This window comes from Somniosus microcephalus, unplaced genomic scaffold, assembly GCF_052327205.1.
Source record: "Somniosus microcephalus isolate GS21.2 unplaced genomic scaffold, FLI_Smic_1.0 unresolved_chr8, whole genome shotgun sequence".
NCBI classification, from domain to species: Eukaryota; Metazoa; Chordata; class Chondrichthyes; order Squaliformes; family Somniosidae; genus Somniosus; species Somniosus microcephalus.
In genome coordinates this window covers 9,959,657-10,030,033 of record NW_028225186.1, presented here as the reverse complement: position 1 = coordinate 10,030,033, position 70,377 = coordinate 9,959,657, and the positions used below count along the sequence as shown (strand labels likewise).

General features: G+C 46.0%; 1 protein-coding gene and 6 non-coding genes across 7 annotated transcripts; all 7 read left to right on the top strand.

Moving 5' to 3' along the window:
- The first annotated feature begins 23,958 nt into the window (after nucleotides 1-23,958).
- Nucleotides 23,959-24,029, top strand: trnag-ccc (transfer RNA glycine (anticodon CCC)). The gene has a single exon. It is a non-coding gene; the product is annotated as a tRNA-Gly (tRNA).
- A 946-nt stretch (nucleotides 24,030-24,975) lies between these two features.
- trnae-uuc (transfer RNA glutamic acid (anticodon UUC)) lies at nucleotides 24,976-25,047 on the top strand. The gene has a single exon. It is a non-coding gene; the product is annotated as a tRNA-Glu (tRNA).
- Nucleotides 25,048-27,171: 2,124 nt separating this feature from the next.
- Nucleotides 27,172-27,243, top strand: trnae-uuc (transfer RNA glutamic acid (anticodon UUC)). Its single transcript has one exon. It is a non-coding gene; the product is annotated as a tRNA-Glu (tRNA).
- Nucleotides 27,244-29,308: 2,065 nt separating this feature from the next.
- trnae-uuc (transfer RNA glutamic acid (anticodon UUC)) lies at nucleotides 29,309-29,380 on the top strand. Its single transcript has one exon. It is a non-coding gene; the product is annotated as a tRNA-Glu (tRNA).
- A 2,065-nt stretch (nucleotides 29,381-31,445) lies between these two features.
- On the top strand, nucleotides 31,446-31,517 carry trnae-uuc (transfer RNA glutamic acid (anticodon UUC)). Its single transcript has one exon. It is a non-coding gene; the product is annotated as a tRNA-Glu (tRNA).
- A 4,228-nt stretch (nucleotides 31,518-35,745) lies between these two features.
- Nucleotides 35,746-35,817, top strand: trnae-uuc (transfer RNA glutamic acid (anticodon UUC)). The gene has a single exon. It is a non-coding gene; the product is annotated as a tRNA-Glu (tRNA).
- Nucleotides 35,818-56,319: 20,502 nt separating this feature from the next.
- LOC147085427 (uncharacterized) lies at nucleotides 56,320-57,512 on the top strand. The gene has a single exon (XM_085979100.1). The coding sequence runs from the start codon at nucleotides 56,483-56,485 to the stop codon at nucleotides 57,395-57,397; it is 915 nt and encodes a 304-aa protein (XP_085835226.1). The 5' UTR covers nucleotides 56,320-56,482; the 3' UTR covers nucleotides 57,398-57,512.
- The last annotated feature ends 12,865 nt before the right edge of the window (nucleotides 57,513-70,377 follow it).

Genomic DNA, 70,377 nt, shown 5'->3' with positions numbered 1-70,377 from the left:
TTCTCGGTCAGGTTATGGTCCGTTGCTGCATGTTCAGTCAGGTTGTGGTCACTGGGTCAGTTTCACTGTGTTCGGTCAGTATTTGGTCAGTGTGTCAGTTTCTGTGTGCTCGTTCAGGTTGTAGTCAGTGGGTCAGTTTCTGTGTGATCAGTCAGGTTGTGGTCTGTGGGTCAGTTTATTTGTGTTTGGTCATGCTGTGGTCAGTGGGTAACTTTACATGTGTTCGGTCAGGATTCGGTCAGTGTTTCAATTTCTATGTAACCAGTATGGTTGTGGTCAGTGGATCAGTTTCTGTTTGTTTGTGCAGGTGGTGGTCAGTGGGTCAGTTTCTGTGTGATGGTACTGTGTATATGCTCGGGTTGTGGTCCCTGGGTCAGTTTCTGTGTGTTCAGTCAGGTTATCGTCTGAAGGTCAGTTTCTGCATATTGGTCAGTTTGGGATCAGTGGTTCAGTTTGGTTGACTTTGTTCAGTATGTGGTCAGTGGACCAGTTTCTGTTTGTTCGATCAGGTGTGTCAGTTTCTGTGTGTTCTGTCAGGTTGTGGTCAGTAGGTCAGTTTCCATTTGTTCGGTCAGGTTGTGGTCAGTGGGTCAGTTTCTGATTGTTTGGGCAGATGGTGGTCAGTGGCTCAGTTTCTGTGTGATCGTACAGTTTGTCATCAGCGGGTCAGTTTCTGTGTGGTACGTCAGGTTGTGGTCACTGGCTCAGTTTCTGTGTGTTCGGTCAGCTTGTGGTCAGTGGATCAGTTTATGTATGATCAGACAGGTTGTGGTCAGTGTTTGGGTTTCAGTGTTTGTTCCGTCAGGTTATGGTCAATGGGTTAGTTTCTGTGTGTTCAGTCAGATTGTGATCATTTGGTCACTTTCTTTGTGTTCGGTCAGCTTTTTGTCAATGGGTCAGTTTCTGTGTGTTTGGTCAGGTTGAGATAAGTGGGCCGGTTTCAGTATGCACCATCAGGTTGCGGTCAGTAGTTCAGTTTCTGTGTGCAAGGCCAAATTGTGGTCAGTGGGACAGTTTCTGTGTGCTTGTTCAGGTTGTGTTCAGTGGGTCAGGTTCTGTGTGTTCGTTCTCGTTGTGATCAGTGGGTCAGTTTCTGTGTGCACCGTCAGTTTGTGGTCAGTGGATCAGTTTTTGTGTCTTCAGTCAGGTTGTTGTCAGTGGGTCAGTTTCTGTGTGTTCAGTCAATTGTGACCAGTGGGTAAGTTTCTGCGTGTTCTGTCAGGTTGTGGTCAGTGGGACAGTTTATGTGTGCACCATCAGGTTGTCGTCAGTGGGTCAGTTGCTGTGTGTTTGGTCAGGTTGTGGTCAGTGGGTCAGTTTCTGTGTGTTCGGTCAGGTTGTAGTCAGTGGGTCAGTTTCTGTGTGCACCATCAGGTTGTGGTCAGTGGGTCAGTTTCTGTGTGCTCTGTCAGGTTGTGGTCAGTGAGACAGTTTCTCTGTGTTCTGTCAAGTTGTGGTCAGTGGGTATGTTTCAATGTGTTCAGTCAGGATGTGGTCAGTGTGTCAGTTTCTTTGTGCACCGTCAGTTTGTGGTCTGTGGGTCAGTTTATCTTTGTTCGAACATTATGTGGTCAGAGGTTCAGTTTCTGTGTGTTCAGTCAGGCGGTGGTCAGTGGGTCTGTTTCTGTCTGTTCGGTCAGTATATGGGCAGTGGATCAGTTTGGTTGAATTCGGTCAGGATGTGGTCAGTGTGTCAATTCTGTGTGTTTGGTCTGGAAGTGGTCAGTAAGCCAGTTTCTCTTTCTTCGGTCAGTTGTAGCCAGTTGGTGAGTTTGGGTGCGATTGGTCAGGTTGTGTTCAGTGGGGCAGTTTCTTTGTGTTCGGATAGGATTTGGTCAGTCTGTCAGATCCTGTGTGTTCGTTCAGGTTGTCGTCATTGTGTCAGTTTCTGTTTGTTAGTCAGGTTGTGGTCAGTGGGTCAGTTTCTGTTGCTTCGGTAAGGATCTGCTCAGTGGGTCAGTTTCTATGTGTTCGGTCAGGTTGTGGTCAATGTGTCAATTTCTGTGTGCTCGGTCAGACTGTTGTCAATGTGTCAGTTTCTGTGTGCTCGGACAGGTGGTGGTCAGTTTCTCAGTTTATGTGTGTGCTGTCAGGTTGTGGTCAGTGGGTCAGTTTCTGTGTGTTTGGTCAGTTTTTGTTCAGTGGATCAGTTTATGCGTATTTGTTCATGTTGCGGTACGGAGATCAGTTTCTATGTGTTCAGAAAGGTGGTGGTGTTTGGGTCAGTTTCTGTGTGTTCAGTCAGGTCTTGGTCACAATGTCAGTTCCTGTGTGGTCGGTCAGGTTGTTGTGGGTGAGCCAGTTTATGTGTGTTCGGTCAGGTTGTGGTCATTGTGTCAGTTTCTGTCTGTTCAAGTTGTGGTCAGTGGGTCATTTTCTGTGTGCTAGGTGCTTTTGTCGTCAGTGGGTCACCTTCTGTGTGTTTGTTCAGGTTGTGTTCATTGTGTCAGTGCCTGTGTATTTTGTCAGCTTGTGGCCAGTGGGTCATCTTCTGTGTGTTAAGTCGGGACTTATCACTGTGTCAGTTTCTTTGTTGTCGGTCAGGTTGTTGTGGGTGAGCCAGTTTATTTGTGTTCGGTCTGGTTGTTGTGGGTGAGCCAGTTTATTTGTGTTCGGTCAGGTTGTGGTCAGTGTGTCAGTTTCTGTGTGTTTGGTCAGTTTGTGGTCAGTGGGTCAGTTTCTGTGCGCTCGGTCAGGTTTTGGTCAGTGGGTCAGATTCTGTGAGTTCGTTCAGGATGTGTTCAGTGGGTTAGTTTCTCTGTGTTCGGTCACTTTGCTCTCAGTGAGCCAGTTTATGTGTGTTCCGTCTGGTTGTTGTCAGTGGGTCAGTTTCTTTGTGTTTGGTCAGGTTGTGGTCAGTGTGTCAGTTCGGTGTGCTCAATAAGGTTGTGGTCAGTTTGTCAGATTCTGTGAGTTCGGTCATGATGTGTCCAGTGGGTCAGTTTCTGTGAGTTTGGTCAGGTTGAGCTCTTTTTGTCAGTCTTCGTGTGTTCGGTCAGGTTGTGGTCAGTGTGTTTATTTCTGTGTGTTCGGTCAGGTTGTGGTCAGTGGACCATTTTCTGCCAGTTCCATCAGTGCATGATCAGTGGTACAGTTTCTGTGTGTTTGGTCAAGTTGTTGTCAGTGGGTCAGTTTCTGTGTGTTCAGTCAGGATTTGTTCAGTTGGTCACTTTCTGTGTGTTTGTCCAGGTTGTGGTCAATGGGTCAGTCTCGGTGTCTTAGGTCTGTTTGTGGTCAGTGCGTGAGTTTCAGTGTTTGTTCCGTCAGGTTATGGTCAATGGGTCAGTTTCTGTGTGTTCTGTCAGATTGTGATCATTTGGTCACTTTCTTTGTGTTCAGTCAGCTTGTGGTCAATGGGTCAGTTTCTGTGTGTTTGGTCAGGTTGAGGTCAGTGGGTCGGTTTAAATGTGCACCATCAGGTTGTGGTCATTAGTTCAATTTCTGTGTGCAAGGCCAGGTTGTGGTCAGTGGGACAGTTTCTGTGTGCTAATTCAGGTTGTGTTCTGTGGGTTAGGTTCTGTGTGTTCGTCCTCGTTGTGATCAGTTGGTCAGTTTCTGTGTGCACCGTCAGCTTGTGGTCAGTGGGTCAGTTATTTTGTCTTCAGTCATGTTACATAAGAACATAAGAAATAGGAGCAGGAGTAGGCCAATCGGCCCCTCGAGCCTGCTCCGCCATTCAATAAGATCATGGCTGATCTGATCCTAACCGCCAATCCACTATCCCAGAACCATATCCTGAATCTAACAGAATTAGACACACGAAATAGGTCAGTGGGTCAGTTTCTGTGTGTTCAGTCAGTTGTGACCAGTGGGTAAGTTTCTGTGTGTTCTGTCAGGTTGCGGTCAGTGGGACAGTTTATGTGTGCACCATCAGGTTGTCGTCAGTGGGTCAGTTAATGTGTGTTCTGTCAGGTTGTGGTCAGTGAGACAGTTTCTGTGTGTTCAGTCAAGTTGTGGTCAGTGGGTATGTTTCAGTGTGTTCAGTCAGGATGCGGTCAGTGTGTCAGTTTCTTTGTGCACCGTCAGTTTGTGGTCTGTGGGTCAGTTTATGTTTGTTCGAACATTATGTGGTCAGAGGTTCAGTATCTGTGTGTTCAGTCAGGTGGTGGTCAGTGGGTCTGTTTCTGTCTGTTTGGTCAGTTTACGTCAGTGCATCAGTTTGGTTGAATTCGGTCAGGATGTGGTCAGTGTGTCAATTTCTGTGTGTTCGGTCTGGATGCGGTCAGTGGGCCAGTTTCTCTTTCTTCGGTCAGGTGTAGCCAATTGGTCAGTTTGGGTGCGATTGGTCAGGTTGTGTTCAGTGGGGCAGTTTTTTTGTGTTCGGACAGGATTTGGTCAGTCTTTTGGTTCCTGTGTGTTCGTTCAGGTTGTGGTCATTGTGTCAGTTTCTATTTGTTAGTCAGGTTGTGGTCAGTGGGTCAGTTTCTGTTGATTCGGTAAGGATGTGTTCAGTGGGTCAGTTTCTGTGTGTTCGGTCAGGTTGTGGTCAGTGTGTCAATTTCTGTGCGATCGGTCAGACTGTTGTCAATGTGTCAGTTTCTGTGTGCTCGGACAGGTGGTGGTCAGTGTGTGAGTTTCTGTGTGCTCGGACAGGTGGTGGTCAGTTTCTCAGTTTATATGTGTGCTGTCAGGTTGTGGTCAGTGGGTCAGTTACTGAGTGTTTGGTCAGTTTGTGTTCCTTGTCTCAGTTTCTGTGTGTTCGGTTAATTTTTGTTCAGTGGTTCAGTTTATGCGTATTTGTTCATGTTGCAGTACGGAGATCAGGTTCTTTTTGTTCAGAAATGTGGTGGTGTTTGGGTCAGTTTCTGTTTGTTCAGTCAGGTCTTGGTCACTGTGTCAGTACCTGTGTGGTCGGTCAGGTGGTTGTGGGTGAGCCAGTTTATGTGTGTACGGTCGGGTTGTGGTCATTGTGTCAGTTTCTGTGTGTTTGTTCAGGTTGTGGTCAGTGGGTCACTTTCTGTGTGCTAGGTCCTGTTGTCGTCAGTGGGTCACTTTCTGTGTGTTTGTTCAAGTTCTGTTCATTGTGTCAGTGTCTGTGCATTTTGTCAGCTTGCGGTCAGTGGGTCAGTTTCTGTGTGTTCAGTCGGGACTTATCACTGTGTCAGTTTCTGTATTGTCCGTCAGGTTGTTGTGTGTGAGCCAGTTTATTTGTGTTCTGTCAGGTTGTGGTCAGTGTGTCAGTTTCTGTGTGTTTGGTCAGTTTGTGGTCAGTGGGTCAGTTTCTGTGTGCTCGGTCAGGTTTTGGTCAGTGGGTCAGATTCTGTGAGTTCGTTCAGGATGTGTTCAGTGGGTCAGTTTCTTTGTGTTCGGTCATGTTGTGGTCATTGTGTCAGTCTTTCTGTGCTCGGTCAGGTTGTTGTCAGTAGATCAGTTTCTGTCGTTTCCTTCAGTTTGTGGTCAGTGGGACAGTTTCTGTGTTTTCGGTGTGGATTTGTTCTGTTGGTCACTTTCTGTGTGTTTGGCCATTTTGTAATCAATGGGTTAGTTTCGGTGTGCTCAGTCAGACTGTGATCTGTTTGTCAGTTTCAGTGTTTTTTCGGTCAGGTTGTGGTCAATGGGTCAGTTTCTGTGTGCTTGGGCAGGTTATGTTCTATCCGTCAGTTTCTATGTGTTATGTCAGGATTTGGCCCGCGGGTTAGTTTCTGTGTGCTCAGTAAGGATGTGGACAGTGGGTGAATTTCTGTCTGTTCAGTCAGGTTGTGGTCAGTGGATCAGTTTCTGTGGGTTCCGTCAGTGTGCGGTCAGTGGGTCAGTTGCTGTGTGTTTGGTCAAGTTGTCATTGGGTCAGTTTCAGTGTGTTCGGTCCCTGTTTGTTCAGTTGACCACTTTTGTGTTTTTGGCCAGCTTGTGGTCAATGGGTAAGTTTCTGTGTGTTCGTTTCGTATTTGTTCAGCTGGCCACTTTATGTGTTTTTGGCCAGGTTTTGGTCAATGGGTCATTTTTATTGTGTTCGGTCAGGTTGTGGTCAGTGGGTCAGTTTCTTTGTGTTTGGTAAGGTTATGATCAGTGGGTCAGTTTATGTGTGTTCGGTCAGGTTGAGGTCATTGAGTCATTTTTTTTGTGTTCGGTCAGGTTGTGATCAGTGGGTCAGTTTTTGTCTGTTCGGAAACGATCTGGTCAGTGGGTCAGTTTCTATTTGTTTCGTCATACTGTTGTCAGTGGGTCATTTTCTGTGTGTTTGGTCAGGATTTGGTCAGTGGTTCAGTATCTGTGTGCTCGGTCAGGTTTTGGTCAGTGGGTCAGTTTCTGTGTGCTCGGTCAGGTTGTGTTCGGTGGGCCAGTTTCTGTGTGTTCCATGAAGTTCTGGTCACTGGGTCAGTTCCTGTGTGTTTGGTCAGTTTGAGGTCAGCGGGTCAGTGTGTGTGTATTCGGTCAGGTGTGTTTTCATTGTGTCAGTTTCCGTGTGCTCAATTCAATTCAATTCAATTCAATTTCATTTGTCATATATGCAGCAGACTTGTGTACTGCACAATGAAATGTTGATTTTTACGAGTTCTCTCAACATTGGAATAAATATGGCATACAATGATAAAAATACTAATGGAAATACTAATAGAAAGACAGTAATAATAAATAAAACAACAGTAATAAATAATAATAAATTAATCGTTCATGTATCTTATGGCCTGTGGGTAGAAGCTGTTTCGAAACCTGTTGGTACGAGACCGTATGCTTCAGTATCTCTTACCAGACGGGAGCAGGACGAAGAGGTTGTGGCTGGGGTGACTCACGTTTTTAATGATTCTCAGGGCCTTCCCCCGGCACCTCTCGGGTAGATATCCTGCACAGCAGGTAGTTTAATTCCTATAGTGTGTTGTGCAGCTTTCACTACCATCTGTAGAGCCTCGCGCTCTGTGGCGGTGCAGTTGCCATACCAGGTAGTGATGCAAACCGGACAGGATACTCTCGATGGTGCACCGGTAGAAGTTGGTGAGAATCTGGGGGGCCACTCCAAATTTCTTCCGTCTCCTGAGGAAGAACAGGCGTTGGCATGCCTTCTTGGTTACAACGTCGATGTGATGGGACCACCTTAAGTCCTCCGTAATGAATACACCCAGGAATTTGAAGTTGCTGACCCTCTCCACCTCAGCCCCTTCGATGTAGATTGGGGTGTGTCCCTCCCCCTGCCGCTTCTTATAATCCACGATAATCTCCTTTGTTTTGCTGATGTTGAGGGAGAGTTTGCTGTACATGCACCATTCCCCTAGGGCTCTTACCTCCTCCCTGTAGCCTGTCTCGTCTCCATCTGTGATCAGGTCTACAACGGTAGTGGCATCAGCAAACTTGATGATGGAGTTGAAGTTGTGTGTGGCCACCCCATCGTGAGTAAACAGGGAGTACAGAAGGGGACTGAGCACACAACCCTGGGGAGTTCCGTGTTCAGGATCATTGAGGGGGAGGTGTTGCTGTCTATTTTCACCACCTGGGGCCTTCCTGTCAGGAAGTCCAGGATCCAGTTGCATAGGGAGGTGTTAAGTTCTAGCTCACTGAGCTTATTGACAAGATTGGAGGGGATAATGGTATTGAATGCTGAACTATAATCAATGAACAACATTCACACATAAGTGTTCCTCTTATCCAGCGCTGATAAGGCAGTGTGCAGTACAGTGGCGATGGCATCATCGCTAGATCTGTTTGGGCGGTAGGCAAATTGGAGTGGGTCCAGTGTGTCAGGTAGTAACGAGTTGATGTGGGTTTTGACAAGCCTCTCAAAGCACTTCATGATGACAGAAGTGAGTGCTATGGGGCGGTAGTCGTTTAAACAGGTTACTTTTGATTTTATGGGGATTGGAATAACCGATGTCATCTTGAAGTTGTGGGGACTACAGACTGGTACAGTGAATGGTTGAATACATCCTTAAACACGGCTGCCAGCTGGGCAGCGCCTGCTCTAAGGACACGCCCAGGGATTCCATCTGGACCGGGTGCTTTATGGGTGTTCACTCTCTCAAAGGTATTGCTCACGTCAGCCACAGAGTTTGACAAGACCCGGTCGTCATGAGCCGCGGGCGCCCTTGTAACAGGCCAGTTGTTGTTGGCCTGAAACCGGGCGTAAAAAGTGTTAAGCTCATCTGGGAGAGAGGCATTGCTGGGCATGACACAGTTGGGTTTCCCTTTGTGGTCTGTAATAGATTGTAGTCCACTCCACATCCTACGCGAATCTGTGCTGTGATAGTGTGACTCCACTTTGTCCGTGTATTGTCTTTTTGCATTTTTGATGGTTTTTCTGAGGTCGTACCTTGATTTCTTGTACTCGTCCATGTCCCCAGAGTTGAATGCGAAGGACCGTGCTTTTAGCATAGCACGGATATTGCCATTTACGCATGGTTTCTGGTAGGGAAATGTTCGTACAACAATCCTCGGAACAACGTCGTCTATGCACTTGTTTATGAAACTAATGACTGAATCTGTATATGTGTTGATGTCATTGTCCAAGGCATTCCGGAACATATCCCAGTCAGTGGAATCAAAGCAGTCTTGTAACATAGCGTCTGATTGATACGACCAGCGTTGTAGAGATCTCATCACAGGCTTTTCCTGTTTCAGTTTCTGCCTATAGGTGGGTAGCAGCAGGATGGAGTTGTGATTTGATTTGCCGAAGGGAGGGCGGGGGAGGGCCTTGTATCCATTCCGGAATGGAGTGTAAATGTGATCTAGTGTGTTCTTGGCTCGAGTTGGGCAGGTGATATGCTGATGGTATTTAGGCAGTACTTTCCTCAGCTTGGCTTTGTTGAAATCGCCAGCCACGATGAATGCAGCCTCTGGATGGGAACTTTCAAGCCTGCTAATGATCCCATACAGCTCGTTTAGTACCCTATTTGCGTTGGCCTAGTGGTGGAATATACACCACTGTAATTATCACGGATGAGAACTCTCTCGGGAGGTAGAATGGTCGGCATTTGATCATCAGGTGTTCAAGATCGGGCGAACAAGAAGATGTAAGTAGTTCCACGTTGGAACACCAAGAATTGTTGATCATAAAGCATACTCCACCCCCTCTATTCCTCCCCGAGTCTTTTGTTTGGTCTAGCCGGTGAATGTTGAATCTCTCTGGTTGAATGTCCGAAGCTTGTGTCGATGGATCAAGCCAAGTCTCAGTAAAAATCAAGACATTGCAGTTCTTAATGTCTCGCTGTAAGGTGAGCCTCCCTCCTTCATCCAGCTTATTGTCCAGTGACTGCACATTCACCAGGAGAATAATCGGAGGGGTGGGGTGGTGTTCATGTCGCATCAGCTTCACTAATGCACCTGCTCGTCTGCCCCGCTTGTGCCGTCGTCGCGTCCTGATCACAGGAATGAAGTCAGGTAAGCAGGTGGGAGGGTTGATGGTAGTAGCAGCAGAATCACAGTTCGAAAAATCGGGGGTAAGTCCTATATCTCCGGACGATCTTATATCCAGAAGTGATTGACTGTCGTAGCAGATAAGTGAAGAAACAGTACTGACAGAATTGTTTAATAATAACAATAAAATAATTAATAAAGTGGAAAATTGTGGATGAGTTCGTAAAACAGCGGCTACCCTCATGAACCATACAGGTCGTTTAATCAGAAGAATATTTTTTTAAAAACAACTAAACTATTAATAATAAAACTAGAATGCTAAATACTAAACAGTAGAATACTAAAAAACAGCCAGGTTGTGGTCAATGGGTCAGTTTCGGTGTGTTGGGTCAGGTTTTGGTATGAAGTCCCTTTTCTGTGAGCTCGGAGAGGTTCTGGTCAGTGAGTCAGTTTCAGTTTTTTTCATTCAGGTTGTGGTCAGTGGGTCAGTTTCAGTGTTTGTTCAGTCAGGTTGTGGTCCATGGGTCAGTTTATTTGTGTTCGGTCAGATTGTGCTCAGTGGGACATTATCAGTGCTTTCGGTCAGGTTATGTCAGTGGGTCAGCTTCTGTGTGATCGGTCAGCTTGTGTTCAGTGGGTCCGATTCTGTTTGCTCGGACTGGTTGTGGTCAGTGGTTAAGTTTATGTGTGTTCGGTAAGGATTTGGTCAGTGGGTCAATTTCTGAGTCTTCGGTCAGGTTGTGGTCAGTGGGTCAGTTTCTGTGTGTTCGTTCAGGTTGTGGTCAGTGTGCCAGTTTCTGTGTGATCGGTCAGTTGTGGTCAGTAGATCAGTTTCTTTATGGTTGGTCAGGATCTGTTCAGTGGGTCCGTTTCTGTGTGCTAGATCAGGTTGTGGTCAGTGGGTTTCTTTCTGTGTGTTTGTTCAGGTTGTGGTCATTGCGTCAGTGTCTGTGTGTTTTGTCAGGTTGTGGTCAGTCGTCATTTTCTATGTGTTCACTCAGGTCTAGGTCACTGAGTCAATTTTTGTGTGTTCAGTCAGGTTAAGATCAGTGTGACAGTTTCTGCATGTTCGGTCAGGTTGTTGGCAGTGTGTCATTTTCTGTGTGTTTCATCAGGTTGTGGTCAGCGAGTCAGGTCATGTGTGTTCGGTCAGGTTGTGGTCAGTGGGTGAGTTTGTGTGTGTTTGGTCAGGTGGTGGTCAGTGGGTCAGTTACTGTGTGCTCGGTCAGGTTTTGGTCAGTGTGTCAGATTCTATGAGTTCGTTCAGGAGGTGTTCAGTGGGTCAGTTTCTGTGTGTTCAGTCAGGTTGTGGTCAGTGGATCAATTTCTGTCGATTCCTTCCGTTTGTGGTCAGTGGGACAGATTCTGTGTGTTCAGTCATGTAATTGTCAGTGTTCCAGGTCATGTGTGTTCGGTCAGGATTTGTTCAGTTGATCATTTCTGTGTGTTTGGCCAGGTTGTGGCCAATGGGTCAGTTTCAGTGTGCTCTGTGAGATAGTGGTCAGTGTGTGAGATTCAGTGTTTGTTCAGTCAGGTTGTGGTCAACGCGTCAGTGTCTGTGTGCTTGGGCATTTTTAGTTCTGTGGGTCAGTTTCTGTGTGTTTGGTCAGTATTTGGTCCGTGGGTCAATTTCTGGTTCTCAGTAAGTATGTGGACCGTGGGTCAGTTTATGTGTGCTCGGAAAGGTGGTGATCAGTGGGTCAGTTTCTGTGTTTTCGGGCAGTAGGTGAACAGTGGGTCAGTTTCTGTCTGTTCAGTCATGATGTTTTCAGTGGATCAGTTTCTGTGGGTTCCGTCAGTGTGTAGTCAGTCGGACAGTTTCTGTATGCTCGTTCAAGTTATTGTCATTGGGTCAATTTCTGTGTGTTCGGTCCGTATTTGTTCAGCTGGCCACTTTCTGAGTGTTTGGCCAGGTTGTGGTCAATGGTTCAATTTTGTTGTGTACAGTCAGGTTGTGGTCAGTGGGTCAGTTCCTGTGTGTGCATTCATGTTAATTTCACTGGGTTAGTTTCTGTGTGTTCGTTCATGTTGTGGTCAATGGGGAAGTTTCTGTGTGTTCGGTCAGGTTGTCGCCAGTGGGTCAATGTTTGTTTGCTCGGTCAGGTTGTGGTCAGTTAGTCAGTTTCAGTGTATTCAGTCAGTTTATGGTCAGTGGATACGTTTCTGTGGGTTCCATCAGTGTGTGGTCAGTGGGTCAGTTTCTGTTTGTTTGGTAAAGTTGTTTCTGTGGTTCAGTTTCTGTGTGTTCGGTCAGGATGTGTTCAGTTGGTCAGTTTCTGTGTTTTCGGCCAGGTTGTCGTCAATGGGTAAGTTTCGTTGTGTTGGGTCAGGTTTTGGTAGGAAGGACCTTTTCTGTGAGCTCGGTCAGTTTGTGGTCAGTGGGTTACTTACAGTTTTTGTTCATTCAGTTTGTGGTCAGTGGGTCAGTTTCATAGTTTGTTCAGTCACGTTGTGTTCCATGGGTCAGTTTCTGTGTGTTCGGTCAGTTTGTGCTCAGTGTGACATTATCAGTGCATTCGGTCAGGTTGTGGTCAGTGGGTCGTTTCCTGCGTGATCGATCAGGTTGTGTTCAGTGGGTCAGCTTCTGTGTGTTCGGTCAGTTTGTGGTCTGTGGGTCCAGTTATGTATGCTCGGTCCGGTTGTGGTCAGTGGGTCAGCTTCTGTGTGTTCGGTCAGGATTTGGTCAGTGGGTCTGTTTCTGTGTGTTTGGCCAAGATGTAGTCAGTGGGTCAGTTTATGTGTGGTCAATCAGGATTTGTTCACTGCGTCAGTTTCTGTGTGTTCGTTCAGGTAGTGGCCAGCGTGGCAGTTTCTGTGTGATTGGTCAGTTGTGGTCAATGGGTCAGTTTCTATGTGTTAGGTCAGGATGTGTACAGTGGGTCAGTTTTGGCGTGCTAGATAAGATTGTCGTCAGTGGGTCCCTTTCTGTGTGTTTGTTCAGGTTGTGGTCATTGTGTCAGTTTATGTGTCTTTTGTCAGGATGTGGTCAGTGGGTCATTTTCTGTCTGTTCAGTCAGGACTTGATCACTGTGTCAGTTTTTGCGTGTTCAGTCAGGGTGAGGTCAGGTTGACAGTTTCTCTGTTTTCGGTCAGGTTGTGGGCAGTGCGTCAGTTTCTGTGTGTTCGGTCATGTTGTGGTCAGTGGGTCCGTTTCTGTGTGTATCTTCAGAATGTTGTCAGTGGGTCAGTTTCTGTGTGTTCGGCCAGGATTTGTTCAGTGGGTCAGATTCTATGTGTTCTGCCAGGTTCTGGTCAGTGGGACAGTTTCTGTGTGCTCAGTCTGGCTGTGGTATGTGGGCCAGTTTCTCTGTGTTCCATCAGGTTGGGGTTAGTGGATCAGTTTCTGTGTGTTCGGTCAGTTTGTGGTCATTGGTCAGTTTGTGTGTGTTCGGTCAGGTTGTGTTCATGAGTCAGTTTCTGTGTCTTCAGCCAGGTTTTTGTCAGTGGGTCAGTTTCTGTGTGTATTGACAGGTGCTGGTCTACGGGTCACTTTTTGCATGTTTGGTCAGGTTGTCGTCAGTGGGTCAATTCCTGTGTGTTCATTCAAGTTGTGGTCAGTGTGTCAGTTTCTGTGTGTTCGGTCAGTTTGTGGTCAGTTGCTCAGTTTCTTTGTGGTCGATCAGGTTGTGGTCAGTGGGTCCGTTTCTGTGTGTTTGGTCAGGTTGTGGTCAGTGAGTCAGGAGCTGTGTGTTCGGTAAGGTTGTGGTCAGTGGGTGAGTTTGTGTGTGTTTGGTCAGGTTGTGGTCACTGGGTCAGTTACTGTGTGCTCGGTCAGATTTTTGTCAGTGGGTCATATTCTGTGAGTTCGTTCAGAATGTGTTAAGTGGGTCAGTTTCTGTGTGTTCAGTCAGGTTGTGGTCAGTGGAACAATTTCTGTCGATTCCTTCAGTTTGTGGTCAGTGGGTCAGTTTCTGTGTGTTCAGTCAAGTTTTTATTAGTGTTCCAGTTTCTGTGTGTTCGGTCAGGATTTGCCCAGTGTGTCAGTTCCTATGTACTCGGTCAGGTTGTGTTCAATGGGTCAATTTCTGTCTGTTCGGAGAGGATCTGGTCAGTGGGTCAGTTTCTGTGTGTATCGTCAAAACGTTGTCAGTGGGTCAGTTTCTGTGTGTTCGGCCAGGATTTGTTCAGTGGGTCAGATTCTATGTGTTCTGTCAGGTTCTGGTCAGTGGGACAGTTTCTGTGTGCTCTGTCTGGCTGTGGTATGTGGGCCAGTTTATCTGTGTTCCATCAGGTTGTGGTTAGTGGGTCAGTTTCTGTTTGTGCGGTCAGTTTGTGGTCATTGGTCAGTTTGTGTGTGTTCGGCCAGGTTGTGTTCATGAGTCAGTTTCTGTGTCTTCAGCCAGGTTGTTGTCAGTGGGTCAGTATCTGTGTGTTTTGACAGGTGCTGGTCTATGGGTCACTTTCTGCGTGTTTGGTCAGGTTGTCGCCAGTGGGTCAATTCCTGTGTGTTCATTCAAGTTGTGGTCAGTGTGTCAGTTTCTGTGTGCTCAGCCAGGAGTTGGTCATTGTATCAGTTTCTGTGTGTTCGGTCAGGTTGTGGTCAATGGGTCAGTTTCTGTTTATTCACTCAGGTTGTGGTTATTTTGTCAGTTTCGGTGTGTTCAGTCAGGTTGTTGTCAGTGGGTTAGTTTCTCTGTGTTGGGACAGGCTGTGGTCAATGGGTCAGTTTCTGTATTGTGAGTCAGGATTTGGTCAGTGTTTCAGTTTCTGTCTGATCGGTCAGGATGTGTTCCATGCGTAAGTTTCTGTGTGTGTGGTCAAACTGTTATCAGTGGGTCACTTACTGTGTGCTTGGACAGGTGGTGGTCAGTGGGTCAGGTTCTGTGTGTTCGGAGAGGCGGTGATCAGTAAGTCAGTTTCTGTGTGTTCTGTCAGGTTGTGGTCAGTGAATCATTATCTGTGTGTTTGCTCAGGTTGTGGTCATTTGGCCACTTTCTGTGTGTTCGGTCAGGGTCTGGTCAGTGCGTCAGTTTCTCTGTGCACCGTCAGGTTGTTGTCAGTGGTTCAGTTTTGGTGTACTCGGTGAGGTTGTGGTCACTTGGTCACTTTGAGTGTATTGGGTCAGATTGTGGTCAATGGGTCAGTGTTTGTCTGTTCGGACAAGTTGTTTTTAGTGTGTCAATTTCCATGTGTTTGGTCCAAATATGGTCAGTTGGTCAGTTTCTGTGTGTTCAGTCAATTTGTGGTCAGCGGATCAGTTTCTGTGGGTTCCGTCATTGTGTGGTCAGTAGGTCAGTTTCTGTCTGTTCCGTCAAGTTGTTGTCAGATGTTCAATTTCTGTGTGTTCTGTCAGGATTTGTTCATTTGGTCAGTTGCTGTGTGTTTGGCCAGGTTGCGGTCAATGGGTCGGTTTTTGTGTTTGGTCAGGTTGTGCTAGGATGGTCAGTTTTTGTGTGCTTGGTCATGTTATGGTCAGTGGTTCAGTTTCAGTGTTTTTTCGGTCAGGTTGTGGTCAATGTGTCAGTTTCTGTTTGTTCGGTCAGGTTGTCGTCAGTTTGTCACATTCTGTGTGTTTGGTCAGATTGTGGTCAGTGGGTCTGTTTCTGTGTTCTCGGTCATGTTGTGCCCAGTGGGTTTGTTTATGTGTGTTCGGTCAGGTTGTGGTCAGTGGATATATTTCAGTCAGTTTCGTCAGTGTGTTCCGTGGATCAGTTTCTGTGTGTTCAGTCAAGTTGTCAGGATTTTATCAGTTGGTCAGTTTCTGTGTGTTTGTAGAGGTTGCGGTCAATGGGTCGGTTACTCTGTGTTCGCTCAGGTTGTGGTTTGAAGGTCAGTTTTTTGTGCTCTATCGTGTTTTGATCAGTGGGTCAGTTTCAGTGTTTGTTCGGTCAGGTTGTGGTCAATGGGTCAGTTTCTGTGTGTTCGGTCATGTTCTGGTCAGTGAGTCAGTTTCTCTGTGCACCGTCAGGTTGTATCAGTGGTTCAGTTTTGGTGTACTCGGTCAGGTTGTGGTCATTTGGTCACTGTGAGTGTATTTGGTCAGATTGTGGTCAATGGGTCAGTGTTTCTCTGTTCGGACAAATTGTGGTCAGTTTGTCAATTTCTGTGTGTTTGGTCCAAATATGGTCAGTTAGTCAGTTTCTGTGTGATCAGTCAGTTTGTGGTCAGCGGATCAGTTTCTGCGGGTTCCGTCATTGTGTGGTGAGTGGGTCAGTTTCTGTCTGTTCCGTCAAGTTGTTGTCAGATGTTCATTTTCTGTGTGTTCTGTCAGGATTTGTTCATTTGGTCAGTTGCTGTGTGTTTGGCCAGGTTTCGGTGAATGGGTCGGTTTCTGTGTGTTCGGTAGCTTGTGGTAGGTAGGTCAGTTTCTGTGTGCTTGGTCATGTTATGGTCAGTGGGTCAGTTTCAGTGTTTTTTCGGTCAGGTTGTGGTCAATGTGTCAGCTTCTGTTTGTTCGTTCAGGTTGTCATCAGTTTGTCAGATTCTGTGTGTTTGGTCAGGTTGTGGTCAGTGGGTCAGTTTCTGTGTGCTCGGTCAGTTTGTGCCCAGTGGGTTTGTTTATGTGTGTTCGGTCAGGTTGTGGTCAGTGGATAATTTTCTGTCAGTTCCGTCAGTTTGTGGTCCGTGGATCAATTTCTGTGTGTTCAGCCAAGTTGTCAGGATTTGTTCAGTTGGTCAGTTTCTGTGTGCTTGTACAGGTTGTGGTCAATGGGTCGGTTGCTTTGTGTTCACTCAGGTTGTGGTTGGAAGGTCAGTTTCTGTGTGCTCTCTCATGATTTGGTCAGTGGGTCAGTTTCAGTGATTGTTCGGTCAGGTTGTGGTCAATGGGTCAGCTTCTGTGTGTTCGGTCAGGTTGTGGTCAGTGGATCATATCCTGTGTTTTCGGTCTGGATATGTCAGTGTTTGATACTCTGCATGTTCGGTCAGGTTGTGGTCAGTTGCTCAGTCTGGTTGAGTTCGGTCAGTATGTGGTCAGTGGGCCAGTTTCTGTTTGTTCGATCAGGTTGTGGTCAGTGGGTCAGTTTCTGTGTGATTGGTCAGTTTGTGGCCAGTTGCTCAGTTACTGCGTGCTCTCTCAGGTTGTGCTCAGTGGGTCAGTTTCACTGTGTTCGTTCAGTATTTGTTCAGTGTGTCAGTTTCTGTGTGCTCGTTCAGGTTGTGGTCATTGTGTCAGCTTCCGTGTTTTCTGTCAGGTTGTGGTCAGTGGGTCAGTTTCTGTGTGTTCAGCCAGGTTGTTGACAGTGGGTCAGGTACTTTGTGTTTGGTCATGTTGTGGTCAGTCGGTCAGTTTCTGTGTCTTCACTCAGGTCATGGTCAGAAGGTCAGTTTCTGCATGTTTTGTCAGGTTGTGGTCAGTGGCTCAGTCTGGTTCAGTTCGGTCAGGTTGTGGTCAATGGGCCAGTTTCTATTTGTTCTGTCATGTGTTGTCAGTGGGTCAGTTTCTGTGTGTTCAGTCAGGTTCTGCTCAGTGGGTCAGTTTCTGTGTGTTCAGTCAGATTGTGGTCAGTGGGTCAGTTTCTATGTGATTGGTCAGGATGTGGTCAGTTGCTCAATTTCTGTGTGCTCGTTCAATTTGTGGTCAGTGTGTCAGTTCCAGTGTCTTTGGTCAGGTTGTGGTCAGTGGGACAGTTTTTGTGTGTTCAGTCAGGTTGTGGTCAGTGGGTCAGTTTCTTTGTGTTTGGTAAGGCTGTGGTCAGAGTGTCAGTTTCTGTGTTTTTGATGAGGTTCTGGTCCGTTGGTCGGTTTCTGTGTGTTCGGTCAGGTTGTGTTCAGTTGGCCAGTTTCTGCATGTCCGGCCAGGTTATCATCAGAAGGTCAGTTTCTGAGTTTTGGGAAGGCTGTGATCAGTAGTTCAGTTTGCTTGACTTTGGTCAGTATGTGGTCAGTGGATCAGTTTCTGTTTGTTTGGAAAGGTGGTGGTTAGTGGGTCAGTTTCTGTGTGATCGTACAGGTTGCCGTCAGTGTGTCAGTTGCTGTGTGGTCTGTCAGGTTGTGGTCAGTGGGTCAGTTTCTGTGTGTTCGGTCAATTTGTGGTCAGTGGGTCAGTTTATGTGTGATCGGACATGTTGTGGTCAGTGGTTTTGTTTCTGTGTGTTTGGTCATGTTGTGGTTAGTGGGCCAGTTTCTGTGTGTTTTGTCAGGTTGTGGTCAGTGGGTCAGTTTCTGTGTGTTCAGTCAGGACTTGGTCACTGTGTCAGTTTATGTGTGATCAGCCAGGTTGTGGTCAGTGGGTCAGTTTCTGTGCTTTCGGTCTGGTTGTGGTCAGTGGGTTCGTTTCTGTGTGTTCGGTCACTTTGCGGTCAGTATGTCAGTTTATGTGTGTTCAGTCACGTTGTGGTTAGTGTATCAGAATCAGTATGTTCGATCAGGTTGTGGTAAGTGTGTCAGTTACTTTGTGTTCGGTCAGGTTGTGGTAAGTGAGCCAATTTATGTGTGTTACGTCTGGTTGTCTTCAGTGGTTCAGTTTCTTTGTGTTTGTTCAAGTTTTGGTCAGTGGGTCAGTCCTGTGTGCTCAGTAAGGTTGTTGTCATTTTGTCAGATTCTGTGAGTTCGGTCATGTTGTGTCCGATGGGTCAGTTTCTGTGAGTTTGTTCAGGTTGAGCTCATTGTGCCAGTCTTTGTGTGCTCGGTCAGTTTGTGGTCAGTGGGTTTGTTTCTTTGTTTTCGGTCAGTTTGTGGTCAGTGGATCATTTTCTGTCAGTTCCATCAGTGTTTGATCAGTGGTACAGTTTCTGTGTGTTCGGTTAATTTGTTGTCAGTGGGTCAGTTTCTGTTACTTCAGTCATGATTTGTTCAGTTGGTCACTTTCTGTGTGTTTGTCCAGGTTGTGGTCAATGGGTCACTTTCGGTGTCTTAGGTCAGTTTGTGGCCAATGTGAGAGTTTCAGTGTTTGTTCCATCAGGTTTTGGTCAATGGGTCAGGTTCTGTGTGTTCTTTCAGATTGTGATCATTTGGTCACTTTCTTTGTGATCGGTCAGCTTGTGGTCAGTGGGTTAGAAGCAAATAGATTTCAGGTGGACGCCTACCCGCACTTGATGCTGTGGGTTCCTGAACATGTCCTTTGTGATCCCGCCTAAAAAATGTCATCTTGTACGAAAAGATTGCCTGGCGTGGAAGTGACCTGAATTTAAAAGAAGCAAGGAGGAAAGACTGCAATGTTCTGCTTGCTGGCAGGTCGTTTTTCGCAGTTTCCCTGGTGGTATAGTGGTTCGGATTCGGCGCTTTCACCACCGCGACCCGAATTCGATAACCCGGTCAGGAAAATAGTGCGTTTTCTGGCAGTTTAAAATGCCAGCAATCAAAGCCCACACGCGAAACAATGCTCCAACTTTTCAACTTTCCACACCGCTGCTGTTGCCTCAACAGTCAGCAGCGCATCATTCGGTATCGAGGTGCAACATTCACTTGCCTTGCCTTCTGTAAAATGCCTGCTGTTTCAAAGTCAGCAGGAAATGACATTGGGAACAAGACACTTGAAATGGCCACATTTATGTGTACCTCACAGTGTCAGAACAGTCACGGTTATTATCCGCCTTCCATGTATTATTTTGCCGAATTCATCTCCCTAACAAACTTAGCTGATCATAGCACGGCTATCAGTCAACTCATTGCCAGTGTGAAAAATGCCACATTAGCAACGTGTGCAAGACTCGAATGACAGAGTACCTGGGCCGTGATAACTTATCCTGATATTCATGAGGCCTTAACATTCGCTGCATAAGACAATTCTACCTCTGGTTACCATCCCTTCTGCCATTGGAAAGCGTTTGTCTTTTTTTCCTCTATCAAAAGCCATTGTAATTTTGCAAGCCTTTATTAAATTTCCTCTTAGCCTCCAGAGGAAAGCAATTCCAGCTTGTCCACACCATCAACATAACTGAAGTCGCTTGTCCCTCGGGCCACACTGTAAGACGTCAAACGATTTCTGTATGTCGGGGAGTCAAGGGTTATGGGCAGCGGGCGGAAAAGTTGCGTTGTGTCGAAGATCTCATCAGCCACGAACTTATTAAATGGCGGGGCTCGAGGGGCCGAATGGCCCAATCCTGCTCCTATTTATTCTTTTGGGGAAGGTTAGTTTCTTAATTATGTAATTTTTGAGCAGCTAAACAACGTTGGAAGGAAACTCCCACGGCACCTAGAAAAGTGCAAAATCTTAGCACTGCCGTGAGCTCATGCACCTGAGAGGTTAACCCTGTGATTCTCTGTCCACAGATCTTCCAGGACCTTCGAAGTGTTTCCAGCATTTAGTCAACAATTCCAGATGCAGTATCTGCTGCATTTTGCTTTTTATGTTAACGCAGTGTCCCCGCTTGTATTAACAAAAGCCAAAAATAAATTGTTGCTACCAGAAAATGGAATTTGTTAACTCGGCGTGCATTGGTGGTTCAGGGGTAGAATTCTCGCCTGCCACGCGGGGGACCCGGGTTCGATTCCCGGCCAATGCAGGTTAACCTTTTAAACAATTCATTTCATAGCAAACACATCACTTGAGCAGAAATAATATATTAGCTGTATCTGTGCAACTGGATCAAGGGTATGAATGTTCTGCTCCTCTTCCTGTGCAACAGTTTTTAGGGCCTGAATGGCATCCTGTTCCTGTGTAACAGGCTCGATTCTTACTCTGACAGACATTACATTGCTCACTTCCTCGTTAGTGTAGTTGGGAGTATCCCCACCTGTCACGCGGGAGACCGGGGTGAAATTCCCCGACGGGGAGGAATTTTAACATCCCCAATTTTAAACCTTTGGGCAGCACCTTAACGTGCTCCTTGGAAAAGATCAACAGCGAAAAATTGAACCTAAAATAATTTTAAACGGTGAGGAACTGTATAAAAACCTCCTGCATCAATTCCTCGTTAGCATAGTGTTCTCCTTCTGGTTGTCTTTTGTGCGGGGCACTGCGGAACGAGAGAGGACAGGGAAATGCAGATAACAGCGGGAGAATGCACGTCTGATCTTTCAAGGGGACAGCACTGGCACGATTGGCCGAATGGCCTCACACTGTACTGGAAGCGTCCATGAATCATATGGATATCTGAGACATACCCACACAAAGTGAGCACACATCTGTGTTCGTGTATGTGTTTGAGTCTTTGTCTCAAGCAGTGCATTACTATTTCCTCTGTGTTGTCCTTGATATTTTGGTGCTGATTATTCAATATCCCGACGGCTTTTCTCTGACTGTGTATCACTGAGAAAAGCACAGAAGCAAATAGATTTCAGTTGGACGCCTACCCGCAATTGATGCTGTGGTTTCTTGAACATGTCGTTTGTGATCTCGCCTAAAAAATGTCATCTTGTACGAAAAGTTTGCCTGGCGCGAAAGTGACCTGAATTTCAAAGCAGCAAGGAGGAAAGACTGCATTGTTCTGCTTGCTGGCAGGATGCTTTCCATAGCTTCCCTGGAGGTCTAGTGGTTAGGATTCGGCGCTTTCACCGCCGCGGCCCGGGTTCGATTTCCGGTCAGCGGAACCAGTGCTTTTTCTGGCTGTTTGAAATGCCAGCAATCAAAGCACCCGCGCGAAACAATGCTTGCACCTCATCAACCTTTCAACTTTCCACGCTGCTGTTGCCTCAACAGTCAGCAGCGCAACATTCGGTACCGAGGTGCAACATTCACTTCCTTGCCTTCTGTAAAATGCCTGCTGTTTCAAAGTCAGCAGGAAATGACATTGGGACCAAGACACCTTAAATGCCCACATTTATGTGTACCTCACAGTGTCAGAACAGTCACGGTTATTATCCGCCTTCCATGTATTATTTTGCCGACTGCATCTCCCTAACAAACTTAGCTGATCACAGCACGGCTATCAGTCAACTCATTGCCAGTGTGAAAAATGCCGTGTGCAAGACTGGAATGACAGAGTACCTGGGCCGTGATAACTTATCCTGATATTCAGGAGGCCTTAACATTCGCTGCATAAGACAATTCTACCTCTGGTTACCATCCCTTCTGCCATTGGAAAGCGTTTGTCTTTATTTCCTCTATCAAAAGCCATTGTAATTTTGCAAGCCTTTATTAAATTTCCTCTTAGCCTCCAGAGGAAAGCTATTCCAGCTTGTCCACACCATCAACATAACTGAAGTCGCTTGTCCCTCGGGCCACACTGTAAGACGTCAAACGAGTTCTGTATGTCGGGGAGTCAAGGGTTATGGGGAGCGGGCGGAAAAGTTGCGTTGTGTCGAAGATCTCATCAGCCACGAACTTATTAAATGGCGGGGCTCGAGGGGCCGAATGGCCCAATCCTGCTCCTATTTATTCTTTTGGGGAAGGTTAGTTTCTTAATTATGTAATTTTTGAGCAGCTAAACAACGTTGGAAGGAAACTCCCACGGCACCAAGAAAAGTGCAAAATCTTAGCTCTGCCGTGAGCTCATGCACCTGAGAGGTTAACCCTTTGATTCTCTGTCTACAGATCTTCCAGGACCTTCGAAGTGTTTCCAGCATTTAGTCAACAATTCCAGATGCAGTATCTGCTGCATTTTGCTTTTTATGTTAACGCAGTGTCCCCGCTTGTATTAACAAAAGCCAAAAATAAATTGTAGCTACCAGAAAATGGAATTTGTTAACTCGGTGTACATTGGTGGTTCAGGGGTAGAATTCTCGCCTGCCACGCGGGGGACCCGGGTTCGAATCCCGGCCAATTCAGGTTAACCTTTTAAACAATTCATTTCACAGCAAACACATCACTTGAGCATAAATAATATATTAGCTGTATCTGTGCAACTGGATCAAGTGTATGAATGTTCTGCTCCTCTTCCTGTGCAACAGTTTTTAGGGGCTGAATGGCATCCTGTTCCTGTGTAACAGGCTCGATTCTTACTCTGACAGACATTACATTGCTCACTTCCTCGTTAGTGCAGTTGGGAGTATCCCCACCTGTCACGCGGGAGACCGGGGTGAAATTCCCCGACGGGGAGGAATTTTAACATCCCCAATTTTAAACCTTTGGGCAGCACCTTAACGTGCTCCTTGGAAAAGATCAACAGCGAAAAATTGAACCTGAAATAATTTTAAACGGTGAGGAACTGTATAAAAACCTCCTGCATCAATTCCTCGTTAGCATAGTGTTCTCCTTCTGGTTGTCTTTTGTGCGGGGCACTGCGGAACGAGAGAGGACAGGGAAATGCAGATAACAGCGGGAGAAAGCACGTCTGATCTTTCAAGGGGACAGCACTGGCACGATTGGCCGAATGGCCTCACACTGTACTGCAAGCGTCCATGAATCATATGGATATCTGAGACATACCCACACAAAGTGTGTTTGAGTCTTTGTCTCAAGCAGTGCATTACTATTTCCTCTGTGTTGTCCTTGATATTTTGGTGCTGATTATTCAATATCCCGACGGCTTTTCTCTGACTGTGTATCACTGAGAAAAGCACAGAAGCAAATAGATTTCAGTTGGACGCCTACCCGCAATTGATGCTGTGGTTTCTTGAACATGTCGTTTGTGATCTCGCCTAAAAAATGTCATCTTGTACGAAAAGTTTGCCTGGCGCGAAAGTGACCTGAATTTCAAAGCAGCAAGGAGGAAAGACTGCATTGTTCTGCTTGCTGGCAGGATGCTTTCCACAGCTTCCCTGGTGGTCTAGTGGTTAGGATTCGGCGCTTTCAATGCCGCGGAACGGGTTCGATTCCCGGTCAGTGAAACCAGTGCTTTTTCTGGCTGTTTGAAATGCCAGCAATCAAAGCACCCGCGCGAAACAATGCTTGCACCTCATCAACCTTTCAACTTTCCACGCTGCTGTTGCCTCAACAGTCAGCAGCGCAACATTCACTTCCTCGCCTTCTTTAACATGCCTGTTGTTTCAAAGTCAGCAGGAAATGACATTGGGACCAAGACACCTTAAATGCCCACATTTATGTGTACCTCACAGTGTCAGAACAGTCACGGTTATTATCCGCCTTCCATGTATTATTTTGCCGACTGCATCTCCCGAACAAACTTAGCTGATCACAGCACGGCTATCAGTCAACTCATTGCCAGTGTGAAAAATGCCGTGTGGAAGACTCGAATGACAGAGTACCTGGGCCGTGATAACTTATCCTGATATTCAGGAGGCCTTAACATTCGCTGCATAAGACAATTCTACCTCTGGTTACCATCCCTTCTGCCATTGGAAAGCGTTTGTCTTTATTTCCTCTATCAAAAGCCATTGCAATTTTGCAAGCCTTTAGTAAATTTCCTCTTAGCCTCCAGAGGAAAGCAATTCCAGCTTGTCCACACCATCAACATAACTGAAGTCGCTTGTCCCTCGGGCCACACTGTAAGACGTCAAACGAGTTCTGTATGTCGGGGAGTCAAGGGTTATGGGGAGCGGGCGGAAAAGTTGCGTTGTGTCGAAGATCTCATCAGCCACGAACTTATTAAATGGCGGGGCTCGAGGGGCCGCATGGCCCAATCCTGCTCCTATTTATTCTTCTGGGGAAGGTTAGTTTCTTAATCATGTAATTTTTGAGCAGCTAAACAACGTTGGAAGGAAACTCCCACGGCACCTAGAAAAGTGCAAAATCTTAGCTCTGCCGTGAGCTCATGCACCTGAGAGGTTAACCCTGTGATTCTCTGTCCACAGATCTTCCAGGACCTTCGAAGTGTTTCCAGCATTTAGTCAACAATTCCAGATGCAGTATCTGCTGCATTTTGCTTTTTATGTTAACGCAGTGTCCCCGCTTGTATTAACAAAAGCCAAAAATAAATTGTAGCTACCAGAAAATGGAATTTGTTAACTCGACGTGCATTGGTGGTTCAGGGGTAGAATTCTCGCCTCCCACGCGGGGGACCCGGGTTCGATTCCCGGCCAATGCAGGTTAACCTTTTAAACAAGTCATTTCATGGCAAACACATCACTTGAGCATAAATAATATATTAGCTGTATCTGTGCAACTGGATCAAGGGTATGAATGTTCTGCTCCTCTTCCTGTGCAACAGTTTTCAGGGGCTGAATGGCATCCTGTTCCTGTGTAACAGGCTCGATTCTTACTCTGACAGACATTACATTGCTCACTTCCTCATTAGTGTAGTTGTGAGTATCCCCACCTGTCACGCGGGAGACCGGGGTGAAATTCCCCGACGGGGAGGAATTTTAACATCCCCAATTTTAAACCTTTGGGCAGCACCTTAACGTGCTCCTTGGAAAAGATCAACAGCGAAAAATTGAACCTAAAATAATTTTAAACGGTGAGGAACTGTATAAAACCTCCTGCATCAATTCCTCGTTAGCATAGTGTTCTCCTTCTGGCTGTCTTTTGTGCGGGGCACTGCGGAACGAGAGAGGACAGGGAAATGCAGATAACAGTGGGAGAAAGCACGTCTGATCTTTCAAGGGGACAGCACAGGCACGATTGGCCGAATGGCCTCACACTGTACTGCAAGCGTCCATGAATCATAAGGATATCTGAACATACCCACACAAAGTGAGCACACATCTGTGTTCGTGTTTGAGTCTTTGTCTCAAGCAGTGCATTACTATTTCCTCTGTGTTGTCCTTGATATTTTGGTGCTGATTATTCAATATCCCGACGGCTTTTCTCTGACTGTGTATCACTGAGAAAAGCACAGAAGCAAATAGATTTCAGTTGGACGCCTACCCGCAATTGATGCTGTGGTTTCTTGAACATGTCGTTTGTGATCTCGCCTAAAAAATGTCATCTTGTACGAAAAGTTTGCCTGGCGCGAAAGTGACCTGAATTTCAAAGCAGCAAGGAGGAAAGACTGCATTGTTCTGCTTGCTGGCAGGATGCTTTCTATAGCTTCCCTGGTGGTCTAATGGTTAGGATTCGGCGCTTTCACCGCCGCGGCCCGGGTTCGATTCCCGGTCAGGGAACCAGTGCTTTTTCTGGCTGTTTGAAATGCCAGCAATCAAAGCACCCGCGCGAAACAATGCTTGCGCCTCATCAACCTTTCAACTTTCCACGCTGCTGTTGCCTCAACAGTCAGCAGCGCAACATTCGGTACCGAGGTGCAACATTCACTTCCTTGCCTTCTTTAACATGCCTGTTGTTTCAAAGTCAGCAGGAAATGACATTGGGACCAAGACACCTCAAATGCCCACATTTATGTGTACCTCACAGTGTCAGAACAGTCACGGTTATTATCCGCCTTCCATGTATTATTTTGCCGACTGCATCTCCCGAACAAACTTAGCTGATCACAGCACGGCTATCAGTCAACTCATTGCCAGTGTGAAAAATGCCGTGTGCAAGACTCGAATGACAGAGTACCTGGGCCGTGATAACTTATCCTGATATTCAGGAGGCCTTAACATTCGCTGCATAAGACAATTCTACCTCTGGTTACCATCCCTTCTGCCATTGGAAAGCGTTTGTTTTTATTTCCTCTGTCAAAAGCCATTGTAATTTTGCAAGCCTTTATTAAATTTCCTCTTAGCCTCCAGAGGAAAGCAATTCCAGCTTGTCCACACCATCAACATAATTGAAGTCGCTTGTCCCTCGGGCCACACTGTAAGACGTCAGACGAGTTCTGTATGTCGGGGAGTCAAGGGTTTTGGGGAGCGGGCGGAAAAGTTGCGTTGTGTCGAATATCTCATCAGCCACGAACTTATTAAATGGCGGGGCTCGAGGGGCCGAATGGCCCAATCCTGCTCCTATTTATTCTTTTGGGGAAGGTTAGTTTCTTAATTATGTAATTTTTGAGCAGCTAAACAACGTTGGAAGGAAACTCCCACGGCACCTAGTAAAGTGCAAAATCTTAGCTCTGCCGTGAGCTCATGCACCTGAGAGGTTAACCCTGTGATTCTCTGTCCACAGATCTTCCAGGACCTTCGAAGTGTTTCCAGCATTTAGTCAACAATTCCAGATGCAGTATCTGCTGCATTTTGCTTTTTATGTTAACGCAGTGTCCCCGCTTGTATTAACAAAAGCCAAAAATAAATTGTAGCTACCAGAAAATGGAATTTGTTAACTCGGCGTGCATTGGTGGTTCAGGGGTAGAATTCTTGCCTGCCACGCGGGGGAACCGTGTTCGATTCCCGGCCAATGCAGGTTAACCTTTTAAACAATTCATTTCATAGCAAACACATCACTTGAGCATAAATAATATATTAGCTATATCTGTGCAACTGGATCAAGGGTATGAATGTTCTGCTCCTCTTCCTGTGCAACAGTTTTTAGGGGCTGAATGGCATCCTGTTCCTGTGTAATAGGCTCGATTCTTACTCTGACAGACATTACATTGCTCACTTCCTCGTTGGTGTAGTTGGGAGTATCCCCACCTGTCACGCGGGAGACCGGGGTGAAATTCCCCGACGGGGAGGAATTTTAACATCCCCAATTTTAAACCTTTGGGCAGCACTTTAACGTGCTCCTTGGAAAAGATCAACAGCGAAAAATTGAACCTAAAATAATTTTAAACGGTGAGGAACTGTATAAAAACCTCCTGCAACAATTCCTCGTTAGCATAGTGTTCTCCTTCTGGTTGTCTTTTGTGCGGGGCACTGCGGAACGAGAGAGGACAGGGAAATGCAGATAACAGCGGGAGAAAGCACGTCTGATCTTTCAAGGGGACAGCACTGGCACGATTGGCCGAATGGCCTCACACTGTACTGCAAGCGTCCATGAATCATATGGATATCTGAGACATACCCACACAAAGTGAGCACACATCTGTGTTCGTGTTTGAGTCTTTGTCTCAAGCAGTGCATTACTATTTCCTGTGTGTTGTCCTTGATATTTTGGTGCTGATTATTCAATATCCCGACGGCTTTTCTCTGACTGTGTATCACTGAGAAAAGCACAGAAGCAAATAGATTTCAGTTGGACGCCTACCCGCAATTGATGCTGTGGTTTCTTGAACATGTCGTTTGTGATCTCGCCTAAAAAATGTCATCTTGTACGAAAAGTTTGCCTGGCGCGAAAGTGACCTGAATTTCAAAGCAGCAAGGAGGAAAGACTGCATTGTTCTGCTTGCTGGCAGGATGCTTTCTATAGCTTCCCTGGTGGTCTAATGGTTAGGATTCGGCGCTTTCACCGCCGCGGCCCGGGTTCGATTCCCGGTCAGGGAACCAGTGCTTTTTCTGGCTGTTTGAAATGCCAGCAATCAAAGCACCCGCGCGAAACAATGCTTGCGCCTCATCAACCTTTCAACTTTCCACGCTGCTGTTGCCTCAACAGTCAGCAGCGCAACATTCGGTACCGAGGTGCAACATTCACTTCCTTGCCTTCTTTCACATGCCTGTTGTTTCAAAGTCAGCAGGAAATGACATTGGGACCAAGACACCTTAAATGCCCACATTTATGTGTACGTCACAGTGTCAGAACAGTCACGGTTATTATCCGCCTTCCATGTATTATTTTGCCGACTGCATCTCCCGAACAAACTTAGCTGATCACAGCACGGCTATCAGTCAACTCATTGCCAGTGTGAAAAATGCCGTGTGCAAGACTCGAATGACAGAGTACCTGGGCCGTGATAACTTATCCTGATATTCAGGAGGCCTTAACATTCGCTGCATAAGACAATTCTACCTCTGGTTACCATCCCTTCTGCCATTGGAAAGCGTTTGTTTTTATTTCCTCTATCAAAAGCCATTGTAATTTTGCAAGCCTTTATTAAATTTCCTCTTAGCCTCCAGAGGAAAGCAATTCCAGCTTGTCCACACCATCAACATAACTGAAGTCGCTTGTCCCTCGGGCCACACTGTAAGACGTCAGACGAGTTCTGTATGTCGGGGAGTCAAGGGTTATGGGGAGCGGGCGGAAAAGTTGCGTTGTGTCGAAGATCTAATCAGCCACGAACTTATTAAATGGCGGGGCTCGAGGGGCCGAATGGCCCAATCCTGCTCCTATTTATTCTTTTGGGGAAGGTTAGTTTCTTAATTATGTATTTTTTGAGCAGCTAAACAACGTTGGAAGGAAACTCCCACGGCACCTAGTAAAGTGCAAAATCTTAGCTCTGCCGTGAGCTCATGCACCTGAGAGGTTAACCCTGTGATTCTCTGTCCACAGATCTTCCAGATGCAGTATCTGCTGCATTTTGCTTTTTATGTTAACGCAGTGTCCCCGCTTGTATTAACAAAAGCCAAAAATAAATTGTAGTTACCAGAAAATGGAATTTGTTAACTCGCCGTGCATTGGTGGTTCAGGGGTAGAATTCTCGCCTGCCACGCGGGGGACCCGGGTTCGATTCCCGGCCAATGCAGGTTAACCTTTTAAACAATTCATTTCATAGCAAACACATCACTTGAGCATAAATAATATATTAGCTGTATCTGTGCAACTGGATCAAGGGTATGAATGTTCTGCTCCTCTTCCTGTGCAACAGTTTTCAGGGGCTGAATGGCATCCTGTTCCTGTGCAACAGGCTCGATTCTTACGCTGACAGACATTACATTGCTCACTTCCTCGTGAGTGTAGTTGTGAGTATCCCCACCTGTCACGCGGTAGACCGGGGTGAAATTCCCCGACGGGGAGGAATTTTAACATCACCAATTTTAAACCTTTGGGCAGCACCTTAACGTGCTCCTTGGAAAAGATCAACAGCGAAAAATTGAAATAAAATAATTTCAAACGGTGAGGAACTGTATAAAAACCTCCTGCATCAATTCCTCGTTAGCATAGTGTTCTCCTTCTGGTTTTCTTTTGTGCGGGGCACTGCGGAACGAGAGAGGACAGGGAAATGCAGATAACAGCGGGAGAATGCACGTCTGATCTTTCAAGGGGACAGCACTGGCACGATTGGCCGAATGGCCTCACACTGTACTGCAAGCGTCCATGAATCATATGGATATCTGAGACATACCCACACAAAGTGTGTTTGAGTCTTTGTCTCAAGCAGTGCATTACTATTTCCTCTGTGTTGTCCTTGATATTTTGGTGCTGATTATTCAATATCCCGACGGCTTTTCTCTGACTGTGTATCACTGAGAAAAGCACAGAAGCAAATAGATTTCAGTTGGACGCCTACCCGCAATTGATGCTGTGGTTTCTTGAACATGTCGTTTGTGATCTCGCCTAAAAAATGTCATCTTGTACGAAAAGTTTGCCTGGCGCGAAAGTGACCTGAATTTCAAAGCAGCAAGGAGGAAAGACTGCATTGTTCTGCTTGCTGGCAGGATGCTTTCTATAGTTTCCCTGGTGGTCTAATGGTTAGGATTCGGCGCTTTCACCGCCGCGGCCCGGGTTCGATTCCCGGTCAGGGAACCAGTGCTTTTTCTGGCTGTTTGAAATGCCAGCAATCAAAGCACCCGCGCGAAACAATGCTTGCGCCTCATCAACCTTTCAACTTTCCACGCTGCTGTTGCCTCAACAGTCAGCAGCGCAACATTCGGTACCGAGGTGCAACATTCACTTCCTTGCCTTCTTTCACATGCCTGTTGTTTCAAAGTCAGCAGGAAATGACATTGGGACCAAGACACCTTAAATGCCCACATTTATGTGTACGTCACAGTGTCAGAACAGTCACGGTTATTATCCGCCTTCCATGTATTATTTTGCCGACTGCATCTCCCGAACAAACTTAGCTGATCACAGCACGGCTATCAGTCAACTCATTGCCAGTGTGAAAAATGCCGTGTGCAAGACTCGAATGACAGAGTACCTGGGCCGTGATAACTTATCCTGATATTCAGGAGGCCTTAACATTCGCTGCATAAGACAATTCTACCTCTGGTTACCATCCCTTCTGCCATTGGAAAGCGTTTGTTTTTATTTCCTCTATCAAAAGCCATTGTAATTTTGCAAGCCTTTATTAAATTTCCTCTTAGCCTCCAGAGGAAAGCAATTCCAGCTTGTCCACACCATCAACATAACTGAAGTCGCTTGTCCCTCGGGCCACACTGTAAGACGTCAGACGAGTTCTGTATGTCGGGGAGTCAAGGGTTATGGGGAGCGGGCGGAAAAGTTGCGTTGTGTCGAAGATCTAATCAGCCACGAACTTATTAAATGGCGGGGCTCGAGGGGCCGAATGGCCCAATCCTGCTCCTATTTATTCTTTGGGGAAGGTTAGTTTCTTAATTATGTAATTTTTGAGCAGCTAAACAACGTTGGAAGGAAACTCCCACGGCACCTAGTAAAGTGCAAAATCTTAGCTCTGCCGTGAGCTCATGCACCTGAGAGGTTAACCCTGTGATTCTCTGTCCACAGATCTTCCAGATGCAGTATCTGCTGCATTTTGCTTTTTATGTTAACGCAGTGTCCCCGCTTGTATTAACAAAAGCCAAAAATAAATTGTAGCTACCAGAAAATGGAATTTGTTAACTCGGCATCCATTGGTGGTTCAGGGATAGAATTCTCGCCTGCCACGCCGGGGACCCGGGTTCGATTCCCGGCCAATGCAGGTTCACCTTTTAAACAATTCATTTCATAGCAAACACATCACTTCAGCATAAATAATATATTAGCTGTATCTGTGCAACTGGATCAAGGGTATGAATGTTCTGCTCCTCTTCCTGTGCAACAGTTTTCAGGGGCTGAATGGCATCCTGTTCCTGTGTAACAGGCTCGATTCTTACGCTGACAGACATTACATTGCTCACTTCCTCGTTAGTGTAGTTGTGAGTATCCCCACCTGTCACGCGGGAGACCGGGGTGAAATTCCCCGACGGGGAGGAATTTTAACATCCCCAATTTTAAACCTTTGTGCAGCACCTTAACGTGCTCCTTGGAAAAGATCAACAGCGAAAAATTGAACCTAAAATAATTTCAAACGGTGAGGAACTGTATAAAAACCTCCTGCATCAATTCCTCGTTAGCATAGTGTTCTCCTTCTGGTTGTCTTTTGTGCGGGGCACTGCGGAACGAGAGAGGACAGGGAAATGCAGATAACAGCGGGAGAATGCACGTCTGATCTTTCAAGGGGACAGCACTGGCACGATTGGCCGAATGGCCTCACACTGTACTGCAAGCGTCCATGAATCATATGGATATCTGAGACATACCCACACAAAGTGTGTTTGAGTCTTTGTCTCAAGCAGTGCATTACTATTTCCTCTGTGTTGTCCTTGATATTTTGGTGCTGATTATTCAATATCCCGACGGCTTTTCTCTGACTGTGTATCACTGAGAAAAGCACAGAAGCAAATAGATTTCAGTTGGACGCCTACCCGCAATTGATGCTGTGGTTTCTTGAACATGTCGTTTGTGATCTCGCCTAAAAAATGTCATCTTGTACGAAAAGTTTGCCTGGCGCGAAAGTGACCTGAATTTCAAAGCAGCAAGGAGGAAAGACTGCATTGTTCTGCTTGCTGGCAGGATGCTTTTTATAGCTTCCCTGGTGGTCTAGTGGTTAGGATTCGGCGCTTTCACCGCCGCGGCCCGGGTTCGATTCCCGGTCAGGGAACCAGTGCTTTTTCTGGCTGTTTGAAATGCCAGCAATCAAAGCACCCGCGCGAAACAGTGCTTGCGCCTCATCAACCTTTCAACTTTCCACGCTGCTGTTGCCTCAACAGTCAGCAGCGCAACATTCGGTACCGAGGTGCAACATTCACTTCCTTGCCTTCTTTCACATGCCTGTTGTTTCAAAGTCAGCAGGAAATGACATTGGGACCAAGACACCTTAAATGCCCACATTTATGTGTACCTCACAGTGTCAGAACAGTCACGGTTATTATCCGCCTTCCATGTATTATTTTGCCGACTGCATCTCCCGAACAAACTTAGCTGATCACAGCACGGCTATCAGTCAACTCATTGCCAGTGTGAAAAATGCCGTGTGCAAGACTCGAATGACAGAGTACCTGGGCCGTGATAACTTATCCTGATATTCAGGAGGCCTTAACATTCGCTGCATAAGACAATTCTACCTCTGGTTACCATCCCTTCTGCCATTGGAAAGCGTTTGTTTTTATTTCCTCTATCAAAAGCCATTGTAATTTTGCAAGCCTTTATTAAAATTCCTCTTAGCCTCCAGAGGAAAGCAATTCCAGCTTGTCCACACCATCAACATAACTGAAGTCCCTTGTCCCTCGGGCCACACTGTAAGACGTCAGACGAGTTCTGTATGTCGGGGAGTCAAGGGTTATGGGGAGCGGGCGGAAAAGTTGCGTTGTGTCGAAGATCTCATCAGCCACGAACTTATTAAATGGCGGGGCTCGAGGGGCCGAATGGCCCAATCCTGCTCCTATTTATTCTTTTGGGGAAGGTTAGTTTCTTAATTATGTAATTTTTGAGCAGCTAAACAACGTTGGAAGGAAACTCCCACGGCACCTAGTAAAGTGCAAAATCTTAGCTCTGCCGTGAGCTCATGCACCTGAGAGGTTAACCCTGTGATTCTCTGTCCACAGATCTTCCAGATGCAGTATCTGCTGCATTTTGCTTTTTATGTTAACGCAGTGTCCCCGCTTGTATTAACAAAAGCCAAAAATAAATTGTAGCTACCAGAAAATGGAATTTGTTAACTCGGCGTGCATTGGTGGTTCAGGAGTAGAATTCTCGCCTGCCACGCGGGGGACCCGGGTTCGATTCCCGGCCAGTGCAGGTTAACCTTTTAAACAATTCATTTCATAGCAAACACATCACTTGAGCATAAATAATATATTAGCTGTATCTGTGCAACTGGATCAAGGGTATGAATGTTCTGCTCCTCTTCCTGTGCAACAGTTTTCAGGGGCTGAATGGCATCCTGTTCCTGTGTAACAGGCTCGAGTCTTACGCTGACAGACATTACATTGCTCACTTCCTCGTGAGTGTAGTTGTGAGTATCCCCACCTGTCACGCGGGAGACCGGGGTGAAATTCCCCGACGGGGAGGAATTTTAACATCCCCAATTTTAAACCTTTGGGCAGCACCTTAACGTGCTCCTTGGAAAAGATCAACAGCGAAAAATTGAAATAAAATAATTTCAAACGGTGAGGAACTGTATAAAAACCTCCTGCATCAATTCCTCGTTAGCATAGTGTTCTCCTTCTGGTTGTCTTTTGTGCGGGGCACTGCGGAACGAGAGAGGACAGGGAAATGCAGATAACAGCGGGAGAATGCACGTCTGATCTTTCAAGGGGACAGCACTGGCACGATTGGCCGAATGGCCTCACACTGTACTGCAAGCGTCCATGAATCATATGGATATCTGAGACATACCCACACAAAGTGTGTTTGAGTCTTTGTCTCAAGCAGTGCATTACTATTTCCTCTGTGTTGTCCTTGATATTTTGGTGCTGATTATTCAATATCCCGACGGCTTTTCTCTGACTGTGTATCACTGAGAAAAGCACAGAAGCAAATAGATTTCAGTTGGACGCCTACCCGCAATTGATGCTGTGGTTTCTTGAACATGTCGTTTGTGATCTCGCCTAAAAAATGTCATCTTGTACGAAAAGTTTGCCTGGCGCGAAAGTGACCTGAATTTCAAAGCAGCAAGGAGGAAAGACTGCATTGTTCTGCTTGCTGGCAGGATGCTTTCCATAGCTTCCCTGGAGGTCTAGTGGTTAGGATTCGGCGCTTTCACCGCCGCGGCCCGGGTTCGATTTCCGGTCAGCAGAACCAGTGCTTTTTCTGGCTGTTTGAAATGCCAGCAATCAAAGCACCCGCGCGAAACAATGCTTGCACCTCATCAACCTTTCAACTTTCCACGCTGCTGTTGCCTCAACAGTCAGCAGCGCAACATTCGGTACCGAGGTGCAACATTCACTTCCTTGCCTTCTTTAAAATGCCTGCTGTTTCAAAGTCAGCAGGAAATGACATTGGGACCAAGACACCTTAAATGCCCACATTTATGTGTACCTCACAATGTCAGAACAGTCACGGTTATTATCCGCCTTCCATGTATTATTTTGCCGACTGCATCTCCCGAACAAACTTAGCTGATCACAGCACGGCTATCAGTCAACTCATTGCCAGTGTGAAAAATGCCGTGTGCAAGACTCGAATGACAGAGTACCTGGGCCGTGATAACTTATCCTGATATTCAGGAGGCCTTAACATTCGCTGCATAAGACAATTCTACCTCTGGTTACCATCCCTTCTGCCAATGGAAAGCGTTTGTCTTTATTTCCTCTATCAAAAGCCATTGTAATTTTGCAAGCCTTTATTAAATTTCCTCTTAGCCTCCAGAGGAAAGCAATTCCAGCTTGTCCACACCATCAACATAACTGAAGTCGCTTGTCCCTCGGGCCAAACTGTAAGACGTCAAACGAGTTCTGTATGTCGGGGAGTCAAGGGTTATGGGGAGCGGGCGGAAAAGTTCCGTTGTGTCGAAGATCTCATCAGCCACGAACTTATTAAATGGCGGGGCTCGAGGGACCGAATGGCCCAATCCTGCTCCTATTTATTCTTTTGGGGAAGGTTAGTTTCTTAATTATGTAATTTTTGAGCAGCTAAACAACGTTGGAAGGAAACTCCCACGGCACCTAGTAAAGTGCAAAATCTTAGCTCTGCCGTGAGCTCATGCACCTGAGAGGTTAACCCTGTGATTCTCTGCCCACAGATCTTCCAGATGCAGTATCTGCTGCATTTTGCTTTTTATGTTAACGCAGTGTCCCCGCTTGTATTAACAAAAGCCAAAAATAAATTGTAGCTACCAGAAAATGGAATTTGTTAACTCGGCGTGCATTGGTGGTTCAGGGGTAGAATTCTCGCCTGCCACGCGGGGGACCCGGGTTCGATTCCCGGCCAATGCAGGTTAACCTTTTAAACAATTCATTTCATAGCAAACACATCACTTGAGCATAAATAATATATTAGCTGTATCTGTGCAACTGGATCAAGGGTATGAATGTTCTGCTCCTCTTCCTGTGCAACAGTTTTCAGGGGCTGAATGGCATCCTGTTCCTTTGTAACAGGCTCGATTCTTACGCTGACAGACATTACATTGCTCACTTCCTCGTTAGTGTAGTTGTGAGTATCCCCACCTGTCACGCGGGAGACCGGGGTGAAATTCCCCGACGGGGAGGAATTTTAACATCCCCAATTTTAAACCTTTGGGCAGCACCTTAACGTGCTCCTTGGAAAAGATCAACAGCGAAAAATTGAACCTAAAATAATTTTAAACGGTGAGGAACTGTATAAAAACCTCCTGCATCAATTCCTCGTTAGCATAGTGTTCTCCTTCTGGTTGTCTTTTGTGCGGGGCACTGCGGAACGAGAGAGGACAGGGAAATGCAGATAACAGCGGGAGAATGCACGTCTGATCTTTCAAGGGGACAGCACTGGCACGATTGGCCGAATGGCCTCACACTGTACTGCAAGCGTCCATGAATCATATGGATATCTGAGACATACCCACACAAAGTGAGCACACATCTGTGTTCGTGTATGTGTTTGAGTCTTTGTCTCAAGCAGTGCATTACTATTTCCTCTGTGTTGTCCTTGATATTTTGGTGCTGATTATTCAATATCCCGACGGCTTTTCTCTGACTGTGTATCACTGAGAAAAGCACAGAAGCAAATAGATTTCAGTTGGACGCCTACCCGCAATTGATGCTGTGGTTTCTTGAACATGTCGTTTGTGATCTCGCCTAAAAAATGTCATCTTGTCCGAAAAGTTTGCCTGGCGCGAAAGTGACCTGAATTTCAAAGCAGCAAGGAGGAAAGACTGCATTGTTCTGCTTGCTGGCAGGATGCTTTCCATAGCTTCCCTGGTGGTCTAGTGGTTAGGATTCGGCGCTTTCACCGCCGCGGCCCGGGTTCGATTCCCGGTCAGGGAACCAGTGCTTTTTCTGGCTGTTTGAAATGCCAGCAATCAAAGCACCCGCGCGAAACAATGCTTGCACCTCATCAACCTTTCAACTTTCCACGCTGCTGTTGCCTCAACAGTCAGCAGCGCAACATTCGGTACACGAGGTGCAACATTCACTTCTTTGCCTTCTGTAAAATGCCTGCTGTTTCAAAGTCAGCAGGAAATGACATTGGGAACAAGACACCTTAAATGCCCACATTTATGTGTACCTCACAGTGTCAGAACAGTCACGGTTATTATCCGCCTTCCATGTATTATTTTGCCGACTGCATCGCCCTAACAAACTTAGCTGATCACAGCACGGCTATCAGTCAACTCATTGCCAGTGTGAAAAATGCCGTGTGCAAGACTCGAATGACAGAGTACCTGGGCCGTGATAACTTATCCTGATATTCAGGAGGCCTTAACATTCGCTGCATAAGACAATTCTACCTCTGGTTACCATCCCTTCTGCCATTGGAAAGCGTTTGTTTTTATTTCCTCTATCAAAAGCCATTGTAATTTTGCAAGCCTTTATTAAATTTCCTCTTAGCCTCCAGAGGAAAGCAATTCCAGCTTGTCCATACCATCAACATAACTGAAGTCGCTTGTCCCTCGGGCCACACTGTAAGACTTCAAACGAGTTCTGTATGTCGGGGAGTCAAGGGTTATGGGGAGCGGGCGGAAAAGTTGCGTTGTGTCGAAGATCTCATCAGCCAGGAACTTATTAAATGGCGGGGCTCGAGGGGCTGAATTGCCCAATCCTGCTCCTATTGATTCTTTTTGGGGAAGGTTAGTTTCTTAATTATGTAATTTTGAGCAGCTAAACAACGTTGGAAGGAAACACCCACGGCACCTAGAAAAGTGCAAAATCTTAGCTCTGCCGTGAGCTCATGCACCTGAGAGGTTAACCCTGTGATTCTCTGTCCACAGATCTTCCAGGACCTTCGAAGTGTTTCCAGCATTTAGTCAACAATTCCAGATGCAGTATCTGCTGCATTTTGCTTTTTATGTTAACGCAGTTTCCCGGCTTGTATTAACAAAAGCCAAAAATAAATTGTAGCTACCAGAAAATGGAATTTGTTAACTCGGCGTGCATTGGTGGTTCAGGGGTAGAATTCTCGCCTAACTCGCGGGGGACCCATGTTCGATTCCTGGCCAATGCAGGTTAACATTTTAAACAATTCATTTCATAGCAAGCACATCACTTGAGCATAAATAATATATTAGCAGTATCTTTGCAACTGGATCAAGGGTATGAATGTTCTGCTCCTGTTCCTGTGCAACAGCTTTCAGGGGCTGAATGGCATCCTGTTCCTGTGTAACAGTCTGGATTCTTACTCTGACAGACATTACATTGCTCACTGTCTCGTTGTGAGTATCCCCGCCTGTCACGCGGGAGACCGGGGTGAAATTCCCCGACGGGAAGGAATTTTAACATCCCCAATTTTAAACGTTTTGGCAGCACCTTAAAGCGCTCCTTGGAAAAGATCAACAGCGAAAGATTGAACCTAAAATAATTTTAAACGGTGAGGAACTGTATAAAAAGCTCCTACATCAATTCCTCGTTAGCATCGTGTTCTCCTTCTGTTTGTCTTTTGTGCGGGGCACTGCGGAACGAGAGAGGACAGGGAAATGCAGATAACAGCGGGAGAAAGCACGTCTGATCTTTCAAGTGGACAGCACTGGCACGATTGGCCGAATGGCCTCACACTGTACTGCACGCCTCCATGAATCATATGGATATCTGAGACATACTCACACAAAGTGAGCACACATCTGTGTTCGTGTTTGTGTCTTTGTCTCAAGCAGTGCATTACTGTTTCCTCTGTATTGTCCTTGATATTTTGGTGCTGATTATTCAATATCCCGACGGCTTTTCTCTGACTGTGTATCTCTGAGAAAAGCACAGAAGCAAATAGATTTCAGGTGGACGCCTACACGCACTTGATGCTGTGGTTTCCTGAACATGTCCTTTGTGATCTCGCCTAAAAAATGTCATCTTGTACGAAAAGTTTGCCTGGCGTGAAAATGACCTGAATTTCAAAGCAGCAAGGAGGAAAGACTGCCTTGTTCTGCTTGCTGGCAGGGCGCTTTTCGCAGCTTCCCTGGTGGTCTCGTGGATAAGATTCGGCGCTTTCATCGCCGCGGCCCGTGTTCGATTCCCGGTCAGTGGAATCAGTGCGTTTTCTGGCTGTTTGAAATGCCAGCAATCAAAGCACCCGCGCGAAGCAATGCTTGCACCTCACCAACCTTTCAATTTTCCACACCGCTGCTGTTGCCTCAACAGTCAGCAGCGCATCATTCGGTACCGAGGTGCAGCATTCGCTTCCTTGCCTTCTATAAAATGCCTGCTGTTTCAAAGTCAGCAGGAAATGACGTTGGGAACAAGACACTTTAAATGCCCACATTTATGTGTACCTCACAGTGTCAGAACAGTCACGGTTATTATCCGTCTTCCATGTATTATTTTGCCGACTGCATCTCCCTAACAAACTTAGCTGATCACAGCACGGCTATCAGTCAACTCATTGCCAGTGTGAAAAATGCCACATTAGCAACGTGTGCAAGACTCGAATGACAGAGTAACTGGGCCGTGATAACTTATCCTGATATTCATGAGGCCTTAACATTCGCTGCATAAGACAATTCTACCTCTGGTTACCATCCCTCCTGCCATTGGAAAGCGTTTGTCTTTATTTCCTCTATCAAAACCCATTGTAATTTTGCAAGCCTCTATTAAATTTCCTTTTAGCCTCCAGAGGAAAGCAATCCCAGCTTCTCCACACTATCCCTCGGGCCACACTGTAAGACGTCAAACGGGGTCTGATAGACATATATTTCAGGTACAGGGGAGTCAAAGGTTATGGGGAACGGGCGGCAAAGTTGCGTTGTGTCGAAGATCTCATCAGCCACGAACTTATTAAATGGCGGGCTCGAGGGGCCGAATGGCTCAATCCTGCTCCTATTTATTCTTTTGGGGAAGGTTAGTTTCTTAATTATGTAATTTTTGAGCAGCTAAACAACGTTGGAAGGAAACTCCCACGGGACGTAGAAAAGTGCAAAATCTTAGCTCTGCCGAGAGCTCATGCACCTGAGAGGTTAACCCTGTGTTTCTCTGTCCACAGATCTTCCAGGACCTTCGAAGTGTTTCCAGCATTTAATCAACAATTCCAGATGCAGTATCTGCTGCATATTGCTTTTTATGTTAACGCAGTGTCCCCGCTTGTATTAACAGAAGTCAAAAATAAATTGTAGCTACCAGAAAATAGAATCGATTAAGTCGGCGTGCATTGGTGGTTCAGGAGTAGAATTCTCGCCTGCCACGCGGGTAAACCCGGGTTCGATTCCCGGCCAATGCAGGCTAATTTTTTTAACAATTCATTTCATAGCAAACACAACAAATGAGCATAAATAATTTATTAGCTGTACCTGTGCAAGTGGATTAAGGGTATGAATGTTCTGCTCCTGTTCCTGTGCAACAGCTTTGAGGGGCTGAATGGCATCCTGTTCCTGTGTAACAGGCTCGATTCTTACTCTGACAGACATTGCATTGCTCACTTCCTCGTTAGTCTCGTTGTGAGTATCCCCGCCTGTCACGCGGGAGACCGGAGTGAAATTCCCCGGCGGGAAGGAATTTTAACATCCCCAATTTTAAACGTTTTGGCAGCACCTTAAAGCGCTCTTTGGAAAAGATCAACAGCGAAAGTTTGAACCTAAAATAATTTTAAACGGTGAGGAACTGTATAAAAACCTCCTGCATCAATTCCTCGTTAGCATAGTGTTCTCCTTCTGTTTGTCTTTTGTGCGGGGCACTGCGGAACGAGAGAGGACAGGGAAATGCAGATAACAGCGGGAGAAAGCACGTCTGATCTTTCAAGTGGACAGCACTGGCACGATTAGCCGAATGCCCTCACATTGTACTGCACGCCTCCATGAATCATATGGATATCTGAGACATACTCACACAAAGTGAGCACACATCTGTGTTCGTGCATGTGTTTGAGTCTTTGTCTTAAGCAGTGCACTACTGTTTCCTCTGGATTGTCCTTGATATTTTGGTGCTGATTATTCAATATCCCGACGGCTTTTCTCTGACTGTGTATCTCTGAGAAAAGCACAGAAGCAAATAGATTTCAGGTGGACGCCTACACGCACTTGATGCTGTGGTTTCCTGGACATGTCCTTTGTGATCTCGCCTAAAAAATGTCATCTTGTACGAAAAATTTGCCTGGCGTGAAAGTGACCTGAATTTCAAAGCAGCAAGGAGGGAAGACTGCCTTGTTCTGCTTGCTGGCCGGACGCTTTTCGCAGCTTCACTGGTGGACTAGTGGATAGGATTCGGCGCTTTCACCGCTGCGGCCCGGGTTCGATTCCCGGTCAAAGAACCAGTGCGTTTTCTGGCTGTTTGAAATGCCAGCAATCAAAGCACCCCCGCGAAACAATGCTAGCACCTCATCAACCTTTCAATTTTCCACACCGCTGCTGTTGCTTCAACAGTCAGCAGCACATCATTCGGTACCGAGGTGCAGCATTCGCTTCCTTGCCTTCGAAAAATGCCTGCTGTTTCAAAGTCAGCAGGAAATGACGTTGGGAACAAGACACTTTAAATGCCCACATTTATGTGTACCTCACAGTGTCAGAACAGTCACGGTTATTATCCGTCTTCCATGTATTATTTTGCCGACTGCATCTCCCTAACAAACTTAGCTGATCACAGCACGGCTATCAGTCAACTCATTGCCAGTGTGAAAAATGCCACATTAGCAACGTTTGCAAGACTCGAATGGCAGAGTAACTGGGTCGTGATAACTTATCCTGATATTCATGAGGCCTTAACATTCGCTGCATAAGACAATTCTACCTCTGGTTACCATCCCTCCTGCCATTGGAAGCGTTTGTCTTTATTTCCTCTATCAAAACCCATTTTAATTTTGCAAGCCTCTATTAAATTTCCTCTTAGCCTCCAGAGGAAAGCAATCCCAGCTTCTCCACACTATCAACATAACTGAAGTCGCTTGTGCCTCGGGCCACACTGTAAGACGTCAAACGGGTTCTGTATGTCTGATAGACATATATTTCAGCTAAAGTGGAGTCAAGTGTTATGGGGAGCGGGCGGCAAAGTTGCGTTGTGTCGAAGATCTCATCAGCCACGAACTTATTAAATGGCGGTGCTCGAGGGGCCGATTGGTCCAATCCTGCGCCTATTTATTCTTTTGGGGGAGGTTAGTTTCTTAATTATGTAATTTTTGAGCAGCTAAACAACGTTGGAAGGAAACTCCCACGGGACTTAGAAAAGTGCAAAATCTAATTTCTGCCTAGAGCTCATGCACCTGAGAGGTTAACCCTGTGTTTCTCTGTCCACAGATCTTCCAGGACATTCGAAGTGTTTCCAGCATTTAATCAACAATTCCAGATGCAGTGTCTGCAGCATATTGCTTTTTATGTTAACGCAGTGTCCCCGCTTGTATTAACAAAAGTCAAAAATAAATTATCGCTTCCAGAAAATGGAATCTGTTATGTCGGCGTGCATTGGCCTTTCTCGGGGTAGAATTCTCGCCTGCCACGCGTGAGACACTGGTTCGATTCCCGGCCAATGCAGGCTAAATTTTTTAACAATTCATTTCATAGCAAACACATCACATGAGCATAAATAATTTATTAGCTGTACCTTTGCAAGTGGATCAAGGGTATGAATGTTCTGCTCCTGTTCCTGTGCAACAGCTTTGAGGGGCTGCAATGGCATCCTGTTCCTGTGTAACTGGCTCGATTCTTACTCTGACAGACATTACATTGCTCACTTCCTCGTTAGTATAGTTGTGAGTATCCCCGCCTGTCACGCGGTAGACCGGGGTGAAATTCCCCGACGGGGAGGAATTTTAACATCCCCAATTTTAAACCTTTGGGCAGCACCTTAAAGCGCTCCTTGGAAAAGATCAACAGCGAAAAATTGAACCTAAAAGAATTTGAAACGGTCAGGAACTGTATAAAAACCTCCTGCATCAATTCCTCGTTAGCATAGTGGATTACTGTTTCATCTGTATTGTCCTTGATATTTTGGTGCTGAGTATTCAATATCCCGACGGCTTTTCTCTGACTGTGTATCTCTGAGAAAAGCACAAAAGCAAATAGATTTCAGGTGGACGCCTGCACGCACTTGATGCTGTGGTTTCTTGAACATGTCCTTTGTGATCTCGCCTAAAAAATGTCATCTTGTCCGAAAAGTTTGCCTGGCGTGAAAGTGACCTGAATTTCAAAGCAGCAAGGAGGAAAGACTGCCTTGTTCTGCTTGCTGGCAGGATGCTTCCCGCAGCTTCCCTGGTGGTTCGGATTCGGCGCTTTTACCGCCGCGGCCCGGGTTCGATTCCCGGTCAGGAAACCAGTGCGTTTTCTGGCTGTTTGAAATGACAGCAATCAAAGCACCCGCGCGAAACAATGCTTGCACCTCATCAACCTTTCAATTTTCCACACCGCTGCTGTTGCCTCAACAGTCAGCAGCGCATCATTCGATACCGAGGTGCAGCATTCGCTTCCTTGCCTTCCGGAAAATGCCTGCTCTTTCAAAGTCAGCAGGAAATGACATTAGGAACAAGACACTTTAAATGCCCACATTTATGTGTGATGCGCTATCAATTACTCATAAAAGACGGAGATTTAGGAGAGTAACTAAAGGCTTTTATTAGCAAAGAACAAAGCATGCCTCTCGTGCTTGACTGGGTTCCAAGAAGGCAGGGGGCTGCAGGTCAATCACCTTTATACCTGGGCCTGTGGGTGGAGCCAGCCGAGACATGTTGAGGCATGCATAGGTACAACAGTTTGCAACAACAGCAACAACAGTGAATAACAATAATAGTGGTTTACCACATTCACCCCTTGTTTAAAATTGAGTCCGGCGGGGTGAAGTGTACTAAAGGTTCGTGTAAGTAAGTCTATCAGGTGGCCTTGTATGCCGTCCTGAACGTCGTGGTGGCGGCGGTGATGGTGCAGCATCCAACGTTGAATCTGGCGTCTCATTGAGTGGTTGGGTGGTCAATGACGTGTCCTAGGGCTGCGGCATGCCGTCTAGCGGGGTTGGGTTGTGGGTAGTGGTGGATGGCAATGGTAGTGTTTCAGGGGCACCCGAAGGTGCGAGGTCTCGTATGCAGACTGTGTCCTCCCGCCCGTCCTGGTACACCATGTAAGCATACTGAGGGTTGGCATGGAGGAGGCTCACCCTCTCGACTAGGGGGTCCGTCTTATGGGACCTCATGTGCTTCCACAGTAGGATGGGTCCTGGAGAAGTCAGCCATGTCGGTAACGAGATCACCGATGTGGACTTCCTGGGGAAGGAGAACATTCTCTCATGAGGGGTAGCATTGGTGGCTGTACAGAGCAGTGACCGAATGGAATGGAGCGCCGCAGGGAGGACTTCCTGCCAGCGAGAGGTCGGAAGGCCCTTAGATTTCAAGTTTAAAAGGAATGCCTTCCAGACCGTCGCATTCTTCCTTTCCACCTGGCCATTCCCCCGGGGGATGTAGCTGGTGGTCCTGCTTGTAGCGATACCTCTCGAGAGCAGGTACTGCCGGAGTTCGTCGCTCATAAAGGATGAGCCCCTGTCGCTATGAATACAGCTGGGGAAAGCGAACAATGCGAAGAGTAGTTCAGACATTTAATGACCGTGGTACTGGTCAAGTCTGAGCAAGGGATGGGAAACGGGAGTACTCATCAATTATGTTGAGGAAGTACACATTGCGGTCGGAGGAGGGGAGGGGCCCTATAAAATCGACGCTCAGCCTTTCAAAGGGGCGCGTGGCTTTGATCAGGCTTGCTCTGTCTGGCCTATAAAAATGCGGTTTGCACTCGGCACAGATTTGGCAGTTCCTGGTCATGGTCCTGACCTCCTCGATGGAGTCGGGCAGGTTACGGGATTTGATGAAGTGAAAAAACCTGGTGACCCCGGGTGGCAGGGGTCATTGTGAAGGGTCTTCAGTCTATCGACCTGCGCGTTGGCGAATGTACCACGTGATAGGGCATATGGGGGCTCATTGAGTTTCCCGGGCCGGTACAAGATATCGTAATTGTAGGTGGAGAGTTCCATTCTCCACCTCAAGATCTTGTCGTTCTTGATTTTGCCCCTCTGCTTATTATTAAACATAAAAGCTACTGAACGCTGTTCTGTGAGCAGGGTAAATCGTTTTCCGGCCAGGTAATGCCTCCAATGTCGCACAGCTTCCACAATGGCCTGGGCCTCCATTTCGACAGAGGAGTGTCGAATCTCGGGTCCCTGGGGGGTCCTTGAGAAAAAGGCCACGGGTCTCCCCGCCTGGTTAAGGGTTGCAGCTAGGGCAAAGTCGGATGCATTGCTCTCCACTTGGAAAGGGATGGACTCATCCACTGCGTGCATTGTGGCCTTCGCAATATCTCCTTTTATGAGAGTGAAGGCTGCACAGGCCTCTGCTGTCAGGGGGAAGGAGGTGGACTTGATGAGGGGTCTGGCTTTGTCTGCATAGTTGGGCACCCACTGAGCATAGTACGAGAAAAACCCTAGGCATCTCTTCAGTGCTTTTTGGCAGTGGGGGAGGGGGAGCTCCATAAGGGGGCACATCCTGTCGGGGTCGGAGCCGATGACTCCGTTCTCCACTACACAGCCAAGAATGGCAAGGCGCTTGGTACAAAACATGTCCTTGTTGTATGTTAGGTTCAGCCGCTGGGCCGTATGGAGGAATTTATCTAGATTAACATCATGGTCCTGCTGCTCGCGGCCGCAGATGGTGACGTTGTCTAGATAAGGGAAAGTGGCCTGGAGCGCGTTCTGGTCAACCATCCATTCCATCTCCCGTTGGAAGACTGAAACCCCGTTGGTGACGCCGAAGGGAACTCTGAGGAAGTGGCAGAGACGACCGTCAGCTTCAAAAGCTGTGTACTGGTGGTCCTCAGCCCTGATGGGGAGCTGGTGGTATGCCGACTTCGGATCAATCGTCGAGAACACCCGGTATTGTGCTATCTGATTGACCATGTCAGATATGCAGGGGAGTGGGTATGCATCTAGCTGGGTGTAGCGATTGATCGTCCGGCTGTTGTCAATAACTAGGCGCTGTTTTTCGCCAGTCTTCACTACCACCACTTGTGCTCGCCATGGGCTGGTGCTACTTTCAATAATCCCTTCCTTCAGGAGTCTTGCTACCTCGGATTTAATGAAGCTCCTATCCCCGGCACTGTAACGCCTGCTTTTGGTAGCGATGGGCTTACAGTCGCGGGTGAGGTTAGCGAACAAGGAGGGGGGATCTTTAAGGGTGGAGAGGCTGCAAATGGTGCGTGGCGGGCAATTTAAATGCTGCTGGCTGCAGACTGTGAGTGGGGGGAGGAGTCCATCGTATGCTAATGTGACACTCTTAAGGTGGCAGTGAAAATCCAACCCCAGTAGAACGGCAGCGCAAAGATGGGGCAGGACCAGGAGTTTAAAATTTTTGTATTCTGTGCCCCTTACTGAAAGGGTCACTACACAGTAGCCACCGACATCCACTGACTGGGCTTTGGAAGCCAAAGAGATCCGATGTCGCGTCGGCAGGACTGGGAGAGAGTAACTGCGCACCGTGTCGGGGTGGATAAAGCTTTCCCTGCTCCCGCTGTCAAAAAGGCAGGTAGTGGCGTGGCCGTTTACCGTAAAGTCCATCATGGACCTGGACAGTTGATGAGGGAGAGATTGGTCCAGCATCACGGAGGCCAGCGTATGGTCGAGCGAGTCGATGTGGTCGTCAGATGAGGCGGTGGTTGAGTCCGGGTCCCCCGTGGTTGAAGTTGGAGACGTCCGAGATGGCAAACAAAATGGCGGCGCCCATGGTCCCGATCCCCACGCGGCTGGGGGAGCCCAAGATGGCAGACAAGATGGCTGCCCCCATGGTTCACACGCGGCGCTGCTGGCGTTAGCGGTTTTACCTTTGCAGGCGCTGACATAGTGTCCGTTCTTCCCGCAGCCGGAGCAGGTAGCGTTTCTCGCCGGGCAGCGTGCTCTGGGGTGTTTTGCCTGGCCACAAAAATAACATTTCTGTGCCTTGGACATCGCAGCAGCAGTTGAATGTGGCGGTCCCATGACCCAAGGTTGTGGCATCCACGTTGCGGAGCGGTTAGGGGAGAAGGCGTCCATATTCCTGTGGGCCGCATCGAGCGAGAGCGCGAGGGACACTGCCTTTCTCAGGTCCATTTCTCCCTTTTCCAACAGTCTCTGCCGGGAGTAGTCGGACCTTAGACCCACAACGAAAGCATCTCGGATCAGTCCCTCTGTGTGTGCTGCGGCTGATACTTCTTTGCAACCGCAGTCTCGGCCGAGTATCCGTTGTGCCCGTAGGAAGGCCTCCACCGATTCCCCGGGATGTTGTCTGCAGGATCCTAAGAGGTGCCGGGCATAGACCGTATTTACCGGGCGTGCGTATTGCCCTTTTAGCAGATCGATAGCCACCGCGTAGGTCGTCGCGTCCTGGATTATTGTATAAACTTGGTGGCTCAACTTTGAGGCCAGGATTTCCAACTTGTTTTCGTCCAGGGTCACAGTTGACGCTTGCAGGTAGGCCTCGAAGCAACGCAGCCAATGCGCGAATTTGGTAGCCGAACCCGCTTCTTGGGGGTCTAGGTCCAGGCAATTTGTTCTGAGGGCTCGCAGCAGCTCCTGCTGCTCAGCGTTTGGTGCTGCAGCCTGCTGTTCAGCGATGGTGCAGCAGCCTGCTGTTCAGCGTTTGTCGACATTTTGTTTTTGCTAATAAAATTGATGCGCTATCAATTACTCATAAAAGACGGAGAGTTAGGAGAGTAACTAAAGGCTTTTATTAGCAAAGAAAAGAGCATGCCTCTCGTGGTTGACAGGGTTCCAAGAAGGCAGGGGGCTGCAGGTCAATCAGTCAATCACCTTTATACCTGGGCCTGTGGGTGGAGCCAGCCGAGACATGCTGAGGCATGCATAGGTACAACAGTGTGCCACAACAACAACAGTGAATAACAATAACAGTGGTTTACCACAATGTGTACCTCACAGTGTCAGAACAGTCACGGTTATTATCCGTCTTCCATGTATTATTTTGCCGACTGCATCTCCCTAACAAACTTAGCTGATCACAGCACGGCTATCAGTCAACTCATTGCCAGTGTGAAAAATGCCACATTAGCAACGTGTGCAAGACTCGAATGACAGAGTAACTGGGCCGTGATAACTTATCCTGATATTCATGAGGCCTTAACATTCGCTGCATAAGACAATTCTACCTCTGGTTACCATCCCTCCTGCCATTGGAAAGCGTTTGTCTTTATTTCCAATATCAAAACCCATTGTAATTTTGCAAGCCTCTATTAAATTTCCTCTTAGCCTCCAGAGGAAAGCAATCCCAGCTTCTCCACACTATCCCTCGGGCCAGACTGTAAGACATCAAACGGGTTCTGTATGTCTCATAGACATATATTTCAGCTACAGGGGAGTCAAAGGTTATGGGAAATGGGCGGCAAAGTTGCGTTGTGTCGAAGTTCTCATCAGCCACGAACTCATTAAATGGCGGGGCTCGAGGGGCCGAATGGCCCAATTCTGCTCCTATTTATTCTTTTGCGGAAGGTTAGTTTCTTAATCATGTAATTTTTGAGCTGCTAAACAACGTTGGAAGGAAACTCCCACGGGACCTAGAAAAGTGCAAAATCTTAGCTCTGCCGAGAGCTCAGGCACCTGACAGGTTAACCCTTTATTTCTCTGTCCACAGATCTTTCAGGACATTCTAAGTGTTTCCAGCATTTAATCAACAATTCCAGATGCAGTATCTGCTGCATTTTGCTTTTTATGTTAAAGCAGTGTCCCCGCTTGTATTAACAAAAGTCAAAAATGAGTAGTAGCAAAGAGGAAATGGAATCTGCGATCTCGGCATGCATTGGTGGTTCAGGGGTAGAATTCTCACCTCCCACGCGGGAAACCCGGGTTCTATTCCCGGGCAAGGCAGGTTAATTTTTTTAACAATTCATTTCACAGCAAACACATCACATGAGCATAAATAATATATTAGCTGTACCTTTGCAACTGGATAAAGGGTATGAATGTTCTGCTCCTGTTCCTGTGCAACAGCTTTGAGGGGCTGAATGGCATCCTGTTCCTGTGTAAGAGGCTTGATTCTTACTCTGACAGACATTACATTGCTCACTTCCTCGTTAGTATAGTTGTGAGTATCCCCGCCTGTCACGCGGGAGACCGGGGTGAAATTCCCCGACGGGGAGGTATTTTTACATCCCCAATTTTAAACCTTTGGGCAGCACCTTAATGCGCTCCTTGGAAAAGATCAACAGCGAAAAATTGAACCTAAAATAATTTTAAACGGTGAGGAACTGCATAAAAACCTCCTGCATCAATTCCTCGTTAGCACAGTGTTCTCCTTCTGTTTGTCCTTTGTGCGGGGCACTGCAGAACGAGAGAGGACAGGAAATGCAGATAACAGCGGGAGAAAGCACGTCTGAACTTTTAAGCGGACAGCACTGGCACGATTGGCCGAATGGCCTCAAACTGTGCTGCAAGCCTCCATGAAACATATGGATATCTGAGACATACCCACACAAAGTGAGCACACATCTGTGTTCGTGTATGTGTTTGTGTCTTTGTCTCAAGCAGTGCATTACTATTTCCTCTGTATTGTCCTTAATATTTGGTGCTGATTATTCAATATCCCAACGGCTTTTCTCTGACTGTGTATCTCTGAGAAAAGCGCAGAAGCAAATAAATTTCAGGTGGACGCCTACCCACACTTGATGCTGTGGTTTCCTGAACATGTCCTATGTGATCTCGCATAAAAAATGTCATCTTGTACGAAAAGTTTGCCTGGCGTGAATGTGATATGAATTTCAAAGCAGCAAGGAGGAAAGACTGCATTGTTCTGCTTGCTGGCAGGATGTTTCCGATAGCTTTCCTGGTGGTCTCGTGGTTAGGATTCAGCGCTTTCACCCCCGTGGTCTGTGTTCGATGCTTGGTCAGGGAACCAGTGCGTTTTCTGGCTGTTTGAAATGCCAGCAATCAAAGCACCCGCGCGAAATAAACGCTTACACCTCATCAACTTTCCACGCCGCTGCTTGTGCCTCAACAGTGTGGGAAAAACGTATTAAACATGAAGACATGCTGGGATACTTAACCACTTTACTAATTGAACAAAGAACACTAAACTAGTTAAAACTAAAAGAACTGCTGACTGCCATAATGAAGTCAAGCTGACCTTTCGGCTTTGGGCATCTGGTGATAAAATGTGAACATGTTAATCTGTTTCTTGAGATGCAAGGGAACCTATGAAACCTTATGTTGAAATGTAATGTAAGCTAATCACCTGAAGCTGTTTAACTTGCTGTATAACTATGAGCGCTGTACATTAGTAATTTAGAGTGCTGGTGGGCAGTAGGGACTGCTGCAGACTCTCCGTAATATCATGTAATAAATTCCTAAAGCGAACCTCGAAGTCTCCATCTAATAATTAATTTCCTCGACAGAATTTGGCGTAGTCAGGCAGGGTCCCTAACAACGGGATCCAAAAGAACTAAGAAGGTCTTAGTTGGGTATAGCGTCGACCTTATATATCACTTGGCCCACTTAGGCTCCAATTAGACAAAGGAAGTTTAAAAAGGGACTCTCCTAAAAATAAAAGGAAAATGCCCGGTGCCTCCCAGCTGAAAGGGGGAGAGCACCTAGCGCGTCCCAGCTGAAAGGGGGAGGGCGCACGGTTGCCCAGTTATCCGGCCGGTGACTCATGCTGAGCCAAGAAGCCCGTCAGGCTGAGGCAAGACTGCTGAGAAGAGAGAAAATACTATGGCACCGAATTAAGTAGCTACAAAGAAAATAAAGTGTTGACTTCGAGACTCGCGGAAAAAACCGGTGAGCGCTCATTGTATTTTGTGTATATAAAATAACCCGCGGTTGTATAACCAGTAAGTTTAAAACTAAGTTACAGGAGTAAGGAAAAGATGGGAAATAACGGCAGTCGAGCTGATTCATCCAAGCCTGCCAAGAAAGGAGCCCGAGGCAAGCTAGAACAGGAGGCTGCAAATGATAAAATCAAGATATGTAAAAGAACGAATGACAGAATAAAAAAGCTCGTGCAACATCGAAAAAAGGTAGGAGATCCCATCGTTCCACCGGGTTCGCCAGCCGAAAATGTAAAAAAAGAAACAGGAGACGATCGGTATGCGGTAACTTTTATTAGTGATCTGTATGTATGGTCGGGTGGAGATTGGTCTTTTGGGGGAAGTTTTAAAATACCTTTAATAAAAGAATGGGAAGAAATTACTAGAAATGAAGGAGGGGATCCTGAGTGGGACACCCCCTATATGTTATGGTGCTTTGCTCGGTGGATGGAAGTAGCAAAAAGACACCAACCCCCAAAGAAGAAGGGGAAACAGGAAGAGGCAGAGGATAGTGAGAAAAAGGAAGAGGTGCTGCCTAAGGCTCCTGTTGTGGGAATGTATCCCCGAACCCCAGCAGGAGATCCGCTTGAGATGGGGGAAGAGTTAAATAATTTACTAATGATAGCGGCTGCTCTAAGACAGCAACCGGCACGATTTCCGGCGCTGCCTCCATACAATCCACCCCCACCCGCAGATGAACCCGTAATTGAAACTCCTCCTCCAGCAGAGGCACTCGGAGCAGGAGCTGCTGCACTGCCTCGTAGTAATGTACAGGACCTAACCTCACGTAACGGACCTACAACTGGGTCACAAACACAACCTGACACTACTACCCATCAACTTCCTCGAGTCATGATAGGAGAGGTGCCAGTGTTAAATCCATGGTCCCCAGCGGAAGCTAGAGCTATGATAGCCGAGGCACCAGTCCCCTTAAAGAAGCCCACTGCCTTTCATAATTGGCTAGAACAAATATGTACCATTTACAGCCCTCTTCCTGGGGATGTGCTCATGCTGCTAAAATGTGCGTATGGGTCCTCATGGTCGACCCTAAGGGACGGATTTTCTGTTCCCCCGGGAGAAAATGGAGATTGGCGACAAGATGATGCACAACTGGACCAGGGAAATGAGTCTGTTGCTCACTGGTTAGAACATAGAGGTAAAGAGGCTATAATGAGAGGAGCCAAGAAGACTAGTGACATAGGAGAAGTTACTCGATGTCTGCAAAGAAAGGAGGAGACAATTCCTGATTTTGTAGCTCGATTTAAAAGCAAGTGGGAGGAACATGCGGGAGTTCCGTTAGCAGACAATGGACCTTTGGCAGTACAAACATTGCTAAACTGCATGTTACCCTTTCAAGCTCAAGTCTTTAAAATGATTAATCTAAATTGGCAGACTCAGCGCTGGGTGGACGTAGTTACTGCTCTGGTAAATATGGGTAGGGAAGGACTCTTTACTCAGTCGAAAGAGCAAAAGCCAAAAACAGCGGGACAATATTTCCAGCAGAATAGAAGAGAATTTGCACGAAGAGGAGGTTATGGTAGAGGCAGAGGAAGGGGAAGAGGACAATGGCAAATGAGAGATAGATCACAGGATGAATGTCGGAAATGTGGGAAAAGAGGACATTGGGCTAGAGATTGCCAATGCCCCACAAGGCCACAGCAGGAATACGCCCAACAAGGAGGGTATCCAGCTCCAGGGGCAGAAGGAACTTCCTTTTCTTTCAGTAACCCTAATGCATCCGCATAGGGGTGCCACGGAGAAGCGGTGGTACAGGCGGCTGTGATCAGATTGTCCAAATCCATGAAAGAACAGCCTATGGCTACAGTTAAAATAGGAAATAGCCATTTGGACCTTCTGGTCGATACCGGTGCAACAATGTCCTCTGTAACCCCCTCCGTGTGTATACCCTCCAGTCAATTTAACGTTGTAAGCATGGGAGTAGCCGGTATCCCTATGTTAGAACCCCTCTCCAAACCTACCGAAATTCAAGTGCACGGGCAATCCGTCACAGACACCCTCATAATTTCTCAGACCGCCCCTCTCCCTATGTTGGGAAGACAGGCTTTATGTAAATTGGGAGCAGTTATATACTGCACTCGAGACGGCATGTTCATGGAACTGCCTCAAATACAAACTCATCAGCTAATTAATTTAATGATAGAGGAAAAGCAAGTAGAAGGAGCCCCCATTTTGTAGTGTTGGCAGCTGAATAGCAATCCTTATGGCCAATTGTTAAAAAATGTATTCCAATCCTTGCAGGAATTGGAAGATCCTCAGGGGCAGTATTTACAATATCTAATTGAAACCAGTAGAGAAAAGAAACGGACCCATTGTACGGCATGGTACACGCATAAAGAAACATCCAATTATCAAGAATTGGTTTGCTCATACCTAAACCAGCCACAATTGCTGCAGATTTCACCTTATTTATTCTTTGGAGATAAAGGCCTGGGAATGTTGGTTCACCTTACACACGAACAAAAAGAAAGATTTAGGATGCATCACACATCCGAACCCCACCTGAATATAGCAGTCAGAGCCCCAGCTAAGGCGAAGGAAGTGGGGGAGATGATAAAAAGAATACAACACCACAAGCCAGTCTATTCCATCACGTTGCCAATCCAAGCTGGAAAGGTGGAGATAGAATACTTTAATGAAACAGAGGGAAAAATTCGCTGGTTAAGAAAAGAATGGGATACTATTTTTGAAAGACAGCAGCCCCCTAAGGAAAATCCACAATTGTTACCATGGGCATTGACTAAAGTAACTTCTGAATTATGTGCAAAGCACAAGAATCATGTGGGAAAGGTGCATTCGGCAGCTGAACATAGGGTCCAGCTACAGAAGGATGCTGTTTTGCGCTGTCTAAAGCAGTACCGGTTGGCCCCAGAGGCCGAGGAAGGAATAGCAGCGGTTATACATTCTTTACTGCAGCAAGGGGTTTTAGTCAAAACACAGAGCCCCTGCAATACTCCTATTGTGCCCATCCCGAAAGTAGGAAGACCAAATGACTGGCGTTTTGTGCAAGATCTCCGGGCGATCAATAAAATAGTCATTCCCATTGCTTCCTTGGTGCCAGATACCAACAGCATCCTCTCCTCTATACCAGCTGATGCAACTACCTTTTCGGTTATCGATTTGTGTTCTGCTTTCTTCTCCATACCACTGCATAAGGGCAGTCAATATCTGTTTGCCTTTACTTATAAAAATCAGCAATATACCTGGACCACGTTGCCACAGAGGTATACTGAAAGTCCTGCGGTGTATGTGGCAGCGGTTAAAAATGACTTGGAGGAATGTCAGTTATCGGATCAGTCCACCTTAATCCAGTACGCAGATGACCTTTTGGTTGCCTCCCGAACGGGGCCAGACTGCCAAGAAGATACTATAAAATTGCTCCAGCATCTAGATAGCAGGGGACACAGGGTGTCCTCTGAGAAGTTGCAGTTTTGCCAAACATCTGTCCAGTATTTGGGTTTTCATTTGGAGTATGGACAGCGAAGATTGGGACTGGAAAGGATAAGAGCAGTGGATAAAGTGCTGATCCCGTGAACAAAGAAGGACATTTTGTCGTTTCTGGGAATGGAGGGTTTTTGTCGACAATGGATATATGACTACAGAGAAATGGATGCGGTCTTACGATCAGCTACGCTGCAGACAGAGCCCCCCATAGTTGAATGGACGCCAGAACGAGATAAGGCATTCAGTGATCTTAAAAAAGCTATGGTCAGTGCTCCCGCGTTAGGACTACGTAAGTATAATAAGCCTTTTCAGTTATACGTCAATGAAAGAGAAGGCTTGGCAACAGAAGTATTGGCACAAGAACCTGGTGGAGGAAAAAGGCCTGTAGCATATTACTCTGTAGCCTTACCAGCCGTAGTGAGAGGCATGCCAGCCTGCTTACGAGCCGTTGCTGCAACCGCCACAATAGTGGAAAAATCCATCCTTATTGTGCTTGATCACCCTTGTGTGGTAATTGTTCCCCACGCAGTGCTGCTATTATTAAATTCGGCAGCTACTCAGCACTTTACGGCGGCAAGAAGGACTGGGTATGAGATAATCCTCTTGTCACACTCTAATTATATCTACCAGAGATCACCAGCTGTCAACCCGGTGACCTTTGTGCCAATAACAACAGAACATCCAGGTGAACCAGAACAGGACTGCTTGTTAACTGTTGAAGCCACCACTACACCCAGGCCAGATTTGCTAAGTGATCCTATTGATAATCCTGACTTGATCCTCTTCACAGATGGTTCTTCGCATCGACCTAGTGATGATCAACTATTAGCAGGTTATGCGGTGGTGACTCCTCATGAATTATTGGAAGCTTAAACGTTGCCACCTGACACATCTGCACAAGCAACTGAACTATATGCATTAACCAGAGTCTATATTTTGGCTAAAGATCAAAGCATCAATATCTATACTGAATCCCGTTATGCATTTGGGGTAGTGCATGATTTTGGACAATTATGGAAAAACAGAGGTTTTATTACATCCTCAGGAAAATCTATTAAGCATGCGCAAATGATGTTAAATTTGTTGGAGGCTATTCAGTTGCCAAGTAAAATTGCAGTACTAAAATGTGAGGCCCACACCATGGCAGATGATGAAGTCGCGTGTGGAAATAGGTTTGCTGATAGTGCGGATAAAGAGTTCGCACTGAGGCAGGCCCCACAGCTTCAAGCCGCCAAAAATACCGTTAGTAACTTTCCAGCAGAACTTCCTAGTAGCATTGATGCTGATCTACTACGACAGGCCCAAAGTCAGGCAACAGTCAAAGAAAAACGTACTTGGAGTAAGGCTGGTTGCTATCAAGATCATGATATATTGATGCATCCTGATGGCCGAGTGGTTTGCCCACGAAGCTTGTTTTTGCCTCTGTCTCGCCTGGCACATGGACAGGCTCACATGGGCAAAGGAGGGATGGCACATGCATTTTCCCAACAATGGTATGCACCAGGAATAACGGTAACAATTGAAAAAGTTGCCATAATGTGTTTAGTATGTCAGCAGAACAATAGAGGGAAATCGCCCACAAATTTTGATCACCTACCCCAACCAGAGCTGCCCTTTGAGAATCTACAGATAGATTTTGCACATATGCCCGCAGTAAAAGAATTTAAATATATACTGGTAATAGTAGATGTGTTCTCCAGATGGGTAGAGGCATACCCCACTCGGAGGGATGATGCCAGAACAGTAGTACGCAATCTGCTAAAAGAAATAATACCTAGATTTGGAATACCTATGGGAATAAACAGTGACAGAGGAACTCATTTCACCAGCAAACAGATAAAAAACTTAAATGAAGCCCTTGGATTTCAATGGAAATTGCACATACCTTACCAGCCACAATCCTCAGGAATAGTGGAAAGACTGAATGGGGAAATCAAGGCCGCCCTAACCAAAGTATGCCAGCAAAATGGGTTGCAATGGTCGGATGCTGTGCCAGTAGTAATGTATGCCCTGAGAAATCAGAAAAATAGAAACACAGGTCTGACACCACATGAGATCTTGATGGGCCGGCCTATGACAACAGGCACACGCCCACCCATGACTCCAGAGAAGGTGGCATTAATTTGGAATGATGAAAAATCGTTAAAATATGCTCAGGCCATGTGTGAAACAGCAGGAAGAATACATGAGAAAGTGAGACAGGCCCAGACGCGCCCCACAGATGGAAACATGAACCCCTTTAAACCCGGAGATCAAGTTTATGTGAAAGCGCTAAATAAAGAATCTTTTTCTCCTAGGTGGAAAGGACCATATTTGGTGCTGCTTGCAACTCGAACAGCTCTCAAATTGAAAGAAAAACCTGATTGGGTACACGCTACAAGGTGCAAGTTGCATCATCCGGAGGAAACACCGGAGGTGGAGTATAAACATACTGCACCAGACACCACTTCAGAAACGGGAAAAGATCCGTGCCCACCATAATTTGGCACTCCATTGAAGGACTGATTACTTTCGGATTGCTATATATGTTTATATTTAATGCTGTATAACAATAATTAGGATAATTTAAAGATTTCTAGGATAAATCAGGAAATATGTTAAACCAGATAATAATAATCGGCCTAAGTGTAATCAGGACAGCCGCCTGGACAATCCTGCCTGCTGAAAAAACAGAATGGGCAGGCCAGTTAGGATGGAAGGCGAGAGACAGTAACCAATCGCAGGGAACTTACACTTGTAACAATGGCACCATTTGTGTAATTGCTAATTGGACGATTAATTGCGAAGCCTGTGGGATGTTCGAAATGAAATCTGGGATGGATAAAATAGTATTTAACCAAGGATCTAATATAACTCTAAGTATAAAATGGGAAAAAGGAGTGAACATAAGTTGTAGGATAGAGAATGACACTGACATATTAAACAATCATACTAAATGATGGAAATGGTATAAAAATGACACAAGAACCGGAGACATGGAACAACCGATATATTTGAAAGACGGTCAGGCGTACGGATGCATAAATGCAACTCTTATAGAAGGAAGACCTCACTGGTATGGGGAAACATTCTTCGCAAAGAAAACGAAACAGATAGAAAGTCCTATGGACCATTTGCAAAGATTGCATTCTACCTGTACCCTGGTCCTGATCTCCCCATATACTCTAAATTTGACAGTACAGGTACAATATGAGGATAAAAAAGATACTGGATGTAATATTACTACTATACAAGCCAAATTGAAGAAGAGAGTTAGGATCGGGAGAAGGAGAAGGGACTTAGCAACGGTCTTGGGAGGAGTAGGAACTGGTATGGGAGCCCTTAATGCAATAGATATTGAAACATTGCAGAATAAAATACAGCAAGTAGGAGGGCTGAGAGGAGATGCTATAAAATTAAGAAATGCTTGGGACAATGGACTGACAGCAGCGATGTTAACACAGTGGATATCAGATACAATGAGTTGGAAGCAAGTAAATAAGGTAGAAAAGGAACAAGAGAATGTTGCAAAAGGACAAGAGAAAGTCAATAATCATACTCAATGTATGTTTAAAGAAATTACCAAGCAGTCACTGAGGGCTGAGCTAGAGCGAATCGCTATGTCAGGACATGCTCCTAGTTGGATGAGAATTTTCGGATTTGAAGGAAATAATCTAGAAGTAAAACCTGATCGAAGATATACTAAATGTGACCTTATGGGATGTAATTTTACAATGAAAGTGGTAAATGTGACAAAGGCCAAAACCTGGTGTCAGTTCTTGGTATTGCCCCAACTGTTTGGAGAAAACTTTTGGTATCCCGAATTTCATGGTAAATGGATAGATCAGGGGAATAAGACCCACGATGCCTCGGATTGCCAAGATTGGCCGTTTGGAAAAGTATGCCCATTGCATACCCCTATATATGAACCTTGTTCATTGCAACATAGTAGAGGTACATGTATTTGGAATTTAAAACCTTGTAATGATACTACCTTGCATGAGATAGGCCAGAACTATCTGTGTATTAGCAGTGCCTGGACTATATATGTCGACGGGATTTTGAAACGGCCCCGTTTAAACACTTGCATAAAAGATGTTTATACTGTGTTTGACCCACATACCAACAAAACATATCAGTTGGGAAAATGGGCGACGGTAATGCAAAGAAGAACTGTATTGGGGATAGAAAATGCCCCCCCTACAGTTAATTTGGCTAATCTGACGAAATTTTTGAAAAAACAATGAAAAGATAGCAGAATCCTTAGCGAAAAGAGGAAGAGATCTGCACCATTTAAAAGCAGTGATGGATTATGATGAGCAAGGTTTGATTCAAATAGCTACACAAATAACAGATTTGACGGTACACCACTGGTGGGATGTGTTTAAAGGATGGTCACCTAAAGCATCCGCAGTGCTGGAATTGTTTGTTCACCCGAAGGTTATATTTTGTGTAGTGACAGGTGTTTTATTTATATTAATTTGTATAATGTGGATAAGAGTGAGATATCTGCTAGCGCAAACAGTAGAATCAGTAGCATCTGTAAAAAGAGCTACGAAAGTACTAGAGGGAAAGGAAAGAAAAAGAGCAAACCAGGATGAATATGATGAAGAAGATTGTCTAAAAATGCGTCCTTTCCCAAAGGGATATTATCCTCCCTATGAAAACGAACTGAATACAATGCCGTAAAGCAGTGTTGATCAGTAAAGATCAACAAGGAGGGAATTGTGGGAGAAAACGTATTAAACATTAAGGCATGCTGGGATACTTGAACACTTTACTAATTGAACAAAGGACACTAAACTAGTTAAAACTAAAAGAAATGCTGACTGCCATAATGAGGTCAAGCTGACATTTTGGCTTAGGACATCTGGTGATAAAATGTGAACATGTTAATCTGTTTCTTCAGAACAATGGAACCTATGAAACCTTATGTTGAAATGTAATGTAAGCTAATCACCTGAAGTTGTTAACCTTGCTGTATAAATATGAGCGCTGAACATTAGTAATTTAGAGTGCTGGTGGGCAGTAGGGACTGCTGCAGACTCTCTGTGATATCACGTAATAAATTCCTAAAGCGAACGTAGAAGTCTCCGTCTGATAATTAATTTCCTCGACAAACAGTCAGCAGCGCATCATTCGGTACAGAGGTGCAACATTCACTTCCTTGCCTTCTGTAAAATGCTTGTTGTTTCAAAGTCAGCAGGAAATGACATTGGGAACAAGACACTTTAAATGCCCACATTTAACTGTACCTCACAGTGTCAGAACAGTCACGGTTATTATCCGTCTTCCATGTGTTATCATGCCGACTGCATCTCCCTAACAAACTTAGCTGAGCACAGCACGGCTATCAGTCAACTCATTGCCAGTGTGAAAAATTAGCAACGTGTGCAAGACTGGAATGAGAGAATACCTGGGCCGTGATAACTTATCCTGATATTTATTAGGCCTTAACACTTGCTGCATAAGACAATTCTCCCTCTGCTTACCATCCCTCCTGCCACTGGAAATCGTTTGCCTTTATTTCATCTATCAAAACCCCTTGTAATTTTGCAAGCCTCTATTAAATTTCCTCTTAGCGTTCAGAGGAAAGCAATCCCAGCTTCTCCACACTATCAACATAACTGAAGTCGCTTATCCCTTGGGCCACTCTGTAAGACGTCAAACGGGCTCTGTATGTCTGGCGGAGATAGACATATATTTCAGCTACAGGGGAGTCAAGCTCTTTGGGGAGCGGGCGGCAAAGTGGCGTTGTGTCGGAGATCTCATCAGCCATGAACTTATTAAATGACGGGTTAGGCTCGAGGGGCCGAATGACCCAATCCTGCACCTATTTATTCTTTTGGGGAAGGTTAGTTTCTTAATTATGTAATTTCTGAGCAGCTTAACAACTTTGGATGGAAACTCACACGGGACCTTCAAAACTGCAAAATCTTAGCTCTGCTGAGAGCTCATGGACCTGAAAGGTTAACCTTGTGTTTCTCTGTCCACAGATGTTCCAGGACCTTCGGAGGGTTTCCAGCATTTAATCAACAATTCCATATCCAGCATCTGCTTCCTTTTGCTTTTTATGTTAACGCAGTGTCCCTGCTTGTATTAACAAAAGTCAAAATTAAATTGTAGCTACCAGAAAATGGAATTTTTCGTCAATGCGAGCATTGGTGGTTCAGGGGTAGAATTCTCACCTTCCATGTGGGAGACCCGGGTTAGATTTCCGGTCAATGCAGGGTAAGATTTTTTAACAATTTATTTCATATCAAACACATCACATGAAGCATTAATAATATATTAGCTGTACCTGTGCAACTGGTCAATGGTATGAATGTACTGCTCCTGTTCCTGTGCAACAAGTTTAAGGGGCTGAATGGCGTCCTGTTCCTGTGTAACAAGCTCGATTCTTACTCTGACAGAGATTACATTGCTCACTTCCTCGTTAGAATAGTGGTGAGTATCCCCACCCGTCCCGCGGGGGACCGGGGTTAAATTCCCCGACGGGGAGGAATTTTAACATCCCCAATTTTAAACCTTTGTGCAGCACATCAAAGTGCTCCTTGGAAAAGAAGAACAGAAAAAAAATGAACCTAAAATAATTTTAAACGGTGAAGAACTGTATAACATCTTCCTGCATCAATTCCTCGTTAGTGTTCTCCTTCTGTTTGTCTCTTGTGCGGGGCACTGTGGAAGGATAGAGGACAGGGAAATGTAGATAACAGCGGGAGAAAGCACATCTGCTCTTTCAAGGAGACAGCACTGGCACGACTGGCCGATTGGCCTCACACTGTGCTGTGCTGTGGTTTTGCGAACATGTCCATTGTGATCTCGCCTAAAAAATGTCATCTTGTACGAAAAGTTTCCCTGGCGTGAAAGTGACCTGAATTTCAAAGCAGCAAGGAGGAAAGACTGCATTGTTCTGCTTGTTGGCAGGACGCTTTCCACAGCTTCCCTGGTCGTCTCGTGGTTAGGATTCGGCCCTTTCACTGTCCGCGACCCGGGTTCGATTCTCGGTCAGGAAAAAGTGCATTTTCAGGCTGTTTGAAATGCTTGTAATCAAAGCACCTGCGCGAAGCAATGCTTGCACCTCGTCAACTTTTCACACCGCTGCTGTTGCCTCAACCGACAGCAGCACATCATTCGGTACAGAGGTGCAACATTCACTTCCTGCCTTGCCTGTTGTTTCAAAGTCAGCAGGAAATGACATTGGGAAGAAGACACTTTAAATGCCCACATTTAACTGTGTCAGAACAGTCACGGTTATTATCCCTCTTCCATGTTTTATCTTGCCGACTGCATCTCCCTAACAAACTTAGCTGATCACAGCACGGCTGTGAGTCAACTCATTGCCAGTGTGAAAAATTAGCATCGTGTGCAAGAGTGGAATGAGAGAATACCTGGGCCGTGATAACTTATCCACATATTTATTAGGCCTTAACACTTGCTGCATAGGACAATTCTCCCTCTGCATACAAACCCTCCTGCCACTGGAAAGCGTTTCCTTTTATTTCATCTATCAAAACCCCTTGTAATTTTGCAAGCTTCTATTACATTTCCTCTTAGCCTTCAGAGGAAAGCAGTCCCAGCTTCTCCACACTATCAACAAAACTGAAGTCGCTTATCCCTCGGGCCACTCTGTAAGAGATCAAACGGGCTCTGTATATCTGGAGGAGATAGACATATATTTCAGCTACAGGGGAGTCAAGCTTTATGGGGAGTGGGTGGCAAAGTGGCGTTATGTCGGAGATCTCATCAACCATGAACTTATTAAATGGTGGGTTAGGCTCGAGGGGCCGAATGGCCCAATCCTGCACCTCTTTATTCTTTTGGGGAAGGTTAGTTTCTTAATTATCTAATTTTTGAGCAGCTTAAAAGCTTTGGATGGAAACTCACACGGGAACTACAAAACCGCAAAATCTTAGCTCTGCCGAGAGCTCATGGTCCTGAAAGATTAACCCTGTGTTTCTCTGTCCACAGATCTTCCAGGACCGTCGGAGTGTTTCCAGCATTTAATCAACAATTCCAGATCCAGCATCTGCTGCATTTTGCTTTTTATGTTAATGCAGTGTCCTCGCTTGTATTAACAAAAATCAAAATTAAATTGTAGCTACCAGAAAATGGAATCCGCTGACTCTGCGTGCATTGGTGCTTCAGGGGTAGAATTCTCGCACTGCCACGCGAAAAACCTGTGTTCGATTCCTGGTCAATGCAGCGTAATTTTTTTAACAATTTATTTCATAGCAAACACATCACATCAAGCATTAATAATATATTAGCTGTACCTGTGCAACTGGGTCAAGGGTATGAATGATCTGCTCCTGTTCCTGTGCAACAGGTTTGAGGGGCTGAATGGCATCCTGTTATTGTGTAACTGGCTCGATCCTTACTCTGGCAGAGATAACATTGCTCACTTCACCGTTAGATTAGTTGTGAGTATCCCCGCTTGTCACGCGGGAGACCGGGGTTACATTCCCCAACGGGGAGGAATTTTAACATTCCCGATTTTAAACCTTTGGGCAGCACATTAAAGTGCTCCTTGGAAAAGAAGAACAGAATAAAAATGAACCTAAAATAATTTTAAACGGCTGAGAACTGAATAACAACTTCCTGCATCAATTCCTCGTTAGTGTTCGCTTTCTGCTTGTCTTTTGTGCGGGGCACTGCAGAAGGAGAGAGGATAGGGAAATGTAGATAACAGCAGAAGAAACACGTCTGCTCTTTCAAGGAGACAGCACTGGCACGATTGGCCGAATGGCCTCACACAGTGCTGCAAGCCTCCATGAATCATAAGGATATCTGAGACATACGCACACAAAGAGGCACACATCTATTTTCGTGTATGTGTTTGATTCTTTGCCTCAAGCACTGCATTACTATTTCCTCTATATTGTCCTTGATATTTTAGTCCTGATTATTCAATATCCCGAAGGGTTTTCACTGACTGTGTGTCTCTGAGAAAAGCATAGAAGCAAATAGATTTCAGGTGGACGCCTCCCCGCATTTGATGCTGTGGTTTCGTGAACATGTCCTTTGTGATCTCGCCTAAAAAATGTCCTCTTGTGCGAAAAGTTTGCCTGGCGTGAAAGTGACCTGAATTTCAAAGCAGCAAGGAGGAAAGACTGCATTGTTCTGCTTGCTGGCAGGACGCTTCCCTGGTGGTCTAGTGGTTAGGATTCGACGCTTTCACCGCCGCGGCACGGGTTCCATTCGCGGTCAGAGAACAGTGCATTTTTCGGCTGTTTGTAATACCAGCATTCAAAGCAACCGTGAGAAAAATTGCATGCACCTCTGAACCTTTCAACTTTCCACACCGCTGCTGTTGCCTCAACAATCAGCAGTGCATCATTCGGTACAGATGCGCAAAATGAGTGCGAGTTGCAGAGAGTGCTGTGAAAGTTTGGGTAAATGACACAGTTCTTTAATGGTTATTTCTCTTTAAATCATTTGGAGTGGTGCAAATTGTTAGTGGCATTTGCCAGTCGTATCTTGATAAGATTACTTAAGCAGTTTAAGTAATGGGGAAAAGTTAAATATTTGAGATTCTGTTAATTTAAGAAGAGTAATGCAAGGTAACAGTGCAGTCAGAGTTAATTGGCAGGCAGTGAAAACCAGTTCTCTAACGAATCAGCAGGGGTGATTCAATTGGTTACAAACAAACAGTATAAAAAGATCAGTGCGAGTAGCAGAGCGTGCTGTGAGAGTTTGGGTAAGTGAGAGAGTACTTTAATGGTTATTTCTCTTGAAATCATTTGGAGTGGTGCAAATTGTTAGTGGCAATTGCCATTAGATTGTTGATAAGATTACTTAAGCAGTTTAAGTAAAGGGGAAATGTTAAATATTTGAGATTCGGTTGGTTTAAGAAGAGTAAAACAAGGTTAATTGGCAGGCAGAGAAAACCAGTGCTCTAACCAATCAGCAGGGGTGACTCAATTGGCTACAAACAAACAGTATAAAAAGGCCAGTGCTAGTGCGAGCAGCAGAGTGTGCTGTGAGAGATTGGGTAAGTGAGAGAGTTAGGGTAATTGGGGTGTGAGGTGCTGTTTCTGTTTTGTTTCTGGCCCTGTTTTTCCTGCCAGTCTCAGGATTAGCAGACATCGTGGAGGCGGAGCAGCAAGGTGAGGCCCAGTCGAGGCAGCCGGTAGCAACAGTGGGTGTTGAGTCGAGTCGGAGCAGCGAGGCGAAGCAGCCTAAAAAGGCTCCAAAGGCAACAGACCAAGGGGACGTCAGAATTCAAAAGTGACATCACAGCCAAGCTGGTAGGTGATTGGCTGGTTCGTGAGTACTTTTCCTTCCCTTAGAAACCTTTATAAGTTGATAAGTTCAATTAAATAGAGGTGTGATATTCATCATCTAGAATCGGGGCAGAGGGTATTTAAAAATAATATTTTTAAATGTAATTAATTACATAGAATGGGAGAGCAGGTGATGTGTTACTGCTGCAATATGTGGGAGCTGGTGGACAGCATTGATGTTCAAAGTGATCACATTTGAAGTAAGTGCTGGCTGCTCGAGGAGTTCTGGCTCCGTGTTGATGAGCTGGAGGTGGAGCTTCAAACACTGTGACACATCAGGGAGGGGGAGAGTTACATGGAATCTGTTTTCCTGGAAGTAGTCACACCAATTAGTTTAACAATTTCAGATGTAGTCCGTGGTCCGGGCAGGATGGTGTGACTATGATTGAGGCAGGGACGGGGAACCAGGAGATAGTGCTGGACGAGCCACAGTCCTTGCTCTTGTCCAACAGGTTCGAGGCTCTTACTCCCTGTGAGGACGGGAACGGGGACTGCAGGGAGGATGAGCAACCTAGCCACAGCACCGTGGAATGAGGGGCCATTCAAGTGGGGGGAGTAAATAGAAATGTTGTAGTGGTAGGGGATAGCATCATTAGGAGGATAGACAGGGTTCTTTGCAGCCGAGAGCGAGAGCCCCAAAGGTTGTGTTGCCTGCCCAGTGCCAGGGTTAAGGACATCTCCTCTGGGCTGGAGAGAAACTTGGAGTGGGAGGGGGAGAATCCAGTTGTCGTGGTCCATGTTGGTACCAACGACATAAATAGGACAAGGAAAGAGGTTCTGCTGAGGGAGTATGAGCAGCTAGGGGCCAAATTAAAAAGCAGAACCAGAAGGGTAATAATCTCTGGATTACTACCTGAGCCACGAGCAAATTTGGCTTGGGTAAATAAAATCAGAGAGTTAAAAGCGTGGCTACAAGACTGGTGTGGGAGAAATGGGTTTTGCTTCTTAGGACACTGGCACTAGTACTGGGACAGGATAGAGCTTTTCCGTTGGGATGGACTTCACTTGGCCAGTGCTGGTACTAGAATCCTGGCGAATCGAAAAACTAGGGCTGCAGAGAGGGCTTTAAACTAATTAGTGGGGGGAGGGATGTTTCAAGAGAGTGAAAAATAAAAATGTCAACGGAGAAGGCAATAGAGCAAGGTAGCAGTGGGGGAATTAAAAACCAGATCGTGTCAGGAAGGGACAGAATATATAAAGATAAAGGTAAAGTGGTAAAGGGGGTAAAAGCAGGAATAAATTGTCACAAAGCATATTTAAACGTTCTTTATCTGAATGCATGCAGCATTCGTAATAAAATAGACGAGTTGACAGTACAAATAATTACACATGGGTATGTTCTCCTGGCCATTACGGAGACATGGCTGCAGGTTGACCAAGACTGGGAGCTAAACATCCAGGGGCACTTGACTATTAGGAAGGACAGACAGGAATAAAAGGGAGGTGGGGTGGCTGTGTTAATAAAGATGGAATCACTGCAATAGTGAGAAATGATATTCGGTCAAATGTTCAGGATAGTGGAACGGTTTGGGTGGAGATAAGGAATAATAAGGAGAAAAAGTCACTAGTGGGCGTAGTCTATAGGCCTCCTAACAGTGGGATCTCTATTGGTCGGAGTATAAATCAGGAAATAGTTTGGGCTTGTAATAAGGGAACAGCTATAATCATGGGAGATTTTAACTTTCATAATGACTGGACAAATCAAATTGGGCAGGGCAGCCTTGAGGAATATTTCATAGAGTGTATTAGGGACGGGTTCCTTGAGCAGTATGTTACTGAAACAACCAGGGTGCAGGCAATCTTAGATCTGGTCCTGTGTAATGAGACAGGATTAATAAAAAATGTCCTAGTAAAGGATCCCCTTGGAATGACTGACCATAACATGGTTGAATTCCAAATTCAGTTGGAGGGTGAGACATTTGGAGCTCAAACCAGCGTACTATGCTTAAGTAAAGGAGACTATGAAGGTATGAGAGCAGAGTTGACTAAAGCGGACTGGGAAAACAGATTAAGGTGTAAGACGGTACGTGAGCAGTGGTGTACATTCAAGGAGATATTTCACAACTTTCAAGAAAAATATGTTCCACTGAGGAAAAAGGGGCATAAAAGAAAAGACAGCCATCCATGGCTAAGGAAAGGAATAATGGATAGTATCCGACTGTAAACAAGGGCATATAAAGTAGCCAAATCTACTGGGAGGAGAGAAGATTGGGAAGCATTTAAAAGCCAGCAAAGAATAACTAAGAGATTAATTAATAAAGGGAAGATAGATTATGAAATTAAACTAGCAAAAAATATAAATACAGATTACAAGTGTATCTACAGTTATATAAAAAGAAAAAGTGTGGCTAAAGTGAATGTTGGTCCCTTAGAGGACAAGACCGCGAAATTAGTGTTGGCGAACATGGAGATGGCAGAAACGCTGAACAAATATTTTGTATCAATCATTACAGTAGAGGACACAAAAACTATCCCAAAACTGGACAAACAGGGGGCTATAGGGGTGGTGGAGCTAAACACGATTACAATCACAAAGGAGATGGTACTCGGTAAGATAATGGGACTTAAGGTGGACAAATCCCCTGGACCTGATGGTTTACATCCTCGGGTCTTTAGAGAAGTAGCGGTAGGGATTGCGGACGAATTGGTGGTAATAATCCAAAACTCCCTGGATTCAGGAAAGGTTCCAGCAGATTGGAAAACTGCTAATGTAACGCCCTTATTTAAAAAGGGAGGTAGACATAAGGCAGGAAAATATAGACCAGTTAGCCTAACATCTGTGGTTAGTAAAATGTTGGAGTCCATTATTAAGGAAGCAGTAACAGGACATTTGGATAAGCATAATTTAATCGGACAGAGTCAGCATGGTTTCATGAAGGGGAAGTCATGTTTGACAAATTTGCTTGAATTCTTTCAGGATGTAACAAACAGTGTGGATAAAGGGGAACCAGTGGTTGTGGTGTATTTGGAATTCCAAAAGGCATTTGACAAGGTGCCACACAAAAGGTTACTGCACATGATAAAATATCACAGGATTTGGGGTAATAACCTGCATGGGTCGAATATTGGCTATCGAACAGAAAACAGAGAGTTGGGAAAATGTTTCATTCTCGGGTTGGCAATGAGTAACTAGTCGTGTTCCGCAGGGGTCAGTCCTGGGACCACAACTCTTTACAATCTATATTAACGATTTGGGGGAGGGGACCAGTTGCAACCTTGCCGATGCTACAAAGCTGCGAGGGCAAGCAGTGAGTGAGGAGGACATAAAAAACCTGCAAAAAGGACATAGACAGGCTAAGTGAGTGGGCAGAAATTTGCCAGATGGCATATAATGTTGGAAATTGTGAGGTTATGCACTTTGGCAGAAAAAAATCAAAGAGGAAGTTATTATCTAAATGGAGAGCAACTGCAAAGTGCTACAGTACAAAGGGATCTGGGGGTCCTGCCACAGGAAACAGAGAATGTTGGTATGCAGGTACATCAGGTGATCAGGAAGGCCAATGGAATCTTGGCTTTTATTGCAAGGGGGATGGAGTATAAAAGCAGCGAAGTCTTGCTTCAGTTATACAGGGTACTGGTGAGGCCACACCTGGAATATTGCGTACAGTTTTGGTTTCCATATTTAAGAAAAGATATACTTGCTCTCGAGGCAGTTCAGAGAAGGTTCACTTGGTTGATTCCGGAGATGAGTGGGTTGACTTATGAGGAAAGGTTGAGTAGGTTGGGCCTCTACTCATTGGAATGCAGAAGAATGAGTGGTGATCTTATCGAAACATATAAGATTGTGAGGGGGCTTGATCGGGTGGATGTGGGGAGGATGTTTCCGCTGATGGGTGAGAATAGAACTAGGGGACATCATCTTAGAATAAGGGGCTGCCGTTACAAAACTGAGATGAGGAGACTCTTCTTCACTCAGAGGGTAGTAAATCTATGGCATTTGCTACCTCACAGAGCTGTGGATGCTGCGACATTAAATACATTTAAAAAGGAGATAGACAGTTTACTATCTGATAAGGGAATTAGGGGTTATGGGGAGCGGGCAGGGAAGTGGACGTGAGTCTGGGTTCGGATCAGCCATTATCCTATTGATTGGCGGAGCAGGTCCGAGGGGCCGTATGGTCTACTCCTGCTCCGAGTTCTTATGCTATGTTATGTTATACACTTCATTGCCTTCTGTGAAATGCCTGTTGTTTCAATGTCTGCAGGAACTGACATTGGGAACAAGATACTTTAAATGTTTACTTGCAAACATTTAACTGTACCTCACAGTGTCAGAACCGTTATGGTTGTTATCCGCCTTCCATGTATTTTGTTGCTGACTGCATCTCCCTAACAAACTTAGCTGATTACAGCACGGCTATCAATCAACTCATTGCCAGTGTGAAAAATGCCACATTAGCAACGTGTGCAAGGCTGGAATGAGAGTGTACCTGGGCCGTGATAACTTATCCTGAGCATTAAGATATTCATTAGTCCTTACCCATTGCTGCGTGAGACAATTCTCCTCATGCTGGTTCTTTTGCCGGTTATCTCCAATCGGTGTTCTCTGGTTACCGACCCTCCTGCCACTGGAAAGCGTTTCTCCACATTTCCTCCACCAAATCCCCTTGTAATCATGCAAGCCTCTATTAAATTTCCTCTTAACCTTCTGAGGAAGGCAATCCCAGTTCTCCACACTATCAACATAACTGAAGTCCCTTATCCCTCGGGCCACTCTGTAAGGCGTCAAACTGAGGCTCTTGCTCTGAATGTCTGGCAGAGATAGACATATATTTGAGCTACAGGAGAGTCAAGGGTTATGGGGAGTTGGCGGGAATCTGGCGTAGAGTGGATGATCTGATCAGCCATGATCTTATTCAATGACGTGGCAGGCTCGAGGGGCCGAATGGCCCACTCCTGCTCCTAATTCTTCTGTCCTTATTCTTCTTTCTCTCCCTTCTGCCTCTTTGTCCCTCGGTCAATTCTTGCACTGACGGACATTGCATCGCTCCCTTCATTCTTAGTATAGTGGTGAGTATCCTCGCCTCTCACGCTGGAGACCGGGGTTTAATTCTGTGATGGAGAGGATTTTTCACCGCCTCCTCCTCTTCCTATATAACAGACTCGAGTGGCTCAATGGCCTCCTCCTGTTCCTGTGTAACATGCTTGAGGGGCTGAATGGCCTTCTCCTGTTCCTGGATAACAGACTCGAGTGGGTGAATGGTCTCCTCCTGATACTGTGTAACAGGCATTAGTGGCTGAATGGCCTCATCCTGTTACTGTGTAACAGGCTTGAGCGGCTGAATGGACTTCTCCTTTTCCTGTATAACCGACCCGAGTGGCTGAATGGTCACCTCCTGTTCCTGTGTAAAAGGCTCAAGGGGATGAATGTCCTCCTCCTCTTCCTGAATAACAGACTCGAAGAACTGAATCGCCTCCTCCAGTTCCATTGTAACAGGCTTGAGGGGTTGAATGGCCTCCTCCTGTTCTTATGTAACTGGCTCGAGTGACTGTATGGCCTCCTCCTGTGCATGCATAACAGGATCGAGGGGCTGAATGGGCTCCTCCTATTCATGTACATCAGGATTGAGGGGCTGAATGGCCTCCTCCTGTTCATGTGAAACAGGCTCGTGGGTCTGAATTGTCTCCTCCTGTTCCTGTATTACAGTCTTGTTGGAATGAATTGCCTTCTCCTGTTCCTGTATAACTGGATCGTGTCTCTGAATTATCTCCTCGTCATCCTCAGTAACAGGTTCAAGGGGCTGAATGGATTGCTACTGTTCTTATACAGATCTTGTATCGCTGACTGGCTTCCTCGTGTCCAATGCAACAGGCTCGAGGCGTTAAAGACCTCCTCTTGTCCCTGTGTAACAGGCTCGAGGGGCTGAATGGCCTCCTCCTGTTCCTGTATAACAGGCTACAGGGGCTGAATGGCCTCCACCTGTTCCTGTGCGAAAGGCTCATGGGACAGAATGGCATTCTGTTCCTATGTAAAAGGGTCATGGGATTAAATGGCCTCCGCCTGTTCCTGTGTAAAAGGGCCTTGGGACTGAATGGCATGCCTCTGTTCCTTTGTTAATGTGTCATGGACCTGAATGGCCTCCTCCTGATCCTATGTTAAAGGATCATGCGAAAGAATGGCCTCCTCCTGTTCCTTTGTAAGAGGGCCATGGGACTGAAAGGCCTACCCCTGTTCCTATGTTAAAGGGCCATAGGACTGAATGGCCTTCTCCTGTTTCTATGTAAAAGAGCCATTGGACTGAATGGCCTCCTCCTGCTCCTGTGTAACAGACTCGAGGGGTTCAATTGAATCCTCCTGTTCCCGTGTAACAGATTCAGGGGTGGAGAGGACTCAGAGGGAAAGTGGGGTGGGACTGGAGCCACTTGTGTAAAGGAAGTGTTGTAGGGGGAACTTTCCCTTCACTGAATTACTGATTTACTTCCAAATGCACCGTCAGTAGAGGTAACACAGAACCCTGACCCCAAATCCAACTCTGGTGGAATTCGAACACACAGCCTTTGAATGACTTCATCTAGTGACACATAGAATTAGAAGTCCAATGCGCTTCCATTGTGCCACAGAGCCAACTGCAGGCTCTTGTATTACAAAAGCAAAATATTGTTGATGTTGGAAATCTGAAATATAAACAGTTAAAATGCTGGAAGCACTCTGCAAGTCAGGCAGCTTTAGATGCCTGTGTAAAATGGTTCTGCTTTCAGTCCCGGATCATTCTGTGTCTATTTAAAAGGGATGTGCTGTCAGTCCCGGGTCATTCTTTGACTTTTTAAAAGGATGTGCTTGCAGTCCCGGATCATTGTGTGTCTGTTTAAAAGAGATCTTCTGTCAGACTCAGATCATTCTATGTCTGTTTAAAACGGGTGTTACGTATTATTATAGAGTCTGCACCACAGAAACCGTCCATTTGCACGAACTGGTCTCCACACGAGGCTCCTCCTTCTGT

Bases quoted from the DNA above. Each gene is read 5' to 3' on its own strand.
- LOC147085427 (XM_085979100.1), top strand. From the start codon at position 56,483: ATGGGAGCCCTTAATGCAATAGATATTGAAACATTGCAGAATAAAATA.